General features: G+C 39.0%; 4 protein-coding genes across 4 annotated transcripts; 1 reads left to right on the top strand and 3 right to left on the bottom strand.

Moving 5' to 3' along the window:
- Window positions 1–23077: 23077 nt before the first annotated feature.
- On the top strand, window positions 23078–26321 carry LOC120293745. Its single transcript, XM_039313470.1, has 7 exons — window positions 23078–23368; window positions 23792–24011; window positions 24159–24298; window positions 24589–24936; window positions 25112–25231; window positions 25428–25873; window positions 26174–26321. Exons 1-7 carry the CDS (start codon window positions 23078–23080, stop codon window positions 26319–26321), a joined length of 1713 nt encoding a protein of 570 aa, XP_039169404.1.
- A 2174-nt stretch (window positions 26322–28495) lies between these two features.
- LOC104429184 (UPF0481 protein At3g47200) lies at window positions 28496–31345 on the bottom strand. The gene is made up of 4 exons (XM_039312606.1): window positions 30814–31345; window positions 30058–30721; window positions 29632–29772; window positions 28496–29358 (listed from the first exon to the last, which is right to left on the bottom strand). The coding sequence occupies exons 2-4, from the start codon at window positions 30655–30657 to the stop codon at window positions 28654–28656; spliced, it is 1446 nt and encodes a 481-aa protein (XP_039168540.1). The 5' UTR covers window positions 30658–30721; window positions 30814–31345; the 3' UTR covers window positions 28496–28653.
- A 12363-nt stretch (window positions 31346–43708) lies between these two features.
- On the bottom strand, window positions 43709–46370 carry LOC104423758 (UPF0481 protein At3g47200). Its single transcript, XM_039313469.1, has 2 exons — window positions 45777–46370; window positions 43709–44431 (listed from the first exon to the last, which is right to left on the bottom strand). The coding sequence occupies exons 1-2, from the start codon at window positions 46368–46370 to the stop codon at window positions 43709–43711; spliced, it is 1317 nt and encodes a 438-aa protein (XP_039169403.1).
- Window positions 46371–64847: 18477 nt separating this feature from the next.
- LOC120293744 (putative UPF0481 protein At3g02645) lies at window positions 64848–66721 on the bottom strand. Its single transcript, XM_039313468.1, has 4 exons — window positions 66515–66721; window positions 65563–65883; window positions 64994–65510; window positions 64848–64882 (listed from the first exon to the last, which is right to left on the bottom strand). Exons 1-4 carry the CDS (start codon window positions 66719–66721, stop codon window positions 64848–64850), a joined length of 1080 nt encoding a protein of 359 aa, XP_039169402.1.
- Between the last annotated feature and the right edge of the window lie 1709 nt (window positions 66722–68430).

The following is a 68430-nucleotide window of genomic DNA, read 5'->3' as shown; positions in this document are numbered from 1 at the left end:
AGTGAACAGTAACTTGCTATAGTACACTTGTACGGACAACGATCTTGTTCAGCGGTCTCATCCGTCATGAGTATTATAGTCAAAGTCTGAGTCATCTGAGCTGTGCACTATTGCCAGAATATGTTCATCATATTTTTGTTCAAGTGATTCAAGGTCTTCTAGTGAGAGGATATGGTTTAGCTGGTGTGTTGTGGATGCGGATGCTTCCTCGTGAGCTCAATAGGAAGCTTCCTCTTGAGCCCAATCTGCATTGTCATCATATGTGGTGTTGGTAGTGATAACACTAGTATGAACACCTAGAGGGGGGGGGTGAATAGGTGTTAAAAAGGTTTTTGCGAGACTTAACAACTTAATTCGACTTATAATAAAAATGATAGACTGAAGATATAAAAGATTGTAAGCTGATATATAAGACTGTGAATTAAGTAAAAAGATTAGGGAAAGAGAATTTGAACACAAGGTTTATAGTGGTTCGGCTTAAACCAAGCCTACGTCCACTCTCCCGCACTAACAGCCCACTGGCTAGATTCTACTAAGAATCAAAAGAGATTTTATAGTTTCACGTCCTTGATTCCACAGTGTAGAGTCTCTGCTACATTTCCTCAAGGTCTCACAAGAATTTGATCTCTCTTTTGAGCACATTTTAAGCTCGACAAATTGTAACAGCAAAGAACTAAGAGTTTTAGACTTTGGAATTTCTCTTTCACACACACACTCGAATAACTTGAGCATCCTCCTTATATACTCCTCCATGCCATCATAACCGTTGGCACCTTCCAAATGAGTTCTTCCAATCTACCCGTTAGACAGAATCAATTCGGAAGATCTCGAGTTACTTAAGGAATGTGACGATAGTCCATCAATCCTGCTCGCCCATACAATCGGGATCTAGGTTTCCATAAGTAGAACCTTCTAAGTATATTTCGCCATTCAATGGATCTAATTATTCAAATTGATTTTAATAAGAATAATTGATCACGAGATGCTATCTCTAACTGTGAGATATTCTTCAACCGTACAAATCAAATCCTTAAAGATATACTTGTATCTGGATAAGTCTTTCTTCATTGAATGAAACTTTTTTTCGTTGGTTTGGAAACTATTAGTGAGGGCAGACTTTAAATCTTGAGTCTGCAAGTCTTTAGACTAGGCGATGGAAACGTTTTGTCAACTTCAAAACAAATAAGGAAGTTTTCTCCAACAATCTCCTCATTTTTTATGGTGACAAAAATTTCCTGCAGATTTGGACACTTGACTTGCAAAACAACACTTAAGCAAACAAAGATTTCTTATAAAAGATAAATAGAGATTAGGATAAGGATAATAGCGATTCCACAACCACAGAAAACATGTTAGTCCTGTAAAAGCAACTATCTTTATCACAATCAATATAGCTTAAGTTACTTGCAAGCATCATCAGTCCAAACCAGTCTAAATCATAACCACACCAAACAAAAGATAAAGTCCAGAATAAAAAGTTATCAAATCTACATAAAACCTCTCCCATTTTTTTGTCAACAGCAAAAAGTGGAGAATAATGAAAAAGAGTTGGTTGAAAATGTAGTCGAAATCATGGCTGTTTGGGAAAGCGAACAAACTCGAATTCTCCCATAGAATGCACTATCTTCTCAAGCCTTTCAAAACTCTACTTCAATGACTGAAAATCTTCACCCTGCACACTAGACTGTACTTGAATCTTCAAGGCGTTCAACTGGTCATGCAAAGACACTAAAGTGGCCTTAAAAGCATTCTTGAGATCCTGCATCTCAAATCCCATAGCATATTGCTGTTTTTTGACGTCCAATAGAATTTCCAACAGTCTTGAGAAGTCTGCTGTTTGAGTTGTTGCAGAACTAGGACCAGCAAAGTCAATTCCAGGGATTTTGAGAATAGATGGAGCATCAGCAGATTGTCCACCATGACTGTCTTCTAGGTAATGCGAGGCATAGACATCCTCTGGGTCTACTGCAGATTGACTTACATCACTAGCAAATAAATGTGAAGAAATACCTTTTGGTCCAATAGCTCCCCCTATTTTGTTGCCCTCAGGTGGAGTAGGTAAGGTTTCCTTAGCTTCAGAGTGATGAGCATCAACAGTTCCAGTTCCTCCTATCTCAAAATCACTAGATAGGGAGACAGCTAAGGTTGGCTCGAAAGAGTCTTCTTGACCCTGATCTTGTTCTCCTTCTCTCTCTTCTTCTTCCTCTTCTCTTCTTTCTTCCTCTGTCCTCCTCTATTCTTCATCTTCCTTCTCTGTCTCTTCTCTTGTCTCATTGAAGCTGACAAAACTCTTTAAGTTTCTTAAGGCTGAAAGAGTCATTTCATCCTCATCTTCTTCATCTTGCAAGATGAGAGTTCTTTTCTTCTTTGTTGGAGTGACCATGGGCTCCTTGCCTTTCCTCTTTGCAGTAGAGTCTTGTCTTGCTTTGACGGGAGACTTCTCTTTCATATGCTCCAACACTTTGTTAAGCTCTTTCAAGTGCATCTTTGTGACCATTTTGAAACCAATCACTATTGGAGAGATGGTTGTCGAGCATAATGGTGCAGAGATGTGAATTTTAAAGTGTCTAAAGAGACGCGTGATAAGAGCAGAATAAGGGAGTTGTCCCTTATATTTCACCACATTTTGGTTCATATGAAACAAGATGGTGTGAGGTAGAGAGAATTTAAAACCAGTATTGATGGCACACATCAATTTCGCTTTAGATCGAGAGACATCAGTCTTGGATGTCGACTTGGGACGAATGCAATTGATCACAATCTTATGTAGCAAGATGTTAGAGGCACTCATCCATGTGTAGGAAATATTTCCTTCAACATCCCTATCTCTCACCAATGATAGAATAGCATGAACAATAGATATACTAATTGGTTGGAAACTCGTTCTTTCCACCCCAATTATGTCAGCCAACGTGTCTGTATCCACAAAAAATTCCTTGTCCTTTACAGTGAAAGTAAAACTGTTTGCATCCAAGAAAGATAGGTTCGAGTAAAAGTACGCAGTGAGTTCTAGATAAGCAGCAGTGGATTCAGAATAGAATCGTTCCAATTGCAGTAGAGCAAACTTCTCTCACAAATTGACCTTTATCGAATCAAGGAAATCAAAGTCAACAGTCCTAGGGTTCATAACCCCTCTCTTCATAAGATTCGAATAAACTTTCTTGTGATTCTTAAATAGATTGGAACAATCAGTAATATTTGCAGCCACTCTCTTTCTAGGCTGAAAATGAGTAAACATCCGTTCATCATCGTCCATAACTTGTGGTTGATTTGAAATGCCATAGAATGGGTCACTCAGGAAATTCACAAAAGTTCTTTCAGCCGTTCCTTTCTTTACAACTCCTAACCTTTCCAACTCCCGTAAGAACATGGTTTCATTCTTGTATCCTCTATCTTTTAAGAATTCATTGATTAAAGACATCGGTGTTCCTCCATTCTTTAAATTAGAGTAAAGTTTGAAAGCAACCTTGGGAGTTAGCGTTCTTACGGGTTTAGCCTCCTCAATAACTTCATCGTCCGGTTGAGTCGGTGGAGAATGTTGACGTTGCGAGAAGGTTGTTACCGACTTGGATGCAGTGATGGAGAAGAATCTTCTTCCTCGGTCAAGTCAAAATGCATCAATCTTTGAAGACTTTCTTGAAGACATTGTTGCTCCAAGGGAGGAATTCACCAACTTGCTCGAAAAAGGTGAAAATTTTTAGACAGATCGAGAGTGAAAGTGAAAGCAAATAGGAGTTTTGTATTATAGGGTTTTGGTATAAAAATGAAGAAGACGACTCTCGAAGTATATAAAGTGAGTGAAGCGAGATAAACGAAACGTCATAAAAGGAAAAATAAAAATACATTTTTAAAACGAATAACTTCCCTTTTTGAAAATAACTGTCTTTTCAAAATTGATAATTGCCTTTTTGAAAAAGAAAAACTTGGAAAGATAATTTCAATCAATTAGCAGTTAATAAATAACCATACATTTTCAAGTTTAAAATATAGAAACAACTTACAGTCGTAACTCTTGGTCTTCTGAATCTGAATACCTTCAGACTTTACCTTTGAGTCTTGAGCACATCTAGACTCTACTGGGTAAGAGATATGATGTTGAGTCTGGTGCGAATAGACTCAAATAGGCTTTTCTCCAGAGGCTTTGTAAATATGTCCGCCAGTTGATTCTTTGAGTTAATGAATTGAATCATAACTTCTCCATTTTGAACATGGTCTCTAATAAAGTGATGTCGAATCTCTATATGTTTTGCTCTTGAATGAAGAATTGGATTTTTGTGAGGTTAATTGCACTTGGTGTTGTCACATTTAATCTCGGTGCAAGAGTCTTTGACTCGAGTCTCGTTGTTGTTTTATCCATAAGATTTGAGAACAGTAACTTCCAAAAGCCACATACTTTGCTTCTACTGTTGAAAGAGCTACAGTGCTTTGCTTCCTTGAAAACCAAGATACTATCCTGTTTCCTAGCAATTGGCATGTTCCAGATGTACTCTTTCTATCAACTCTGCAACCTGCTAAATTTGCGTATGAATATCCAATGAGGGTAAAGTCTCCTTATTTGGGATACCACAAACTTAAATTTGATGTAGTTGCAATGTATTTGATGATACGTTTTGCGGTGCTTAGATGAGACTCTTTTGGATTAGATTGAAATTTAGCACAAATGCAAACACTAAACAAAATGTCAGGTCTAGAAGCAGTAAGATAAATAAGTGAACCAATAATACTCCTATAAAGTTTCTGGTCAATTTTCTTTCCTCCTTCATCTTTATCTAGCTTCGAAGAACTAGACATTGGTATCTCAGTCTTTTTGCAATTCTCCAATCCGAACTTTTTAATAAGTTCTTTCGCATATTTTTCTTGGTCAATGAAAATCTCTTCCTTCAATTGTTTTACTTGTAGCTTGAGAAAGAAGGATAATTCACCCATCATGCTCATCTCAAATTCATCATGCATAGACTTAGAGAACTTCTTGCACAGGTTCTCGTTAGGTGAACCAAATATAATATCATCAATGTAAATTTGAATAAGTAGAAAGTTTTGACCTTCCCTTTTAATAAACAAGGTAGTGTCCACTTTTCCTTTGACAAAACCATTTTGCATTAAAAACTTACTTAACTTGTCATACCAAGCTCGAGGTGCTTGTTTTAAATCATAGAGAGCCTTTTTTCAGTTTGAATACCGAGTCTGGGTCTCTTTGGATCTTCAAATCTAGGAGGTTGTTCCACATAGACTTCTTCTTGGATAAATCCATTTAGGAATGCACTCTTGACGTCCATTTGGAATAACATGAAATTTTTATAACAGGCAAAAGCAAGTAATAATCTAATTGCTTCTAACCTGGCTACTGGAGCGTAGGTTTCATCATAATCTATCCCTTGTTCTTCCGTATATTCTTTGGCCACGAGTTTTGCTTTGTTCTTGATCACTTTTCCTTTTTCATCCAATTTGTTCCTGAAAACCCATTTAGCTCCAATAATGGATTTACCTTTTGGTTTGTGAGTTAACTCCCATACATTGTTAATGCTGAACTGTCTAAGTTCTTCTTGCATTGCTTCAATCCAACTTTCGTCAGCTAAAGCTTCTTCTATGTTTTAGGGTTCTATTTCAAAAATAAGTGCCACGGCGCTAGACTCTTCTTGCTTTTTGGATCTGGTGCGAATTCCTTCATTAATATCACCAATGATGAGTTCTTTGAGATGACTAGATTTGTGCTTCCAGTTACTTGATGGTCTGGCAGGAAGCTGTTCTTCTACTTTAGTTGATTCTTCAACTTCCTTTCGTTGATTTTCAGAGGTCTGAGCTGCTTCAGGGGAGGTAGACTTTGTAGAGTTTAAATCAGGTTCAGATTCTTTAGGATGAGTCTGAATCAGTTGATTCTACAAGGAGTCTTGGAATTTGACATTTGTAGATTCTTCCACAGACTGAGTCTTTTTGTTGAATATTCTGTAGGCTTTGCTGGTGGTTGAATATCCAAGGAAGATTCCTTCATCTAATTTCTCTTCAAACTTACCAATTCGATCATTTGCATTTTTCAAAACAAAACATTTGCAACCAAATACATGAAAGTAAAAAACAATTGACTTCTTCCCTTTGAATAACTCATAAGGAGTTTTTTCCACAATAGGCCTTAAAAAGACTTTGTTAATTATATAACATGCTGTAGAAACTATTTCAGCCCAAAAATGAGAGAAAATACTACTTTCTATTAAAAGAGTTCTTGCCATCTCCTACAAAGATCTATTTTTTCTTTCCACAACTCCATTATGTTCGGAATGTATGGAGAGGAGAAAACATGTTGAAAACCTTATTCATCACAAAATTTTGCAAAGTCTTGATTTTCAAACTCACCTCCATGATTTGTTCGTATGCTTGAGATAGCATATCCTTTCTCATTTTGGACTTTCTTAGCAAACTTTGAGAAGTAAATCCAAGTGAAACGTGAAACATGAGTAATCCACGATTACTAGACAATATCTTTTTCCGCCTTGCTTCTAGTTCTGGTTGGTCCAAAGAGATTCATATGCAGAAGCTGCAAAAAACGATTAGTAGAAACCTGATTTAATGGTTTAAAAGAACTTCTAACCTGTTTTCCAAATACACATGGTGTGCATAAGTCAGATTTTTGAAACTTTAGGTTGGGCAATCCTCAAACGAGATTCTTAGAAGAGATCTTGGGAATCTGCTTCATATTGATGTGGCCAAGCTTTCTATGCCAAAGATTTGCTTCATCTTGAATTGAAATTAGACATTGAGACTTCTCTAGTTTTATATCCAGAAGATAAATGTTCTCATGTCTTCGCCCAGTAAAAGATTATGAAAGATCTTTATTAATTCCCAAACACATTCCTTCTTGAAAATTGATCTTGAATCAGTGTCGCACAATTGGCTGATACTAAGCAAATTGTAATTGAGTCATTTCACTAAGGAAACGTTGTTGATTGTAAGACTACCAATTTTTACTGTTCCACATCCAACAATTTTCCCTTTGATGTTTCCACCAAAGGAGACTTTTCCACTATTAACTTGCATAAGTTTTATAAAACAACTTGAATCTCCAGTCATATGCCTTGAATAACCGCTATCCAACCATTTAACTTTTTTCTTGATAGTGACATGCAATTTAAAAAGAACCTCAAGTTTTCTTTGGTACCCACATTTTCTTAGGTCTAGAGGAGTTAGTGCAATAAGTTGTCTTTGCCCATTCCTTCTTAACAGGTCTCCAAACCAATGGTCATATGATTAGGTACCAAATGAACAGGCTCGACAAAACCCTTGTATAGCTTCTTCGATTTCTCGAAAAAGAGAAATATGACCGACAGTTGTTCGAATGTATATACAAATAATTTCTTTTTTTTTTACACTTCTTACTATTAGATAGTGCCCATAAATTTCATGATAGGTACCCAAAGATTCATAGTGAATCTCAATAGGAACTTCTCTTGAAGCAATAATGCGTTGATCTAGTCGCCATCGAAGCCACAAAGGACTATCTAAATTGATTCTTTTCTGTCGATAAGCTCCAATTGCATCATAGGAATTACAAAAAAAAGGTTCTTTTTTTTTTCTATACTTATAGTTATTATCATAAGTTCTTTCATTTTGATAGTTTCTGCGATTCCATGGATTATACCTATTTGTACAAATACCTCGGCAATTCCCACTCGTTAATACATATAGACCAATAAGCATATCTTGGGTTGGTACGGAAATGGGATCCCCAATAGCTGGAGACAAGAGATTCATATGAGAAAACATAAGTAAACGAGCCTCCGCTTGAGCCTCCAAAGATAAAGGTACATGAACAGCCATTTGATCCCCATCAAAGTCTGCATTGAATCCCTTACGAACTAATGGATGTAAACAAATAGCATGTCCTTCCACTAAAATGGGTTGAAATGCCTATATGCCTAATCTATGCATTCTCAAAGTGTTTTGAGCTGTTACACTTGGAACATTTGAGAGTACTTCGCCCAATAGGTTTTACAAAAACTTTATGAAAATTATTTTTGTAAAAAAAAATTTGTAGGCTTTTGTTTGATTCTTTCTTTCACTTTTAGAAAATCAATTAGAGAAATAGTTTCAGAAGTCATTCCTAAGCCTGATTTGTTAAAGTAGGGTCTTTGTCTTGAAAGAATCTTTTCCAATTTCTCAGATCCTATTGAAAACCTTTTTGAAAAATTTGAAATGTCATTTTTTAGAAATGTATTTTCTTTTGAAAGAGTGTCTACATTTTCTTTTAAAGTAACAAAACTTTTATCTAAATTTTCAAACTTTTCTTTCATTAAAATCTCATGTTGCTTAAGTGTAGAATTCTCCATTTTTAGCTTGGAAATCCTCTTGAGAGAAGTTTTGAGACTAAGACACAATTCATCAATGTATTTTGAGACTTTAGTAGGGATATTTAAATTACTTTCCTCGATTTTACTATCTGAGTCTGAATCTGTATCTATTTCAGAGTTAGAGTCTAATTCTGATTTTGTCGTTAGATAAATGTTGGCATAATCTTCATCACTTTCTTCGCATTTAGTATCACTCCATGTATATGCTTGAGAGCCTTCATGTATTTCTCACATTTTCCTTTCTTTTTCTTCAATATAGGACAGTTGAGTCTGATGTGTCCCTTTGTCTTGCATTCAAAACAGATCACATCCTTATTGGATTCATCATCCTTCGTTGATTTGTTTTGAGCCTTTTGAGTGCTTTGTTCCTTCCAAGTGAATATTCTTCCCTTTTTGTTCAGTATCCTGAACCTCTTCATCATAAGAGCTAACTCTTCATCCTCCATATCATCTTCAGAGTTTGTAACATCAGAATCATCGTTAGATCTCAAAGCAATTGACTTCTTACCTTTGGGATCTTCTTCTTCATTGATTTGCTCCACTTCATAAGGCTGAAGTGTGCCAACCAATTCTTCTACAGAAAGTGGCATGATCCTTTGTGTTTCCTTTATCGAAGTCTTTACGTGATTCTAGTCTTTGGAAAGTCCATGCAACAACTTGTTAACCTTCATGGGTCCTGAGATTGGTTGTCCCTGATACTCTAGACCATTTACAATTTCTGTAAAACGACTAATCATGTCAATAATAGATTCTCCTGGCTTCATCTTGAAGGCTTCATATTGTCCAAGTAGAATATTGATCCTTGTCTCTTTCACTCGATCAATTCATTCATAGGTAATGTGCAACCTGTCCCAAACTTCTTTGGTTGTTTTACAAGAAGATATTTTGTTATACTCAGTAGGAGATAATGCACAATATAAAGAGTAAATTTCTTTAGCATCAAGAGCTTGTCTCTTAGTTATTTCTTCTTGAGTCATCTCGTCAGCGTCTGCAACTTCTTTTCCCCTTTCTGAAACTAATGTAGTTTTAGGAATAATTCATTTTTCTACTACATCCTATTCTAGAGGGTCTTTTGATCTTAGGAATACTTTCATCTTGTTTTTTCATATGCTGTATTACTTTCCATCGAAAGATAGGCGGTCTGGTGTTGCTTTGGCCTTCAACCAAACCTGGAGCCAACATACTAGCCATAGATCTTTAACTCAGAAGTAAAAACACTTTAATTAATTGAGTATACAGGCTATGATACCAATTGACAATGCTAGTATGAACACCTAGAAGGGGGGGGTGAATAGGTGATAAAAAGGTTTTTGCGAGACTTAACAGCTTAATTCGACTTATAATAAAAACGATAGATTGAAGATATAAAAGATTGTAAGCTGATATATAAGATTGCAAATTAAGTAAAAAGATCAGGGAAAAAGAATTATAATACAAGGTTTATAGTGGTTCGGCTTAGACCAAGCCTACGTCCACTCTCCCGCACTAACAGCCCACTGGCTAGATTCCACTAAGAATCAAAAGAGATTTTACAGTATCATGTCCTTGATTCCACAGTGTAGAGTCTTTGCTACACTTCATCAAGGTCTCACAAGAATTTGATCTCTCTTTTGAGTACAATTTAAGCTCAACAAATTGTAACAGCAAAGAACTAAGAGTTTAAGACTTTGGAATTTCTCTTTTACGCACACACTCGAATAACTTGAGCATCCTCCTTATATACTCCTCCATGCCATCATAACCGTTGACACCTTCCAAAGGAGTTCTTCCAATCTACCCGTTAGATAGAATCAATTCGGAAGATCTCGACTTACTTAAGGAATGTGATGATAGCCCACTAATCCTACTCGCCCATACAATCAGGATCTAGGTTTCCATAAGTAGAACTTTCCAAGTATATTTCACCATTCAACGGATCTAATTATTCAAATTGATTTCAATAAGAATAATTGATCACGAGATGCTATCTCCAACCGTGAGATATTCTTCAACCGTACGAATCAAATCCTTAAAGATATACTTGTATCTGGATAAGTCTTTCTTCATTGGATGAAACTTTTTTTCATTGGTTTGGAAACTATCAGTGAGGGCAGACTTTAAATCTTGAGTCTGGAGGTCTTCAGACTTTGACGATAGAGTCTGCAAGTCTTCAGACTAGACTGATGGAAACGTTTTGTCAACTTCAAAACAGATAATGAAGTTTTCTCCAACAGGTAGGAATGCTTGGCTGAGGCCAATTGGATGGCTGTGCATAAAAAGATGTGTCTATGCCCTGGGACAAGGACAAAGGTCCTTGGCTGTAGGGGTCTTGGGAAAGAGAACCTCCCCATTTAGCATAGGGGTCTTGAGAGGATTGTGCATGTTCCTCGGATGATGCAGCTTATCTGAATTCTTTGAGTGCTTCCTTGGCTTCTGATGCTAGGTCATAATGATCCAATGCAGTGGGTACATTATAATTCCATGCATCTAGAGGAATGGTTTTATTTTCCTGGCATAGGATTCTCTGGAGTTCTTGATAATGGTGCTCACAGCAACCAACAAGTCCTGGATAAGATTTGTGAACTCTAGCCTCTATACTATGTGGAACAGGTCTGTAAGATGAGGTACCTATACTCAGGGGGCATTGATAATGTTACCATTATTAGTGAGAAAAGCTCATGGTCTTCGGAAAAACAGAATGGTATGGACTTCAGGGTTTGTTTGTGTAGTTCTCAATTCTTTCTCCAAGAACTATTTCCAGTGAGTTGGAGGATAAAACCAATTAAAAAAATCTAAAAGATTTTTATCACTTTCATTTTCAATCTTACCTCTACCGAGTCCAAATATCCTGGTGAGGTTGGCAATGAATCTTCTGGTTGGAATTTCAATAGCTATTAAGTACTTATTGGTTAAGTACCATAATAACCATCGAAGTTGATCGGGAAAATCATCTTCCTTCTATATCAGAGGATGTATGAATGGATAATCTGCATTTAATCCAAAAGGATAAACAATCAAACCTCCATTAAGTCTGAACAAGTCTGTATGGCATTGCCACATGAGTTTATCCAAATTTTCAGTAAGGGTGCCTTTTTGGATTTGTTTGATGATCTCCGGAGGGTATTGCTAGCTTGGCCAGTCTTTCACTTACTCAATTTTATACTTCTCATTGTGATGAGCAGTATAGAAAGCATGCCTAATGATATACATGTTGATTTCTGCTGGTGCTTTTCGTCTTGACAAAAAGTCAACAAACACATTTTTCTTTCCAGCAATGTGTTTGGTTTCAAAAGAATATTTTGAGAACCATTCAGCCCATCGAAGCAACTGAGAATTTGGAATCTACTTCTGTTTGAATTTGATCATTTGAGGGAAAGATGCCATATCCAATTTTATTAGGAAGTGATGGCCAATGAGATAAAACTCAAACTTTTTTATGCCATTTTTCACCGCCAAGATTTCTTTAAAAGTGGAATGATAATGCATCTCGGCTTGGGAAAAATTTCCACTTTTATAGGCACACAAATGCCTATTTCCATCTATTTCTTCAAACAAGATGGCAGCCCAATATTCATCATTGACGTTAGTTTGGAGAATTCTCTTCCCAGTTGATGGGATTTGTAACGGAGGAAGAGACCGCATAATCTTTTTAAGTTCAGCAACTGCATTAGTCTAAGATTTTCCCCAAGGTGGGGGATTCTTTTTCAACATTGTCTGCAATGGGATTAGCAGCCTTGCAAGACCTAGAACAAAATCTCTGAGATAATTAATTATCCCAAGAAATTGTTGAACTTGTTTTGTTGTGAAGTTTTCTTCGGGAAATTTCAGTAATTCATGAGCAATGTGTGGCCCTGGATAGTATGTCCCTTTGTTAAGGTGCATACCAAGAAATTCAATTTCTGTCTGGGCGATATTTATCTCTCTATGAGAAAGCATGATTCCATGCTTTTTCACAATTTCAGCGAACTACTCGAGAAGTTGGCAATGTGACTGCTCATTAGGATTTCGTAGAGCAGGATATCATCAATATATATTGCTGCGCTTGAGAGGATTGGTTGGAAGATTTGGCACATTGCCTTTTGGAAAAGAGATGGTGCAACCTTTAAACCAAAAGGAAGAACTCTCCATTGGAAGTGTTGATTTGGGATACAGAATCTGTCTTGGGTCTGTCTTCGAGATGAATGCTCAATTGCCAAAAACCAGCTTTGAGATCAAATTTGGAATAAATTTGGGCCTTGGATAATCCAGCAAAAAGAGAGTTTCTGGAGGGTAAATGAAATTTATCATCTTGGAGGAAAATGTTAAAGGGCTAATAATTAATTACCAATCTCATCTTTCCTCGGTTTTGCTCAGCACGTTTGTTAACATAGAAGGCTTCACATGCCCATTGAGAATGTAAGACCTCGATAAGGCCTTGTTGCAGCAGTTCTGAGCATTCCCTTTGAGCCAAAATCAAATGTGTTGGATTCATTCCTGTATGACTCGCCTTGGTTGGATTGATGTCTTCATTCTTTTTGAAAGGAATGCGAACAAAGAATTCTGGGTTTTTCCATAAAGGATGGGGACACTTCTGAGCGAACTTAAAATGAGATTTCGAACAGGATTCTAACAATTTTTGCATGATTGGATCCAATAGACTCATTTGAATGGAAAAAAGTCTCTGAATGTTGACAAATTCAGAAAATTGGTCTTTATGCTTAAGACCTTTTCTAGGAATGATGCAAAGTTGAGAAATTTGAGTCATAATATCCCAATCAATGATCAAATCTTTGTTGGGAAGACTTGAGCCAAAGATCTTTGTGATTATAGAACATTGTGGAAAAAAATGAACAAAGTGATCGGAGTGGTCCGATATTTATAGAAAATGTATCTCTTGAAGCATAATTGAAATATCAGACACAAGAAGTCTAATATTCTTCGGGGAGAACTTTAGTATCTAAGATTGAAGAAGCAGTTTCAGTGTCTATAAGAGCAATTACAGTGATTGGTTTAGCAAACTTTAAAGTGAATATTTTCATAGGAAAATGAGGACAATGAGTTTGGCTCGAAAGTATGTCAGTGCTTTCTTCTGAAGGGGTCAAAGATATATGAAAGATCTCTTCGAGATCTGAATCTGAATCAGTTTCACTAGGAGTTTGATAACAATGAATGACACAAAGAGTTTGTTCACAGGGTTCTTCGTCCGTAGAGAATAAATATTCAACATCATCATTTTCAAGAGAAATACTAGTTTTATTCTCTATATGGTGTATCAAATGATTATGACCTTTTTTCGCTTGAGGACAGCTTTTGGCAAAATGTCCTTTTTGGTTGCAGATGAAGCATCGTTTCGATTTCTTGTGACCTGAATGTTCCTTCCTCTTGCGTAAGTATCGCCATTTCTTCTTTCTTCTGAAGTGCTTAGAGCCATGTCTGGATTTGTTTATCCAGAGTTTTTTAAAATGCTTCTTCTTCCGGGAAGATTTGCCACAAGATCCATCACAGTCTTTCTTGGAGTACTTAATTTTCAGGTTCTGGCGAGAACATGCTCTGTCAAGTTCTCTGTTGTCATTGACATAGGTCTGGATCATTTGTCATTTGATGCACCGTTCTTTGAGGCACATATGAATTTCTTGTTGGATTTCTCCCAATGGAACATCCTAGATCCTTCTCTATTTGGACAGAAATGTCATTTCTATTATTTGGGATAATTCTTTGGGAATGGAAGTTAATAAAACATGCTTCAAGTTTGCATCAGCTTCAATTTGATAGAAGAGCTTAAGCATTTCATGATAATGCTTATCAAGATGTCTTTTCTGAAGAGAGTAGCATCTTTTTTCAAAAAATTATCTTCTTTTGAGTTCTATAAGATCAACAGGTTTTCCCACAAAGAAATGATATAGAAGTGTAATAGCATGGCCAAAGCTTGGTGAAAGCATAAATTGAAGCTGATCTTGTTCTGCTACAGTTTGTCACCAAAGCTTGAGGCTACCCGTGAATCTGGTGACAAAATTGAAGAGAACATCATACTTGTCCTGGTTGGTGGCTTGGGTATTTAGCCAAGTATGAAATTCCTCAAGTCTTTTTGGCCATTTGTGGTAAGGTATGTCATCGATAGTAAAAAATTATTTTGATGAAGAGGACACACCCTGAGAGTGATTGTTTGGTTGAACAACCTCTGGTTCAGAATGATTTGAATCCATATCATGGTCCGAGGGGTCAGCCATGAATATTGATGAAGTTACTGGTGCTATAGGAAAAGAATCAATGGTAGGGATTGAAAAAGATGATGAGGATGAAAGAGATACTGAATTCAATTCAATGTCAAAAATATTTGGAAAAGCTGGTTTTGTTGGAAACATAATTTGGTCTGCTGGCATAATAGGGTCAATTTGGGGTGGAGGTTGTGGAGTAACAGGATCAGGTTGTGGTTCTTGATTACCCAAGTCTCTTAAAAAAGATTCCAATAGGTTTGACAGCATCATTTGATCGAGCTCCCTTATGATAAGAGAGGACTCTTTGGGCATCTTCTCTTTTCCCTTTTATTTCCTTATGCGGTCAAGTTCTTTGAGGCAATTTCGCATTTAAGCTACATCTATCTTGTCTTGTCTAACAGGTGTATCTGTGATGGCAGCAAAGATAGACGTCTGAGGTGGTGGAGGAGGGAGAGGATTTGCTCGCAAAGTAGCTGGAAATGGATCGAGCCTTCCTTCCTCAAGGATATGGATTTTTCTTTTAAGCTTTTCTATTTCCGCTCTAGGACTTTCAAGATGGTGATATCCTAGATGTTGTCCAGATTCTAAGGCATGAAGCCTCTTTTGGAAATCTGAAAGCATCTTTTTGGTGGTTTCATCATATATTCGCAAATCTTGCTACACATTCCCAATCTTGGAGTCAATTGCTTTAAAAGCATTGTTGTGTGCTAGGAGAGTCTTTGATTGCCAATTTAAAACATCTTCAGCAACATAAGTTCTTTTTTGTCTTCCATGCTCCTCCACATCAGTTGGAGCAGGTATTTTAGGAACATGCCTATATCTCGCCTTGTGATTCAATAAACTCTTTTGGGGCAGGAAAAGAGAGTTTGGAATTTTCCCGAACAAGAGGAGGAAAGTCTGTTTCTTGGAACATGGCGATGGAAGAACTAGATGGTGTTTCTGTTGGAACTTCAAATGGGTAGGAATGTTTCTTTGCCCATTTTACAATTAGCTTATAAAACGGGAAAATGGCTGGTTTTTTCTAAGGAGGAGATGGAGGAGGTGATTGTGTTGGATCTGGTGATACCGAAGGGGGAGCAGTGAACTCTGGTGGTGGAGTTGGTGCATAAGAGACCATAAACTAAAATTTATCATATTCACCAAGAGTATCAACGGAGGAGTCTTCATTCAGGTATCTTTGATACAGAGGGTTTTTTGGCCTTTTTTCTCCTAGGTGGAGATTTTGCAAATGGGTTTACTTCATCGGGAGCATTTATGCAATAAGAGCATTGACAAAAAAGATCCCAAAAACAATGACCATGCTGGTCTTTGTAGTAATGGACAAGATGTACGTCATTGTTAAAGTGTCGAACAAGCTTTTTCACTTTTTCCTTCTGTATCTACATAACATCAATTACCAAAAAAAGTGCTTGAAGAGCTTTAACAAATTCAACTCCCACTGTTTTCCAAAATAATATTACGTAATGACTAATGTAGTCTTTTTACTTATAGAGTTTTCCAATTCCACTTCTCAATTTTTTCGATGCAATTAAGTCCTCTGATATGCTTGATTTATACAATCAAACCTTTCAATCATCAACATATGGTGAGCTTTTAAGAAAAAAAAGGAATCTTTTCTTTGAAATATACTTGTCCATGCATATTTAATATCGAAATATCTGTATGTCACCATAAAAATGTTTAAGATCCGATGACATATAAAAAAAACTTTGAGAGAGAGAGAGAGAGAGAGAGAGAGAGTGAATGTGCCATCAAGAATATTTACAATAAAGGATATAGAGCCATTATATTACTTTTTGGTTGTGGAGGTTAGAATATTATTTGATAGTCTTTCTTTGTGCCAACCACATATGCTTTGTCAATTCTTGAATGTGCTCAAATGGATGTTTGCAAGCCAAGATCCACGCCTATAGCCACTTGCACTCATTCTCTCAAATGCGAAATTACTTTCAAATCCCATGTTATATCAAAGTATTGTCAGAACTCTTTAATATCTCACCATCACACATCTAGATATTTCATATGCAGTCAATTTTATTTATCAATTCACGCATTGGCCTACTGTGACTCATTTTCAAATTGTGAAGCACATTTTGCACTATGTTAGTGGCACAATAAATCGATAAATGCAGATTTTGTCCAAGTTAACTATAGAGTTGTATGCCTTTTGTGATGAAGGTTGGGCAAGTTGCTACTTGATTTGACGATGGACTACGATATTTTGTACCTATAGTAACTGTATATTATGAAGTGTTAAGAAGCACTGAATGATTGCTCGATTTAGTGCCAATATAGAGTATCGTGCAATTGGTTGACAATAGCTGAGATTGTTTGGATATCTTTCCTTTTAAGAGATTTAGGTATTCATCTCTTAAGTCCATCAATATTATTTTGTGATAATATCAGTGCAATTCATATGTTAATTAATCTTGTGTTATATGCAAGAACTAAACATATCGAATTAGATTATCATTATGTGCGAGAAAAAGTGGCTCGTGGAACTCTTGTGACTAAGTATGTTTTGTTTGTGCATCGAATTGTTAATCTCTTCACGAAGCTATTATTCCAAAAACACATTTGGAAACTTACGTTGCAAATTGAGAATTTGGGATTGTCCCATTCCCAATTTGAAGGGGAGTTAAGGCATTGATTTATCAATCAAGAGAGAAGAATATGAAAATGTCAATTAAAATCACAAGCAAATTCTCGAATATATTAAAATCAAGGGATTTACAGCTTTATTATTTATATTATTGTATGTTTCCTTATAAAGTGTAATGCTTTGTAATATCTTTAATATAGTGGAAATCATTCCAACAAATTATACGTTGAGATCAACAATAAATTGTTGTGACCTCCCTTTTCAGCGCCCTTTACGCGCTAGCGAAGGTGGAGGTTAATGGCTCACTAAGCATAGGGCTTAGTACGGGCTCTCACAAGCCTACCAATTCATGACTTACGGTTCGAGTTTATAATTTGCAAGTTGATTTCATTATGGAGTCGTCATTAATCGATTTGAGGTGGGTCAATTAAAAACCCAAGTGAAATATTAGGAGATATACTTCACTTCAGCGCAACTAGAGAAACTAGGATTAGAGACTTGATTACATTAGTTAATCATTAATATTCTTCTGGTTGTGAAAGTTAGTACGAGCACCTAGAGGGGGTGAATAGGTGCAAAAATAAATTTTCTAGAGTGAAGTGAATGATTTTATTTTAAAGCAACTCTGTTCAGCAATAGATTATGAAAAGGAAATTAGACTCTAATAATCAAATATAATTACGATTAAAGTAAAGAGCTTAGGGAAGAGAATAAGAACACAAGGTTTATAGTGGTTCGGCTTAATCCAAGCCGACGTCCACTCTTTCACACTGACAACCCACCGGCTAGATTTCACTATGAATCAAAAGAGTTGTTACAGTATGGCTCTTTCCTGATTCCGCAGTGTAGAGACTCTGCTACACTTCCTCAAGATCTCACAGAAGTATAAACTCTCTTTTGTATACAAGTTTTCGCTCAACAATTGAATTGACTAAGAACAAGGAGCTTCAGACTTTGGAATTTTTCTATTGCGCACACACTTGAATAACTGGAACGTCTTCCTTATATACCCCTTCATACCATCACACCCATTGGCACTTACCAAAGGAGTTCTTCCAATCTACCCGTTGGACAGAATCAATTAGGGAGATTTCAAGTTATTTAAGGAATATGATGATAGCCCACCAATCTTGCTTGTCCATACAATCAGGATCTAGGTTTCCATAAGTAGAACCTTCCAAGTATACTTTGCCAATCAACGGATCCAAAATCCATGAATCAATATCAATTCGAATAATGGATTCTGACATGCTATATCCAGCAAAGATTTCTTCTTCAGTCGATAGAATCAAATCCTTAACGAAATACTCAATTCTGGATAAGCCTTCTTCAACGATCTAGAAACTGTCAATGAGGATAGACTTTGAGTCTTGAGTTTGACAGTCCGGCGGTCTTTCGACTTTGATGAAAGAGTCTGCAAGTCTTCAGATTAGACTGATGGAAATGTTTTGTCAACTTCAAAACACTCAAGGAAGTTTTCTCCAACAACCTCTCCATTTTTTATGGTGACAAAACTTTCCTGCAGATTTGGATAACTTTGACCCGCAAAACAATACTCACGCAAACATGGATATCTCATAAAAGATAATTGGCTTAGTAAGGATAACATCACAATCTGCATCCACAGGAAATGAGTTAATCCTGTAAATAAACAATTATCTTTGCCATGAAATAACAATAGTGCTTAAAATAAACAAACGGTCAAACAATCCAAATCCAAATCCAGTCACATCCAAACAACCAAACACAAAAGTAAAGTCATTCAAGAAAAAAAGATTTAATTCTCAAATCTCAAATCTACACAACATCTCTCCCCATTTTTGTCAGCATTAAAAAGGTATAGATGAAAAGAGAATGGAATTATGATTGCTTTGGAACACGAACAAGCTGGAAATCTCCCATTGACTGGACAATCCCTTCCAGCTTTTTCAGATCCTTCTTCAGTTGAGCAACATCTTCACCCTTGGCATTTGCTTGAACTTGAAGCGTAAGGGCATGAATTTGATCATGCAAAGAAACTGAAGAGGCTTGACCTGCATTCTGCAAATTCTGAACTTCGCATCCCAGAGTATAAATTTGGCCTCGCATCTCCATAAGAACATCAAGCACTCTACGAAAGTCTGCTGAATTATCAGTCTGAGTACTGGCTTCTGTAGGTGTATTGGCAGATGATGGCAAGTCAGCACGATCACTGAGATTTGGCGATGAAACCTCATGGCCTTCCTCAGGGAATTGAGAGGCATAGATGTCTTCTGGATCTGCCAGTGAACGACTTAACTCCTTCACTAGTAGCAGCAATTGAAGATATACCTCTTTTCTTAGCATCTCCCCTTGTTTCATTGCCTTCATGCGGTGAGAAGTACTCTTCATGCTCTGTTTCCTCTGGTTCACCTCTGCCCTCTTCTTCTTCTTCCGCAAGCCTTTCTTCCTCTGCTTCTTTCTCCATTGATTCTCTCTCTCCACTCCTTTGTTCGATCTCTTCTCTGTCTTGTTCCCGTCTCACCTGTGACATCCCATAGTGTCACGTACTAAGCGCAAGCGGAATTATAGTTATTATTATTATGGATAACCCATAGCGTTTACCATTAAAGGTTAGCATGTATAACATGGATTATTTAAAATTCCTAAATTTATATTATAAGGTTATCCTACAATGCACATAGACAAGATCATAAAAGGCTTTCTTTCATTTTATCATCATCGAGGCATACAAAATTATCGACCTGGACTCGTTCCATGTTCTTCGCCTATATATTTACATCATATACAAAACAAAAGTAAGGCATAACAAAAGCCAGGGATATGGGTGAGGTTATCTACTCCACGAGTTCCCACACTAGCCCGCATCTAACAAAAAAACAAAAGTCAATTAGCCTCTACACGATCCAAGGCGTCTAGGTGCCATCCATCCTCGCTCCAGGTCCTCCTGCTCCAAAGGGTAAAGGTCTGAACATCTCTCCTTCATGGTTGATAAACCATGCAACGAACGTCATCGGTAATAACTCAGCTCTACCGTCATCCAGCCATAAAGTCGCCTCATATTTGGAGAAAACCATGTCAATGTCGGGATCATACTCGTCATGAAGAGAAACATCAAGACGCACTACCGCCCCATATCGAGCTACAGGCGGTACATCCATGCTATCAATCTGAAAATGTAAGGTATGAGCAAACAACCTTGCCCAGTAAAGAATGATAAAACTCTAACTTAAACAATCCATAGCCATCAAAGTTACAGGTGAATCATCAAACAATTTAGGATACTAAGAGAATATATCACAAGCATAAACAATACTATTACTTCATGTAAGAAATCACCTTATATGCATCCACTTCTATACTTACCCTTCACAAACTCAATCTCACATTAAAATATAATGCAACAATAATAGATGAACTCACTCGCTAAATAATTATATTTAGTGTGCATAAAATCCACCCTCGAATCAATCACAACTGGGACTCTACCGGCCTGATCGAGTCACTTCTGGAAAGTACGTTATCCGGACTTCCACAATACCTCTAATTGTGGGCATCTCACTCTGAGGCATCCCGGCATCACACAACCGAGGTCCTCCTTGATCACACACGAGGGCATCTCACTCCGAGGCATCTCAGTATCACACAACTGAGGCATCCTTGATCACACACAAGGGCATCTCACTCCAAGGCATCTCAGTATCTCTCTACCGACGCATCCTTGATCACACACAAGGGCATCCCAAACTTCCAGGGGCATCACCGGTATCTCGGTACCGATGGGTTCATTCATCTTAAGCACACGTTCACACCACCACACCTTTGATTAATGCATTTATCGTATGCAAAAGAAAAAGACTCTAAAGTATCTATCTAACTCTCATGAACCTAGCACACGTGTGTGTCCGGATTATAAGATAAAACCCATTACGTCATGTCTCATTCCATGGCGAACAGATATTTATCCCATAATCAAGCACTATGCACCGCACTCATTGCACACACATGATTCTATATGCACTTATATCTCAAATGATATATGAGACTTACTCTTATATGACTAACATCTATTATGAGGTTCATTAGGCTCTATGTACATCACGAAGACCTAATATAAAAGACACTTCATCTAATATATGTTCTCGGGTCTAGACAGTTTACTAACTAAATGTACAGTTTCGGTTTCGGATACAAAAGGTATACCAATTCTTATCGAAATATTACCAAATTTTAGTATGTTATATTTAAGACATATACTAACAATTCCCGTGAAGAAACTTAAGTCTGATTCTCACTGTATTAAGAGTAACAGTCGCCATAATCTTTACTAGTACCCTGTATCGACGTCCAGATTTCGTATTTACAAAGAAAATTGTTTCACTAACCAAATCTTATCGATTTAATATAAAATTTTGACACGTCATTCCTTAAGATGTTTTCTACAATTTTCATTAAGGATTAAAAGTCCAAATATAACTAGGTAAATACAGAAAATTCGTATAATCAGTAAAGGTCAAACCGTTTCTCACAAGAACAGTTTACTGGTTTGACTAAGTTCACTTCTGTCTCTATGTTTTTATAGTCATATGGTTATAGCTACGTGTATAACTTGATCTTATAGATGTTCTATCATGTAGAATAGTTTCTTTCTTATTTCTATTAACATACATAAAGATAACTAACCACAAACAGAAGACTCCATAACTGTTTTCACTTAGAACAGAATAGATACACAAATTTTCTTTACTTCTAACCCAACGAAACAACTTGTCTATCCACAAATCTCTTCTAAAATACTCCAATGCTTACTCACAGCAACTCAAAGCAACTTCAGCATATCTTTCTCTAACAAATGATCAGTTCCACAGCTCGGCTTGAAGTATAAACGCATCTGTGAGTTCACTCATCACAGCATACACCATATCCATCCACTCGGCATCCATTTCATCACTTCGCTCAACAAAACAGCATACTCACACAAGGATTTCGAAACATGCAGTCCTAAAAAACAACATGCAATGGCTTCTAACTCTAATCTAACACTTTCTCAGCTTAGATCAATCACAAAACAGCAACTACAAACTATATCCACCACTGTTTGGTTAGATCCTCAAGCTCCCTTGATGAAACAATGGATAACTTTCAATTTAGAGTTAGATCTTTCCTTACCTTGCTTCAGCTACTACACAACTCTAAGATGCTTCAAGATCAACACTCAAAATCAGCATGCAAGAAGAAGAAATCGCTGCTTCAAGACTAGTCAATGTTAGTCTATACAGAATTCATCACAAAAAGAATGCTAAAGTTATAAGTAATTTACTAATCAAATCACCTTAACTATAATCTATTAATCTTAACTGAAAATAAAATCACTCGGGCCTAATTATCCATTCCTGGCCCAACAGGCTCAATCTACAACAATTCGGCCCACTAAACTAAATCTACAAATCTAATAATTTCAAACCTTGGCCCGCTTCAAGTCAATTCTAAGCCCATAATCTCTCATTAGATTTCTTAAGTCCAATTCGTGTGGCCCACTCACTTCTCAAGCCCACATGTTTCTCACAATCCATCGGGTTCACTTTCTGGTTCAATCTAATTAATCTAAGTTCCTAATGATCTAATTACACTAATGAAGGTCAATGAAATTTGGGATGTCACATCACCTTTGTCTCTGGAACAGAACGACTCAAGTTTTTCAAAGCAAGAGCAGAAATTATGATATCATCCTCATCCTCTTCATCCTCCAAGATGAGTGCTCTTCTTTTCTTGGATGGAGCAACCATGGGCTCCTTCCCTTTCCATTTTGCAGCCAAAGAGTCTGGGTGAGTCTTGATAGGGGTTTTCTCCTTGAATCGCTCCAAAGCCTTGTTAAGTTCCTTCAGACACATTTTAGAGACCATTTTCAGTCCCACCACCATTTGATCGCATGTTCGTACACAAAGAATTACGGCCCATCCCCTCCTACCGAGGAAGGCCAAGTGATGAAACGTAAGGACGTCCAGCCAGAGGAGCCTTCGGTGATCCCAGAACCTTCTTGCGTCAGAGCAGCCGTTCCTCTCGCTCTGTCAGAAAGTTCTGAGGAGATTTCGAATTCCAATATCCATGATGAATCCAGCGATGATGAAGTTCAGTCAGTAGACAAGACTACGCTAAAAGGGAAACCTCCTGCAAAGGTCCCTAATCTTCGGGACCGATTCTTTGCATCTCCTTCCTACCCCCTCCTCGCTGCGCACCGAAAGCTTCGGCTAAGGGCAGGAGGACTGCCAGAAGAGGTAATCATGTTCCTTATTCTGTTTTTGGATGATAATCGGCTTTTGGAATATTAGAGGCATTGTTAATCCCCTTAGGCGGGGGAAATCAGGCGTTTTGTTGCTATAAATAAATTGTGTTTCATTGGCCTCCTTGAGACCAAAGTGCCTGAGGATCTTTTTTAATCGGTCTCGTCCACCCTCATTAGGGGTTGGTATTGGCTTTCGAATTATGAGTTTTCGCCTCGTGGGAGGATCTGGGTTGGCTGGAATCCACAGTTAGTCTCCTACTCTGCTATTTCCATTAGTGATCAAGCGGTGCATGGCACGCTGAAGTTTAACAGTTCGGGGTTAAGTTGCTGTCTATCTGCTGTTTACGCGGAGCACACGTTTGCCCGCCGGCACCCTCTATGGGAAGACCTTTGCCATTATAGTGATATTTTCCAGAATTCTCCGTGGTTGGTCATTGGCAATTTTAATGCAATTAAAGATCCTTCCGATCGCATTGGCTGTTCTACCAACTGGATTTCCTACTTTGATGAATTTCCCCATTGCTTGGCCCGTGCGGAACTTATGGACCTCAGATATGTTGGGTGCCGTTTCACTTGGTCCACCTCATCTGGTGACGCGAGGAAAATGAGGAAGATCGATCGCGTGCTCGTCAACGGTGAGTGGAATCTCCAATTCTCTTACTCATAGGCCAATTTCCTTAATCTAGGGATATCAGATCATTGTCCTATGACTATTAGAGTTTTGCAGCCCTCATATAAGAGGAAGCCTTTTAAATTCTTCGACTTTTGGACTCACCATCCAGAGTTTAAGGCCATTGTTCAACAAGCATGGGATAGTCCGGTTGCAGGCGTATCCATGTACCAACTTGTATCGAAGCTTAAGAGAGTAAAGGCGCGGCTTAGATCTCTTAACCGTGAGGCTTTCTCCGACATTTCAGTCAAGGTTGCTGAGGCTAGAGACGCTCGACAAATGCTCGGCTAGACCTCCGATTGAACCCGGCAAGCCTCGATTCTTACTCAAAAAGAAAGGGAGTGTCGCCGTGTATTTGTTGATCTCGGATCTCGGGAAGAATCCTTCTATAGACGAAGTCTAGGATTACATGGCTAAAAGAGGGTGATAGGAACATGAAGTTCTTTCACCAATCTATGAAGAGAAGGCACTTATTGAATCGCATCCTCTCGGTAAAAGACCCATTCGGAACCGTAATTACTGATCCGGTATTGGTTCCTCAGGTGTTTGTTAATTATTTTTCTGATCAGTTATCTGCGAAGGAAGGGCTGATCAAACCGTCCATTGATGAGGTGAGGCAGTATGTTCACAAGACCCTGTCCCAAGACCAATCAAGCTTCCTCAATATGCCGGTTTCTGATTCTGAAATCAAAAACACATTATTTTCGCTGGCAAAGGGCAAGGCCCCTGGCCCGGATGGTTTTTCTGTTGATTTCTACAAATATTGCTGGGATTCTGTTGGCTCTTCAGTGCTCGAATTAATGCATGACTTCTTCCGCAACGGTCGACTCTTAAAAGAGGTTAATGCCACTACTCTAGTGCTTGTCCCTAAAGTGCCTAATGCTAGTGCGGTAATGGACTATAGACCGATTGCATGTTGTAACACGATTTATAAGGTGATTACGAAGATTCTAGCTAATAGAATAACTGGGGTCCTTGGGGATTTGATTACTCAGTCCCATAATGCTTTTGTTAAGGGCATGAGAATGAGGGATAACATCCTATTAGCTCAGGAATTGTTTGCAGGATTCCAAGTGTGCGATAAAAGTTGATTTTCATAAGGCTTTTGATACTGTCGACTGGGATTTCTTAGAGCTGGCCCTTGAAGCGTTTCGGTTTCCTTCCCATTTTATAAAGCTCATTATGGTATGTGTTCGGACTTCGAAATTCTTTATATCCATCAATGGGGATCTTCACGGTTTTTTTTCCGGGGGGTAGAGGCCTAAGGCAAGGAGATCCAATGTCCCCATACCTATTCACGTTGGTAATGGAGGTGTTCTCCGGTATCTTGATTTCTTGCACCTCCAATCCAGATTTTAAATTCTACTGGAGATGCAAACAGGTTCAGCTCTCCCATTTGTTTTTCGCCGATGACGTTTTCCTGTTCTGTCAAGCGGATTGGAAGTCGGTTGTTATGTTGAAAACAAGGCTTGATCTGTTCTCCTCTTGGAGTGGTTTACTTCCTAACAAGCACAAGAGCGAGATTTTCATGGCTGGTGGTGATACTTCTATCCGGAATAGAATCCTTTGGGCCTTCGGATTTCAGGAGGGGAAATTACCGGTCCGCTATCTAGGTGTACCGATTATCTCTTCTAGATTGAATAGAGCGGACTGCATAGCATTGATAGATCGCATTACCGCAAGAATCCAATCATGGACGCATCGGTTTCTATCGTTCGCAGGTAGGCTGCAACTTATAAGATCTGTTCTTCATTCCATCCAAGCATTCTGGACGAGCGTTTTCACTCTTCCATCCTCGGTCCTAGCGGATATTGAGCGGATAATGAGGCAATTCTTATGGAAAGGTACATCACTAGGTCAAGGTGGCGCCAAAGTGGCTTGGGAAGATGTTTGTTGTCCGAAAACTGAAGGGGGCCTCGGCATTCGGAATATAAGGGATTGCAATAGGGCTTCTATGGTTAAATATATATGGATCCTATTCTCCGATAAAGAATCCTTGTGGTGCCAATGGGTTCATTCGGTTTTCCTAAAGAAGAAAAATTTCTGGATTGCCGCTCAGCCAAGGACTTGCTCTTGGACGTGGAAGAAGATTCTCCAGCTTAGACCCTTTTTTCGCCTATCTTTCAGGTGGGTGATTGGAAATGGATACTCCGGCTCGCTGTGGCATGACTATTGGCTTCCATGTGGTCCTTTGGATGGATTCATCCCTACATCTTTTAGGGACAGAGTTTGCCTTCCGGATTATGCAGTGGTAGCTGATCTCTACTCCCGGTAGGTACTGCATTCAGAAATCTTATGGAAAGATGGTCGATTGCTTTGCCGCCACTATCCCCTGTGCAGGACAAATTTATTTGGTGCTGCGATTCCTCTGGCGCGTACTCGGTTGCCTCGGCATGGGAATCCATCAGAGTCAAGAGAAACCCGGTCAAATGGGCCTCTCTCATTTGGGATAACGCCCTTGCTCCGCGATATCAATTTATATTGTGGCTTATAACAAAAAACCGCATTCCTACTCAGGCGATGCTTCTATCTCATGGCAAAATAGACTACAGTCTCTGTACCTTTTGCAATGAAGTTCCAGACTCTATTGATCATCTTTTCTTCGGTTGTCGCACCTTGGCACCTCTAGCCTTCTTTTGGGCCGCCAGGTGTAACCTCCCGTGGAAGAACAGAAGCTGGAAGGATCTCATTTTCTAGGCTATGAAGTTCTTCAGTGGAAAGGATTTCTATCACAGGATTGTTCGATTCTCTTTCGGAGCTTTGTGTCATCTAATTTGGAAGAAGAGGAATGCTGCTATTTTCCGGGGTGAAGCAATAGCCATTCCTACAATGAAAAATCACCTTATTAAGGCGGTCAAAGAAAAAGCTATTTCCTTCTCCAATGTTCCTCCATCTCCGAGGAACAAAAGGCTTCAAAGGTGCTGGGGATTCGATCTGATGATCTTCTCTACTCGCTGATCTTGTTTCTGCTCGCCTCTGTTCTGGTTTCTCCGTTCTTAGCCTTTGTATGTTTAGTTCGGAGGGTCTTCATGGGCTGTATGGTGCTTTCGCCATTGCCTTCGCTAGCTTTTTCCTTACCTGCTGTTCTTGCTCGTTTTACATCGGTTCCCCTCCACTCTTATGTTATGAGAGTGTAGGTTATGGACCCGATCTTTTGTAATTTTCCAAGCTCCATATATTCTATTTACCTTTCACCAAAAAAAAAAAAAAAAAAAAAAAGAATCTGGGAATTTGAATGTTCAAATGTCTGAATAACTTAGTGACAAGTCTTTGCCGAGTAAGGAAGTTGACCCTTGTCTTTCACCATCATTCTGTACATGTGAAACATAATAGTGTATGGAAGAGAGAACTTTTTGCCAGAGTTAATGGCATACATCAGCTTTGCCTCCGAGTTTGAAACATCGGTCTTTGAAGTCGATTTGAGTCTGACGCAGTTGATTACTATCTTGTGAAGCAATATATATGACCCGACTTGCGCCTCTTTCTCCTTCTCTGTCTCTCTATGGCACCGATGGGGGTGGTTGGGAAGTCATCGGGAGGTGGATCGACAGAGGAGGCGACAACGGGATCGACGATGCAGATGCTCAGTCGAGCCCAGTGGGCAGCTGGGTTGGTAGCGGGCCAAGCAGCCAGTGATGCATGCTGTGGCGAGGCCGGGTCCTCGCAACCCTCTCTCTCCCTCGAATCTGGATTCTTTTTTTTTGCCCCCTCAAATCTCTCTTCCCTCTCTTACAGTTCAGATCTTATCCTCAACCCTTCCTCACAGCTCTCAAACTCAAATCTCTCTCTCTCTCTCTCTCTCTCTCTCTCTCTCTCTCTCTCTCTCTCTCTCTCTCTCTCTCTCTCTCTCTTGGATTCGGACACTTAGGACGCCTCAAATGACTCTCGGGGGGGTTGGAGCTCGCTACTTTTGTCTCTCTTTGTGTGTCTTTTTAGCATCCTCCGGTAGGGGGGAGCTGGGGCTAGATGGGCCCGGCCCACATGGAAGGAAAAAAAGGGAGGGCTGGGCTCGAAGGCCCAACCTGTGCAGGCCTCACACTTTTTTTTTTTTTTAAATCCGAAAATATGGTAAAATAAAACTAAGAGCTAGGTGGTGCAAAAATCCTTTTTGTTAAGGTCCAATTGGTCTCTAATTTTTTTTTTATGCAACTTTTATAATAAATACTTAACCAAAATTTAGGTATCAACATCAGACACATTGGTTCTTTTAGGATGTTTGAAGCAAATGGTGATTAGAGATGACTTTGAAGGCCATATTTGTTTTCTCATTTAAATTCACTGCAACTTAACTAATTTAATCAAGAAGAAATGTTGCAAAGGTAGATTTCATCTGCCTAAAACTTGATCATCCTTCACCCTACCCAATTCAAATTGGACAAACATGAAGGAGAATGAAACAAGAGAATCATCATTTGATAATGGTAAAATAAAAATGTCCATTATTCAAAACATTGAAAAGGGATATGAACATGACTGAAAGCAGGAGGAAAATCATTCATAACAACCCAAACCGATCAAGAGACGATGATCGAGCATCCGTCATCAGGAGAAAAACCAAAAAAAGTGGAAAAAAAGACAGTATATTGTTGTACTGAGAGGCAAAGTGTTCATTTGTAGTAGCCGAGCACGGAATATACAGTCTGAATTATGGTGAGCGCAAAGAGGAAGACGGCAGCGATGAGAGACAATGCAACCCAAGGATTCCTCAAGTAGGTGTGGATGAGATTAGCCCTCCACCTGTTCCAGCGCTTATTGCGGTACTTGTTGACCTTCTCGAGCACGTCCCTGAGGCTGCGGCTGGGGTTGATCGTCACAACCTTGCCCAGCGAGTTGAACATCTTGTCTACAGCCTCATCGCTCTCCAGATAATTCCCGATGATACCCTGGGCGCGGAGCAGCGCAACGTCCTGCCCGGTGTTGATTATTTGGTCCATGCAGTAGATGTAGGACATGACCTCGTTTTCAATCCCGACATGGAGGTACTCGAACGCCGTGAAGTTGAGGAAATTGGACATGGTGCTTTCATCCACCCAGATCTTGGGGAGCGTCAGGGCCCCACCCGCAAAGGAGATGTCCTTGTTGCCGTCGGTCTTGCTCCTCTTGAACTTGATCCCATGCTCGCTGAGCTCGGTGGCCGAGGCCAATTGTATAATCTCCCGAATGTCCTCCCTCTTCACCTCGTCCTTCTTCTTGGGCTCCATCAGCATGCTGTTCCTGACAACGTCCAGGACATGCAGGCATTTGCCCATCCATGTGATGCCCTTGCTGGGGGAGCGGAACTTGAGGATGAACCTGTTGACGGATTCGTCGTCCTGTGTTGTTGGAGTGAAGTTAGTACATTGAATCTGAGATTGTGGTTGGATCAATACTACTTGAGTAAAAGGAGGAAAAAATATAGCTTCCTATGGCAATGATAGATTTAACCATCAAATTGTCGATTGATCTTGAACTGTGCATCCAGTGCATTTGGAGCATTAGATTAGGTGGATCCCATGACCAAGATGTACTGTTAGGTGCCCATAGTATGGCGGTTAGCATACTTGCAATAGCATCTCTTATGACAGACTGAAATTTAAGAAAGTAACCTCCTCGTCCTTCTTCTCGGGCTCCATCAGCATGCTGTTCCTTAAAACGTCCAGGACGTGCAAGCATTTGCCCGACCTTGTGATGCCCCTGCTGAGGAGCGGGAAGACCTTGAGGAGGAGCCTGCTGACGAATTCGTCGTCCTGTGTTGTTGGAGTGAAGTCAGTACATTGAATCTGAGATTGTGGTCGTATTGATACTACTTGCGAACAAGGGAAATAAATGAAGTTTCAGTGATAGATTAACTAATCAAATTATCGGTTGATTGCGAACCGTGCAATCAATGTATTTAGAGCATTAGATTCGGTGGATCCATCGCAGGGTTCATGTGAGATCACAAAGATGTACTGTTAGGTGCACAAAGTATGGCGGTTTGCGTACTTGCAATATTTTCTCGTCTTAAACTGCCCGAAATCTAAGAAAGTAACCTTCTTGCCATCGCTCTCCACAGCCACCAGCCGATCCAGCACTAGTATCGGAAGCTGATTCTCCAACATCAGCATATCCTTGCAAATGTCTGTCATTATGTGGATGGTCCTGTGGTAACTGAAGATGGGGTCGTTGGGCGCGTAGTCATCCACCTCGTTGGTTGCGAACCTCAAGATCTCGAGCATGAAGCAGCCGTCAGTTATCATCAGCTCCAGGAACAGGCGTGCCGCGCCCTCACTGCTGCCTGCCTTCCACTTCGGATCCAGCGCGTCGTAGCTCTCCTCAAGGTCCTGCGCCACCTCCCTCAGGGACTCGAAGAAGCGCTCCATAGGCTTCTTGGACCGCTTAAGGAAGTGGCGGACAGCGCGGTGCTTGTGTTCCTCCATGGGGAGGAGGTGGGCCTCGCCGTGGTGGTAGGGGCCGAAGGAGACAACTTGTGACTGGTAGGCCTCGCGGTTGGGGGCGGTGATTCGTGCGGGGACCCTGTAGATGGACCGCATCTTCCAGTACCATTGCTCCTCGTCATCGGAGCGCATGGACTGGAGGCTCTTGTCAAGTGGGGCAATCGAGTCGGACTTGTCCGGTTCCATAGAAGACATAGTTCCACAAGTTTCAAAGGTTCCGCTGCTTCACGAGCATTCAAAGGACAACTAAATTGCCTTTCTGCAGAAAAAGACAATATCTATAGCCTAGTCAAAGTTGGTTGAGAGCAAGTATTATACAAAGCTCAATATCACTTCAGAAGAGGCACTTACGGCATGCTAAAAATGCAAAGAACAAGCTCAATTATCCGACAGTAGAGCCTCCCTCGGGGTTCGACTGATCATGGAATCAAACATATTTCTCCAGAAAAGCAGAGCACGTATCAACCTTACGCCTAATCATAACCGATCGAACAAAACCATATCATCGCAGTCAATACAGGCCCAAACAACGAAACTGAAGCTACCGCGGAATTCGTGAACCAATGAGCCAATGAGTCCATCTGAAACAAACGTCAGTTGATCCAAAGATCTCATAAGAGGACGCCAAGGAGCTAAAGCGGCACATACCTGACCAGAACGACCGAGAGAGATCGTGATCCGAGGCCTCGACAATTTTGACGTCCTCAAGCCCGGAGCTCACATCATCGGAGACGCGGAGCTGTAGACCAACCAGGCCACGCTCGATTAGCCGATCGGAACCTAATTCGACACGGCGAGGACGATGATCGAGGATCGGAAGAGCTCGGAATCGGAGGTTTGGGAAGGAGGGGAGTGAGGTTTTCTAAGGTCTTGCTTTGCATTGACTCGGGGTCGACGACTTCGCCCCCGGGGAGGGGTGGTGAGAGTAGGTTTTAATCTGAAAAATTATGAATGTGTTCATTAGCTTTTGGTGGACCCCACCGGTCGTCATTGCTGACATAAGAGCCCATGTTGGCAGAAAACATTTTCCTCCACGATCAGTTGAAACGTCCCTAGTGGGGTAGTATAAAAGGACCCAAAAAAAAAAACAATTGAATCTTTATGCGGGTGGTGAAGGTGCACTGGATTTGACATGATAGCATCTCATATTAATACCAGGAAGCTGCCGCAAAAGTGTAAGGCCCGTTTGGTAACCCTTAGCTAAATTTTGATTTTTTGTTCTTAGAATCAGTTTGGAAACAGAATCGCGTTTGGTAAAATTTTTGTTCTCGAGAACAGATTGGGAGTAAAAAAAAAATGTGATTCTTGTTCCAGAATCGAAAGAAAGAATCAAAACCAACTATTTTCTTTTCTTTTTTCTTCTTCAATCGCACGGTTGCTGTCCGCCACCATTCGCCATTGTCCGTCGTTGTCGCTGCCGATCGCCGGCAACTAGTCTGGCGAGCTCGTTGGAGGCTTGCCGGGCCAGGGCGAGGTCCAGCGAGGCTCGGCCTTGCCAAGGCTAGGCAAGCCTCGAGACGCCCAGCCTCGGCGAGGCTCACCCAACCCCACCGGTGGCCAGGCAGGCCTCGCCCAGCCTCGACGAGGCTCGGCCAACGAGGGCCGGCCTCACCGAGGGCCGGCGACGCTCCGGTGAGGTTGCCAACCTGAAGAACAAGAAGAATAGGAGAAGAAAGAAAAAAAAAAAAGGAAAAAAAGGAAAAAGTATACAAATTATTTAAAAATTAAAAGAAATTAATTTGGAACATAATCAATGAGCACGGTATCAAACGCAATTTTATTCCAGAATCATAAATTTTAGACAGTTACCAAATGGCTTAAAATATTTAGAATCTGTTCATTCGGGAACATAATAAAAAAAAAAATCATTTCTAATCGAATCTACTCCCGGAACAGAATCATTACCAAACGTGCCATAAACCTGTCATTACGGGACAAGCCATGTACGTCTGGCTCACTTTTTGCGCACGAGGATTGGAATTTCACGCACACAACGCCCGAGTGTCTCCCTAAGTCGAAGGGCTCCTATGGATTGAATACATGTAATGACAATTTGGACACCGACTTTGCATATTTGATGTCACACTGATTTTAAAATAGTACTTCTTTTTTGTTGTAATTTTTTATATTATATATTTGAGATATTCCAAATCTTTTACTTGAGTATAATATTTAGCACTCGATGCATTTTTTATGCATACATCACATTATAGTGATGTAATGATATTATGTGTGTACGGTTAGCTCATGAGGATCATGTACCTTCTCGTTAATTAACTTTAGATGGCACATAAGACAGATTGTAACCAGCTTGTGTGAAACTCAAATACTTCCACTTGTTTCATATGAAATCGGTTGCAAGCATCTATGAGCTCCAATCGAGAAGAGCTCGAATCCATCATAATTGCTTATGAGCTCCAATCGAGAAGCACTTGGATCCTATATTACTCCAATAATTAGTAAACTCTAAACTCAAATATATTGCAAGGACGATTACATTCGAAAGTGACTAATTCCATCACCCGATCAGATTAATACGTCATTTTGATTAATTGGTTAAGCCCTAATTACGCATCTTGATGACCTCATTCCGGGTCCCTTTCACGCGGGCAACACATTTAGTTTTAGTCCCAAATAAGTCAACAGGGGCACATTCCTTTTTTTTTTTTTTTTTTTTTTTATGACCCGGAAACCCCCGTACAGCCGGTGAGGTAAACCCGGGGTGACGCTAGCGGAGGACCCACCACCCCAACGTCACACTTAAGATCCCGTGCTGCCAGCGGGATTCGAACTCCTCTCTTCTTCATAAAGGATCATGGGAGCCTTATCCAACTGGGCCACCGTAAGCGGTGGTACAAGGGCACATTCCTTTCTTGCTCAAAGACCAATTAAAAAAGACCTGATTAAAGGCACACTACTTTTGCTCTGAGAAGAATCTTTGCGAAGCTGAGGTGTAAAAGATATAAAGTAAATTCATTAGCATTGGGGCAAACCAACAGTGGCCGGCGTTGCCGGAGGAAGAAGAAGGTATAAAAAAATTCTAAAAAAATAAAAAAATTATTAAAAAATTGTTCGCCGGCTAGTTGTCTCCGACCGACATCCACATCAGTGCCGGACGGCCAATTTTGGCCGGATGGACTAAATTGAACAATTATAAAAGGTTTAAGACTAAATTGGCAAAAAAAAGATTTAGGACTGAATTGGCATAATTGCAATAGGTCTAGGACTTTTTTGGTAATTCTCCCTTTATCTATTTTACAAGCAAGGTTGAGCTCAATAGATTCCAATTAGCTGAACCTTCGCTAGAGGTCAACAAAGCTCGGTGAGCTTGAATTTGGCTAGATCGGCGCAATGTCGAGGCCAATTGCTCCGATGACCAGAATAAGAACCATGATAGTAGCGAAGAGTCGAAGACGACAATGGTGACGATGAAAGGATGGATGAGGATGCCGATGAACAAATGAGCAGGTTGGAGGTGGGTTTTGCAGAGGATAAAGAGACCGACTTCCCTCATCCGTATATCCTCATCAAGTATATGTGCAACAGGAAAAACTGCAGCAGGACAATGTCCCCTCTGCCTCCATCCGTCCTTTCGATATAATGGAGTGTAATGTATGGGGTCAGCTCAGAAGGGAGGATGAAGAGGCAGAAGCCGACGGAGAAGAGGATATGGACGAGTGAGCTCTCTGCATTTGTGATGTTGTAAGAAACTTCTCCTCTTGGACTCACTTTCGGGAATTTTGGTTTTCTTTCTAATACATCCTTTGAGGGAAAAATACTAAAAAGTCTTAAACCTATTACATTAGTACCAAATCAGTCATAAACTTTTCAATTGAATCAATTTAGTCCTAAATCTTTTAATATTGATACCAATTCAATCCATCCAGCCAATTTTGGCCGGCCGGCGCTGACATAGACGTCGGCCGATGGCCGATGCGATGTGGCAATTTTTATGATTTTTAAAGATTTTTTCGAAATTATTTTATCATTTTTTTATTAATTTTTCTTTTTCCTTTTCTTTTCCGGTGGTGGCCGTGAGGGCCACAAAGCCCTTGTCTGCCGCCGGCGAGGGTCGGGCGAGGGTAGCGACCAGAGGTGTTCCCACTGGCATGGTAGTGCTAGAGATGAGTGGCGGGGGAAGATGGTGTTCGATGGCGCGAGGCTTGACGATGGCGGCGCCGGTGGTGGCGGCGACGACGGGACGTAATGGTAGTAGAGACCAGGTGGGCCAAGGGACTTCGGGGTGGCCGGGTTTGTGGTTGGTTGACGAGGCAATAGGCGGCACCACTTCGGGTCGTCGGGGCGGCGAGCTCAGCCCGACAGGAGTCGCAGCCAGTCGACGAGGCTACGATTAGTGGTGTTGTGGCAGTAACAGGCGGCGGTCGGGGACGATGTCGGGCAGTAGCAACACGGTGGAGGTTCGGTAAAGGTGCGGATTTTTCCAATTTGCCCAAATCTTGCCCTCCTTTTACAGATTCGACCCTCCAGCACCGATCGACCTTCAAGACCTCCTCTCCTTCTCCGGATTTGACCCTCTTCAGCCTCGACTTCTCCCGCTTCGGCCGACCTCCGTTCGGATCACATCGCTAAGTCGCCTCGATCGTGGCAAGGCCAACCTTGTGACATCCTGATTTTTCAAATATGATTTCAATTGAATAAATTAGGCATTTCGTCGACACGTCTATAGTGCTATTCTCTGAGCTGATCACTCATGAGATAACTAGACTATCTGAGAAAATTATTAAGGGATTTTAACGCAAAAGGCTTGAGAATTCGACCATGAATCGACTGCTCGACCGTGCTAATTTGCAAGGATCATTACGGCACACTTAAAAATCGATCAGAGATCAGAGATAGGTCGATTTGATTGAGATGAGTGATCAAAATGTGGGTGATTCCACATGATTGCAAAATTCTCATCGATCGGCACTAAATTGATTTTCTATCATTTTGGGTACCCTGTGTCCGTATTTGAAACCTTGAGATTTTCACAACAACCAAGAGTCGTCAATGTGTCGAAGATGTACATTGTGACTCGAGATAAATCGATCACAGGTCAATTGCACTAAAAATTCCTAAAAGCTACCCGATAGACTAGGTCACACTGAAAGCGCGCGCGGATTGAAAATAACCATGAATTTGAACCCGATTTCAAAAATTGAAATTTTTGTGGTGTCATGAGCTATTTGAGGAACGTCAACTCATTCTCCGAAAATTTTTCAGAGATTCCGGGATTTTTGTGGAAAATCGAATCGGACGTTACGGAAAATTAGCGGAAATTTGTACGGGCCAAATTAAGAGAAATTTGGACTGCCATGCCTAGCCTTTGGTGTTGACACCTAAATTTTGGCTACCCGTTTAGTCATTTATTGCATTAAGAAATTAGGGATTAATTTTAACCCTAAAAAAATATTAATTGCATAGCATATAGATTTAGGTGCATTTGTTTTTAATTTGCATTTTTTTACATTTATTTTGGACCGTTAGCGGATGGGTCGAATTAGTGGTTTTGGGTTTTAAATTAGCAGGCTGGGCTAGGCCCATGAAAGGAGAAAATTAACCCAAACCCATCGTTATGTTTAATTAATTATGTTGTGAAAATTTAAGATTTGATGCGATATTATGATGATTTTTGGAAATTAAAAAATTGCATTGTAATCTTATCTTTGTCAATAGATGATGAAATCGGCGGAGAATATTTTTGGGATAAGGATTTTTGTGATCAAGAGGTTATAAGTGATATTCGTGAGATGAAAATATTAACAAAAAGATCATGTTTTGTTTCGCCTATAAAAGGATGCGTACGAAGAGAAAAAAAAAAAAAAAAAGGGGAAGGCTTTTGAGGGGTTTTTTTCGCTAGGGTTTCTTTTGGTGGAGGAAGAGGAAAAAGCAAAAGGAAAAAGTGAAAAGAGAAAAAGGAGAGTGACGTGAGAGTAACAGGAAGAGAGAGAAAAGAATTAAAAAGAGGAGAAGAAGAACAGTGTTCTTCTTCCCCAGCGGATTCGCTCCTTTACGCTCGCCGTTCCGCCTTGCCGATCCACGACGCCTGACGCCGTTGCCCCTCGACCAGCACGAGCACCCTTCCGCGGCACCCGAGCCAGTCACCGCGTCTGCCATTGCCGCGCCTCCTGTTTTGCTATTACCCGATCTGCTGCACCGGAGCAGCAACCCGAGATCAGAAGACACCATCGCGTGCCGCCTCGCCAGAAGCTGTTCAACCCCCTTCTCAATTGCAGCAGCGAAGCCGCTTCTGTCCGCGACCCAGTAGCATCACTGGAGTTCGACGCCGTTGTTGTTTCCCTCCTGCCATCGCTCGCCCGCGGCAGCTGCCGGACCCCCTCAGCCTCCGCTCTGCACTCGCTCGGAGCCCGATCTGTCGCGCCGGAACGCCGATCTCGCCCCCGACTCATCTACAACCCGCGCCAGCTCTCCGCCGAGCCGGTCTGCTCTCTGCCGCCGCTTGCTCCGCTCGTCCGCCAACAACGACCCGCAACGCCCAAGCCTGCCGCGCCCACGCCGCCGAGCACCGACGCCGATCCGCCCAACGCCGGCCCTGCCTGTCCGGACCCGAGCCTCCCTAGCTCGGCTCCTGTGTTGCTGCCATCGTTGGTTCACCTTGGCCGGAGCCTCCTTTGCCGAACCGATTAGCCGGCTCCCCTTGGAGATCCACAGCTGTGCGTGGAAAGGAAGGAAGAAAAAAAAATTCGTCAATTAAAAATATTGAAATTTAGTTTTTTTGGGTAATTTTTCTTAAAAAATCAAATTAGATAACGAACAATGAAAAATATTTTTCACTTAAATTTTATGTTTCAATTTAACACAAAAATTATCGTTATTTTTTTGGAAAATGACTTCCTAGAAAATATTTTCCAAAAACGTGATATTTTTCACGAAATGAATAGACTCTAAATGTTAATGCCTAAGTATTGTTTTCATTATAAGAAATCCCTGTGATGATGAGTTGGCTTTTAATCATAAAATGCTGCCGCTTTAAAGCAATTTTATCTCTCTTCCTCTATTGTTCCATCTCTCTCTCTCTCTCTCATTCAAGCTTTGTTTGACAATTTGGAAGCAGATGTCATGGTTTGAATGGTAGCCTTGTTCTTGAGTACTTAAGGTTGGAAATATATCGTGGTTTGAAGCAAAACATCAAGCGTGATTGGTGCCGGCAAAGAAGGAACGAGCAAGCATGAGGATCTTTGAACACTCACATAAAAGAAGGGAGGGAGAAGAGAGGCGCGGTGGACAAGACCTGGAAGCAACGGACGTGGTCAATCGATGGTGGTGACAACATCTGAAGAGCGATGGAGAAGGATCACTGACGATTGAACTTAAAAATATCCTTGAGAGAGAGTTTCTTCGTGAAATTCGTGTATATGCTTTATTGTGCTCTGTTTTGGCTACAATCTTTATCTTGTAGCATTAGTCTTTTTTTTATACGCCCCCAAAGAGTCAATTAATTCGCTCACAAACATGGTTTTTAAATCCTTAAATTCTTCTACAGAGTTGACAATAATATCGTATTCTCTAATAAGTGTCACAAATAATTTTTCTTCCACCCTGATATCATCTCCTTAAGCCCTTATGTAATTTAATTGTCCTCTTAATCTTCCACATTATTGTTTGAGGGTCTCATAATTGTTTATTTTAGCATTTTGAAGAGATTGAAGTCTAATGATGCGTGCCTTTGTTGCATCATAAACTCTTCTTTTAGTATGTTGTCAAATTATAGTACGAGTTTGAGCCATATACGAAAACAATTTGATCAAGTATACGAAACTGATCTGATTAGAGGATGAGATCAATTTGTCAAACTGAATTTGTTGGATTAAAGCCTAGCACACTTATCCTATTTGGATTTGAACTCAAAGGGTTGTTGTAATCTTATTCTAGCCGAACATTAACTAGACTCCCTATTGTCACGCCCCAAATCCCTAAGCGCGAATATCCCTCAACGGTTGATTAAAGTGCGACGTTCCAAGACACGTCACTAACACTTCTTTTTCTTTTTTGATTAAACGCATGCAGAAGCAATTTATATAAACAACAATCAATCAATAAAGAATAGGGATAATAAAGCAGTACAAAAGTGACACTTCCAAAATGCTACTTTGTTTTATATATTTGTTTACCTGGGAAGTTTCATATTTACAAACCATTACAAAAACCAACAGGGGTCTAAAGTTAACTTTAACTTCTCTAACATGAGCCAACTTTTCGTCTCCATAGGGACATTGAACCGAACACGATGGTTCTCCATACTACGGGCCTGAAAAATAATTAATAACAACAGGGTAAGATATAAATCTCAGTGACTTAACAACCTAAGCATTGATTAGGACGCAAATTCGTTTCAAATGCAGCCTAAATATACAACAACATACAATCCAGCCTCGCCTTGGCACACTCCTGCATATTAGCATATCACATATGCCATTATCATTCAACAAGTATAATCAATAATCATAATACATAACTCTCATACACCATGCATTCCAATTATAAGGTAAAATCCGTTTTGGCCTGTCCCATACCATGCCTCATGGTTTTACCTCATAATCAAGTGCAATGCATCACAATCATTCACATGTGCTCTGATTATTATGAACCCTAAAATACGACCAACACACGAGTTGGTGGTTTTCTAGCATGACCGGGGATCGTCCTGCCCCATCGGGCATGGCATCATCTAAAATCCCCACCTAGACGGCATTTCATCTACGAACATTGGTTCGGCTTCAACTATAACTCAGAATCCAGACCCCTGTTAGGCATTCGATAAACATCGGGCATCGTCCCTTAACTCTAGTTGGGTGATGGGTTTAATTAAGTGACCACAAAAGCACACCAAGATTCAAGCCAATTTTTATCTGCCGTAGAGTTCGTGCTTAAATAACAAAGCTCGGAAAATCTTTACATTTAAAATTCTAGTAAAATAATTGCACGTGGTCTCGTACTTAAAATTAACCCTCCAAAATTTGCACACTTTCATTTTAAAACCTCATTACCCCCATTTAGCACATAAAACACGATGTCCAAACACAATACCTCAAAATTTGTCATTTTCTTTTCAAATAAACCTTCTTTGAAAATAGCATTTAAACTCATGATTTGGGCAATCAACATTATGGCATAAGAAGCTTAGACAAGCAAAATTAAGCACATATTCATCCAGTAAAACAAGCATAAAATTCTACTTAACGACTATTTATAATTAATTTCCACTAATCGTGATTAATTAGTGCTAACACAATTAATTACGCCTAACTACACTTATTTAAACTAACTATAATTAATTAATACTAATATTTATTAATTATTCTAATTGTGATTAACTAATATTAATTGTAATTAATTAAACTAATTATGTTTAATTAGACTAATCACAATTAATTAAATTAGTTAATATTAATTTAAGATAATTAAAATTAATTAAACTAACCATCCTTAATTAAGACTAACCTTTATTAACCTTAATCTAATCCATCGTTAACCTTAGTAGGGCTAGACTATCATTAAAAGCCACTACTACCATTACCCCTAAACTAAATCTAACCCTAAAGGCAATTAAATTTCTAATCAAGGATTAGGAATTAACTCACGGGTTTTTCTGCGACGGGGAGCTCACAGCAACAGCGGCACGACGGCAACGAGAACTCGAGTCTTACGGCTTAAGTGGAGACACCAACGGTGGTAGCTCAACACTTGAGACCCATAGCTTGGCTAAGGAGGGAGAAGTGTTCGGTGGTGGCTTGCAGTGGCGATGAGGTCGGTGAGCCACGATGTGAGGAATGGCAACAGTGACAAGTGACAATGAGGGTGGTGCAGCAGCGGTAACTCCTCAAAACCTACGGCTAAGCTTGGGCTTGGCTTGGGCTGTGGTGCACTGGCGGTGGAGATGGAGGTAGTGGTGGATGGTGGTGGTGGTCACTCAAGGAAGAAGAAAGAAGAGGAAGAAGATGAAGAAGATGAAGGTGGAGATGAAGATGAAGAAAGGAGAAGCAAAATGAGTGAGAGAGAGAGAGAGATTTAGTTAGTTTAGTTGTCCAAGGGAAATTGAGGGGGGGAGGACTTTTTCCAAGATTTTTCAAAATCTTTATCATTGACAAATCCAACAAAATCCCTAAAATCCTCTCATCATTTCCTTTATTTCTTTTGTCTTGTAGTTTATAAATGCAAGGGCATTTTGGACATTTCATTCACTTTTGTCCAAACTTTCTAATTTTGCCCTTAGGCCTGGTTTCCTTTATGGTTTCCAATTTTCGTCCTATAATTATTTTTCTGAAAATTTTGAACTTGCCAAAAATTCGACAGACAAAAGAGGAGACGTCCAATATGTGTGTCTAGAAATCCTCAAAAGTTTGATTCTCGAAATTGAATTAAATTTCATGGTTAAAATTGATCAAATACAATTTTAGTACAACTTAAACTATCAGGTGGCTTTTAGAGGTTTTCGCTTAGTTGACCTGTGATCAATAATTTTCAATCTACATTTGTGCCTCACTTTGAATCGTGGATGACTCTTGATTGTCATGTAATCGCGAGAGTTCAATTATGTATTTTGCGTATAACATAAATAGAAAATCGGTTTATCGTTATCCGACGTGAGTATCAAAATCGTGTGGAACCGCCTGCGAATCATCTACGTACTTCCATCGATCCATTTGCTAATTGATTTATAATAGCATAGTATTGACCCCTATTAATTCTTATGGTAGAGTGGTCGATCTTTGACTGAATTCTCTAGTCTTTCACATTTTAATCTTTTACAGTCTCATCCAATAAATTAGTTCACTCATGAGTGATTAGTTTATAGTGAATTAACCATCAGCGTATTGATGAAATAACCATTTCATGTATTTCGAAATACATGAAATGGTGGGGATATCACAACTCTTCCCCTCTTACAAAAATTTCGTCCTTGAAATTTGAAATATTACAACACTTCCTCATAAAGGTGGGGATGTTGATGCCTCATCATCTCTTCGCTTTCTCACGTGGTTCCCTCTGTTCTATGGTTTTGCTAGACCACATTGACTAAGGGAATCGTCTTGTTATGTAGCATTTGCTCATTTCGATCTACTAACTGAATTGGCCTCTCCATGTACGACACCCTCTCGTCCATGTCTATTTCCTCAAAATTCAGCACATGAGTCGGATTAGGTTCATACTTCCTCAACATCGACATGTGAAACACATCATGCACTTGAGTAAGTCTCAATGGTAAGACGAGATGATATGCTAAAGTCCCAATTCGCTCTAAAATTTCGAAGAGACCAATGTACCTTGGACTTAGCTTTCCATTCTTGCCAAAACGCGAAGTGCTTCGCATCGATGACACTTTGAGAAAAACGTGTTCGCCTACTTGAAACTCCAAAAGCCTACGCCATTTATCTACATAACTCTTTTGACGGCTTTGGGCTATCCTAAGCCTTTCTTGAATGACTTTAATGGCATCCACTAATTGCTGAACTAACTCAGAGCCCGTAATCTTGCATTCTTCAACTTTGTCCTAATAGACAGGAGTTCTGCAGACCCTACCATACAACGCTTCAAATGTTACCATCTTGATGCTCTGTTGATGGCTATTGTTGTAGGCGAACTCAACTAGATGAAGTTGTTCTTCTCAATTTCCCTTGAAGTCTAATATGCAAGCTCGCAGCATATCCTCGAGCATCTGAATAGTCCTTTTAGATTGGCTATCCATTTACGGATGATAGGATGTGCTGTACTGTAGCTTTGTTCCCAAGGCAGTTTACAAACTTTTCCAAAAGCTACCGTAAACTTAGGATCTCGATTTGATGTGATCATTACTGGCACTCTAAGAAGACGAATTATCTGGCGCACGTACAATTAAGTATATTTATCCAAGGCAAAGTTTTTTCGTACATCGATGAATTGTGCAAACTTTGTCAACCTGTTAACCATGACCCAGATGGAATTGTTACCCTACTGACTCCTTGGCAATCCTATCATGAAATCCATCGTAATATGTTCCCATTTCCACTCAGGATTCTGCAGAGGTTGCAAAAGTCTGTCAGGCTTACAATGTTGTGCCTTCATTTGCTGACACATTAAACACTGGGTGATATCTACCTTTATACCATTCCACCAACATTACTGGCGTAGATTTTGATACATATTTGTGTTGTCCACATGAATATTATAACTACTAAGATGGGCTCCCAACAAGATTTCTTCCCTAAGCTCCGCATCGTTGGGCACGTACAATCGTCCACGAAACTTTAATATTCCATCTTTAGTTACTTGAAAGTCCATTTTTCTCTTTTCTGTGTCTTCTTGCAGAATCTTCTAGATTTTAGGGTCTAACGATTGCAGCGTCTTAATCTTTGCCTACACTTCTAGTTCAATTCTAAGGGTAGCCATAAGACTTGAAATGTGGCTTATTTCAAACTTGAAATTTGAATTTTGAACCCCTTCGAGTAAAATCCACTCTTGAACCATCATCTGCGCAATCGACGACTTCCGACTTAGCGCGTTTGCGACCTTATTGGTAGATAGGACTCATGTGCAATACCAATCGAACGAGGCTCTAATACCACTATTCGCTTTTGGTGTTAATGAGCAAGTGTGTATGCCTGAAGGATTACTCGGCAAAGGAACAAAGGAAGGAGCTTTTGGAGCTGCTTGCATTATCAAAATGTTTGGTACAAGGGATTTGTGGAGCTATAGTTGATCTGGACATGAATGAAAGAGCATGAAGCCTTTTTATAGTCATTCCTAATCGACTCTTCTGCTAAGAATCTCCGTCACAAAGAGAGAAATTTGATTCATATTTCATGTTGGACAGATTTTTAGCCATTACTTCTAACTACCACCAACTAAGCTAGAACCACATACTTTAACTACTTACAATAGATCTAGAAACTTGTAGAGTCTTGGTTTTTCTGGAACAACTTCAACAAAATTTAACCAAGAAGAAAATGTTTTAATGGAAGATTTCATTTGTCTAAAACTTGATCATCCGTCAGACTACCTATCCAAATTGGACAAAAATGAAGAAGACTGAAACAAGAGCATCATCATCTGATAATGATATATGAACAGCCAAGTGTCCATCGTTTGAAACATATAGAGAGGGAAATAAGCACGACTGGAAATAGGAGGAAAATCATTCACGATACAATCAACAACCAATCGAGAGATAATCATCAAGCATCAGCCATTAGGAGAAAAACTTAAAAATGGAAAAAAAGAAATTATTAACCGAAGGCAACGGGAGGATTCAATTGTAGCTGAGCACGGTATATGCAGTCTGCACTGCAGTGAGCGCGAAGAGGAAGATGGCGGCGATGAGAGACAATACAGACCAAGGACTCTGGAAGTAGGTGTGGATGAGATTAGCCCACCACCTGTGCCAGTGCTTCGTGCAGTACTTACTGATGTTCTTTTGCACGACATCAAGGCTTTTGTTGGATGTGAGCGGCACTTCCTTGCACAGAGAGTTGATTAGCTTGGCGACCGCCTTGTTGCTTCCAAGGCCATTCTGGATGATGCCTTGGGCATGAAGCAGCGCAACATCCTGTTCACCGTTGATGATGTTGTCCATGAAGGTGATGTAGGCTGTGATCTCGTTCCCAGTCTCGATGTACAAGCGCTCGAAAGTCATGAGGTTGAGGAACTCGGACTCGGTGGTGTCAGTCACCTTGAAAACGGGGAGACTCAGGACCCCTCTGGCAAAGGAGATGTCCTTGCGACTGCTGGTCCGGCTCTTCTTGAACTGGATCCCGATCACGTTGAGCTCGGTGGCCGATCGGATTATCTGCTCAGTCTCCACAGCAGCCTTAAGCTCCACATGTTCTGGCTCGTACCGGACCTTCGCGGTGTCCGTCAGCTGGCCCTTCCTGAAGACGTCCACGACATGCAGGCATTTGCCCATGCCCATCCTTGCGATGCGCATGCTGGGGGAGCAGAACTTGAGGACGAGCTTGTTGACGTATTCGTCGTCCTGTGTTGTTCCAGTAAAGTCAGAGCATTGGATACAAGATTGTTGTCGCGTCGATACTACTTGCTTAAAAGGAAAAACAGAAGTCTCCCATAAAGGTGATTATTAGAAAAGATTGGCTAAAGATTTACTTTCCTTACAGTGTATCTGTTATCGTTAGTAAGGATTTATAAGTTAGCATAACATTTCTCGTATAATTAGTTAAATAATATTTGGCAAATTTTCCCTTTTCCTTTTCCGTTAAGCAATGCCTTGTGTAAAATTTGTGCGGACGACAAATATAGTCGAGCAATTTGGATCTATTTGATGAAGGAAAAAGTAGAGATTTACAAAATCTTTGTTAATTTTTATCATAGCACTCGACCTAAATTATGTTATTTCGCCCACATAGTTTTTTCAGTTGATGCAACATCCGAAGGAGTAGCATTGGAATTCCGCTACACAAGTTTTTAAATATCTCAAGAAAAACCCAGGACAAGAGATTTTGTTACCATTCTCGACTTCATTTCGCTTGGCTGGCTTTAGTGATTTTGATTGGGCGAGTTGCCCGATCACTCGGCATTCGATGACTTGTTACTTTGTCATGCTCAGTGGTTGTCCAGTGTCTTGGAGAACCAAGAAGCACATCACCGTTTCTTGATATTCTGCTGGAGTTGAATATCATGCTATGGCAACTACCACTAGTGAATTGATTTGGTTACACACTTACTTGCCTCCCTTAAATTATTGTACGACAAACCGATGGGTCTTTATTGCAATAGCCATGCCGCCTCACACATTGCAGCAAACCCGGTATTTCACAATTGAACAACGCATAATGGGATTGATGGCCACTTTGTTCTAGAGAATACAGTCCAGGGCCATTAAAATTGAGCACTTACCCACTAGACTTTAATTGGCAAACATTTTTACCAAGACATTGAGTCAAGATTGGTATACATTTCTCGTTAGCACGTGGGGCATTCGTGACCTCCATGCACCTACTCGAGAGGGAGTATTAGAGAAGATTTGCTAAAAGTTTTCTTTCCTGTTTGTTTAATATTTGACATATCAAACATCATTAGTTAGGATTTATTAGTTAGCGCAATATTTGATATATTTTTTATAATTAGTTAAGAGACATTTGGTAGATTTTCCCTTTTCCTTTTTTCTCTTTTTGATAGATTTAATAATGAAATTGTTGATTGATCTCGAACCATGCACCAACATTTTTGGAGCATTAAATTTGGTGGATTCTACGTGAGGTTGATGTGAGATCACCAAGATGTACTATTAGGTGAACATAGTACGGCGGTTTGCGTGCATGCAATAACCTCTCTGACAAGGGAGCGAAATCTAAGAAACTAACCATCGTGTAATCGCTCTCGATGGCGACCAGCTCATACAGCACTAGCATCGGCAGCTGATTCTCCAGCATCAGCATGTCTCGTCTTATGTACGGCTTTAAGTATGCCAGCCTGGAGGTGCTGAAGATGGGGTCGTTGGGCGAGTAGCCATGCTTCTCCTCTATCGTGGTTCTCATGATCTCGAGCATGAAGCAACCGTCCATCATCATCAGCTCCAGGAACCGGCCCCCTCCGCCCTCCATCCACTTCGGGTCTAGCGTGTCGTACATCTCCTCAAGGTCCCGCGCCACCTTTCTCAAGGAGCTAAGGAAGCGCTTGAGGGTCTTCCCCGACCGCTCGAGGAAGTGGAGGAGCACGCGGTGCTTGTGTTCCTGCATTTGGCCGAGGTGGATCTCACCATAGTGGTAGGGGCCGAAAGAGACAACCTGCGGCTGGTAGGCCTTCCAGTTGAGGTTGGTGATGAAGGCGGGAACCCTGTAGATGGACGGTCTCTTCCAGTACTGTTGCCTGTCGGCGGGCACGCACTTGAGGCTCTTGTCGACGTGGACAATCCACTTGGTCTCGTCCGGGTGCAGTGGGGGTGGCAAGGGTAACATGATTCGGCATGATTCAGGGGTTCCACAAGTTTCTGTTCTGGGACAGAGGAGAGGAGTATTCATGGGGAGAGAAGGAGGGGGGGGTGAGAGAATGGGAAGAGTGTATGAAGTTTGGGGTTGTCCAACCTCAATGCTTCAAGTTGAAGTGGTATTACTGGACAGACCGTGTATATATAAGTCGCCTTTGGTGCATGCGGTAAAGACAAAACCAGTTTAGGCATGTCCCGTAAAAGCCGGAGGAAATGAATTGCATGCACGTAAAGCACGAGGTTGACGAATCTCACAAGGTGTCTGCCTAATTTAAAAGGCCCGTTGGAATTGAGTACATGTAATGCTAATTGAGGCATAAACTTCGTATATTTGATATTTGTTGTGGCATTTGATAATAATTTGTACCTCCTATGTTTGGGACATGCCGAATTTCTTATTTGAGATGTCATTTTTAGTACTTGATGTCCATCTTTTATATATATATATTTCACTTGTGGGGAAAGAATTTCATAATGAGTAAAATGTTCTAGTGATATCCGTGAATGGTTAGCTCATGACAATTATATAACTCATCATATATTTAACTTCAAATGACACATAAGATAAGTTGTAAGCATCTTGTGTGAAATTTAAAAATCAAATTAATTTAAACAAAAAGATACATTAGAACTCAAATCAAAGTTAAGTTTCTATATGAAACTAAATATTAGTGTGGGTTTTATTTATTTTTATTTCTTTAGTTTCAAATCACTTAAGCATAATTAACTACAAGAATTTATGAGCTCTTTTAAATGATATCTCGAGTTTGAGGTAGTGCGTGAGACCCAATCCAAATTGGATGACATGGACCAGAATTCTTAACTGAATACCTATTGGAGCCATGTTCTAGGAGTTCGAACAAGATAAGGTTGTTATTTTACTTTATTTGTTTTCTTTGGAGCAGTGGCAATTGTGTAAGTATCCAAGATTGATCAACAAAGAGATTGACTTCTCTGAAGGCCGTACAAGTGGCGCCACCGTTGGTTGGCCGTATAAAGAAAAGGGTTTAAATTTTTTTCATGATTTTAAGATGCAGAAAAGAAATAGAAAGTCTTCCATTCGAGGACAAACAACTAAGAAAGAAAGAGGGATCAAGTTATGTTATTCATGAACGTTGTGGGCTCGTGTGTGTGATTTAGGTATGAAAAATATTTGAGCTTGTAAGCGATTGTTACTCTTTAATTTTTAGCTTAGTCACAAGACTAATATTTGCTCTTGACTCTCCCAATGGAGCAGATATCGATACTCACACTGAACCACATAAATATTTAGTGTTTCTTTATTATTCTTTATTTATTTTTCTGTTGATTTTGTATTGATTTGATTGTAAGATTTAAAGAGTTTTCGCTTTAATTTTACAACAAGCCTCAATTGATAAGTACTTGGATATATTCACAAAAATCTCGTAAAAAATGTTGACTTAATCGAAGGCGACTAACTCAAACCAATCAAATTAATGTGGGAAGAGTGTTTGGGAGGTACCCAAGTGAGGAGTGCGTCGCTTCTTTGTGCACCAGGTAAAGACAAAAAGTGTTTAGGTGTGTGCCATGAAAAAGGTGGGAATTGAATTGCATGGTTGCCATCCACATATTGAATTGAGTGATTTAATGTGTTTTTTTGGTATGGACTTTAGATATTTGAGGTGATGATAGATGTATAAGTTTTACTTTTGGGATAATCCAAATTTCTCATTTGAGATCTCCTTTTTAATTCTCAACGCCCTTCTTCGGTATGTACATCTCGTATGCAAAAATAAATAAAATAATGATATTTCACAAAAAATGATTTTCCAACAATATATATATGCTTAGTTAGCTCATGGCAATCATAAAATTTCTCATAAATTGATTTTTGGTGGTGCACAAGACAAGTTGTACTCATCTTGTGTCAAATTCAAAAGCTTTTATCGACTTCATATGGAGAAAATTTGATTCTAGTAAAATGATATATTAAAACTCAAATCAAAATCAAACTAGTATGATGGAGTCAATTTCATAAGTTAAAGTAAATATTTGTGCTGTTGGGGGGAGAATCACCATCAAAGGAAGAAATCAAAATGCACATCAAAACCTCCCTTTTTAATTCCACAACCTTCTTAAAAGCCTAAGAAAAGTCAAAATTTTCTTGCCAATTCAAAACCAGAACAAGCAAAACCCCTATAGTAAGAAACTCAAGATGACAAAAAGTGTGTAGGTATGTGCCATGAAAAGGGTGGGAATTGAATTGCATGGTTGCCATCCACATATTGAATTGAGTGCATTTAAGGTGTTTTGGTATGGGCTTCACGAATTTGACGTGATAATAGATATATAAGTTTTACTTTTGGGATAATCCAAATTTCTTACTTGAGATCTCCTTTTTAATACCCAACACCCTTCTTCTGTATGTACATATCATATAGCAAAAATAAATAAATAAAAATAATATTTCACAAAGAGTGATTTTCCAATAATATATAGATATGCTCAGTTAACACATGACAATCAGAGAATTTCTCACAAATCGATTTATGGTGGTGCACAAGACAAGTTATACTCATCTTGTGTTAAATTCAAAAGCTTTTATCAGCTTCATATGGAGAAAATTTGATTCTAGCAAAAAGATATATTAAAACTCAAATCAAAATCAAACTAGTATGACGGAGTCAATTTTATAAGTTAAAGTAAATATTTGTGCTGTTGGGGAGAGAATCACCATCAAAGGAAGAAATCAAAATGCACATCAAAACCTCCCTTTTTAATTCCACAACCTTCTTAAATGCCTAAGAAAAGTGAGATTTTTCTTCCCAATTCAAAACCAAAACAAGCAAAACCCCTATAGTAAGAAACTCAAGATGACAAAAAGTGTTTAGGTATGTGCCATGAAAAAGGTGGGAATTGAATTGCATGGTTGCTATCCACATATTGAATTGAGTGCATTTAAGGTGTTTTGGTATGGGCTTCACGAATTTGACGTGATAATAGATATATAAGTTTTACTTTTGGGATAATCCAAATTTCTTACTTGAGATCTCCTTTTTAATACCCAACACCCTTCTTCTGTATGTACATATCATATAGCAAAAATAAATAAATAAAAATAATATTTCACAAAGAGTGATTTTCCAATAATATATAGATATGCTCAGTTAACTCATGACAATAAGAGAATTTCTCACAAATCGATTATTGGTGGTGCACAAGACAAGTTATACTCATCTTGTGTCAAATTCAAAAGCTTTTATCAGCTTCATATGGAGAAAATTTTATTCTAGCAAAAAGATATATTAAAACTCAAATCAAAATCAAACTAGTATGACGGAGTCAATTTTATGAGTTGAAGTAAATATTCATGCTGTCGAGGAGAGAATCACCATCAAAGGAAGAAATCAAAATGCACATCGAAACCTCCCTTTTTAATTCCACAACATTCTAAAATGCCTAAGAAAAGTTAGATTTTTCTCGCCAATTCAAAACCAGAACAAGCAAAACCCCTATAGTAAGAAACCCAAGATGACAATCCCCCAAAAAGAAAAAAGAAAAAGAAACTCTACAAGGGACAAAAAGAAAACAAATCCAATTCACAATTGGGCAAGGCCATTGTGAGCTTGCAGTGGCTGGTGGTGGGGGCTCTGTGGAAATGGCCATTAACACCACCTAATATTTTTCGATACCTAACATGCCTGTCTTTATATGCTCTTAATTGCCTCAACCACCCTAGCTAGCTTTTATTAAATCTTAAATTGGGTTGGGTCACCTTTCGAGTCAGTACTAGATTTTTCTATTCAACTTGTTATCTACTTAATGAGAGGGAAGTGGTCCTAGTCCAAATTCTGAAATTAATAAGACATATTTGGAGATAAAGAAGTATGACAACTTTTAAATTTTTCTTGAAAATACTTTTTCTCCATTTTCTTTTCTTCTTTTAATTTTCGCGTTTGTTTCAATAAATCTCTCTCTCTCTCTCTCTCTCTCTCTCTCTCCCACATCTGCAGTACTTCTTTATGTTCTTTCCTGTCACCTTTTATTCCCATATATAAAAAGATCAAAGGAAGTGTGAACTCAAAAGATCACATTGAATTTGCGCACAATTCGAATTTTGTAATTATTGGTTCAAAGCTTTTATATATTATTACTTCTTACCAAAAAAAAAAAAAAACAGAATATTTGCATTGAACTCGACTTAGAATGATGTCTCTCATTCATATGTTACATGTCAATGGCCTGTACTTATAATATCAATGAAATAGAGCTTACAGAACACTTTGATATAAATGAGAAAACAAATTTTAAAGTGTCCCTATTTAATCGAACATAATTTTCACATATGAAACATTATAAATTCCTTTAATTTCATTCAGAACGATACTATTTGGAAGGAGATGATTGGATTGGATCAGCGGAAACATCAGAATCTTTGTAGGAAGGCTCTGGCGTGTTTTACCATTCTGAGGAGCAATTCAATCGCAATCATACAGGAGATGATCGTACCCTTCTATAGCTGGCAGATTATGAAGTCCTTAATTCTAACCACTGAAAATTGACATGTGGGTCATTGCAATACTGAGCACAGGATGAGCTCATCTAATAATTGTTGTCATATGTCATGCTTCCATTTTCTTGGGCTTATGATAGCTGAATGATGTTCCTAAATAATGAAATTCAAGGTTAGTTTTGGGTTTAGAGGAAGTGACAATCTCATAAATTTTTGAAGATGTTCACTACAAGTGTTGAAAATTCGATGTGACAGGACACTTATGATGAAATTTTTTAAAATGTTTATAAAACTCAAGCAATCAATTAAAAAGTATGACATTCGTGATAATATTAATAGAAGTCATGACATACAAGTTATAGTACTCAAGTGTACAAAAGTTATGATACTTGTGAGATTCTTATCCCATAAATGAGAAATCAAGTTAAGTCGAGAAGGTTTGGGAGAGCCCGTTACGTAGCCATCTCATAAGAGAGTTATATGCGACCATTTAGCAATTGGTTAAATAACCCAGGATTGATCTCAGGAGCTGCGACAAAGAGTTTCCACGATTTTAGAAGGCCAAAGAATTTCAAAACAGGTAAAATCTTTTATGCCTATAGTGTTTCTCTTTGAGTTTCAGCATTGACATATCCCTATTTGTATAGATCAACAACGAGATTTATTAAGATATTTAGGGGAGCATCGTGCATGATAAGGCATTCATGTCATTTCGAAAGGATTAAACGAGCCTGCCCAAACGTGCCTCCTGATTACCTCAATAACCCGAGCCAATTTTGATTCTTAAAAACGGTTGGGCTACTAGAGCACAAGTTAAACCTCCGAAAACTTTGTAGGCCCGTCAGATGGTCCGCTTTGATATTCACTTTTTTCCTTCTCCCACTGTTTTCCAAAATCATATTACGTAATGACTAATTTAGTCCTTTTACTAATAGAGTTTTTCAATTCTGCTTCTCAATTTTTTCGATGCAATTAAGTCCTCTCTAATATGCTTGATTTATACAATCAAACCTTCCAATCATCAACATATGGTGAGCTTTTAAGAAAAAAAGGAATCTTTTCTTTGAAATATACTTGTCCATGCAGATTTAATATCAAAATATCTGTATGTCACCATAAAAATGTTTAAGATCCGATGACATATAAAAAAACTTTTTGAGAGAGAGAGAGAGAGCATCAATTAATAATATGTAGGAAAAGATGTGAAAAATTCCAGTTGGATTAAAAAATGTTGTAGTGCTCGGAACATTCAAAATATATTTTCCGTTATCGTGGTTTTAGGAAAATGATTCAATTAAGAACAAATTAATAAACATTTGTGCACAGTTGATTATGTATAATGGCTATGAAACATGTATCACCGTAATAATTATTGTTGGAGATTCATACACTCCAAGATTACGTATTGTTAAAGTAGTAAGTTAAAAATCTACTGAGTTGAGTTTCTCCCTGCATTTGGTAACTTTCACGAAAAGTTTCGGTGGATTCAAAATATTTTTTCTGACTAGTCTTTATAATGGACACTGATTTCCTTATTTATGTACTGGAATACTAAATGTCTTAGTAACCCATTGCAATGTCTACTTTGGAATCATATAATTGAGCCATTTGTCTCTTTCTAATTTGAACAGCTCGTGCTCAATTTCAACGTAGTGTTTTTAACCCAATGTTATCATTGCTTTTAACCTTAGTTAAATATTTTTATCCCTTCGTAACTCATGTAAGTTTTCAAAGTACATCCTCTCTTGATTGTATGAAGCCTTTAGGATAACTTAGCTTCAAAAATCCCAATTTGTTCTTGCTTAGAGAAAAAGATCATCCGTCACTCCTCTTCTATTATCACTTTCAAATCTTTTGAGTAAAAGAAAAAAAATTCTATACTTGTGTTATCGTTGCTTCAAAATTCATCTTTCAAGAGTTCACATGGTGAATTCTTGGGCTTTATTCTCTTCTATTAAACTAGTTTTGTTAAAAGGTTGAGAACTGTTAATCTTTGTTTTTGTTTATTTTACCTTGAAGGGGATTAAGGCTCTGAGTTGTCCAAGTCTTTGTTCAAGATAAGTGAAACTCTAACGCTTAAGTTAGGTCGATATATTTATTACTTTTGATTTGATCGTTTGATGATGTTAATGGAGTTCTAATGTTAATCCCGAGTGCGATCAAGCTTTGATAAAGACATATTGAAATATTATGTTTACTTGATAAAAATTGATAACTATTTTCGGCATAGAAAGTGTGTGATCGACTCCCCAAAAGCCTTGGTTGTATTTTGGGTGAGATAAGTGTAAACATTTGGAATTTGGACTTGAAAAAATATTACGAGATTTTGATTCAGATTAAGTGTCAACTGACAAGTCATTTTACCAGTTTTGGTCATTCAATTGATTTCTGAGCAATTTTTCAATTTTGAAAGTCATTGGTTTTTGATAAATCACCGTTCTTGACCAATTGTCAGTTCTCTTACTAATTCACAAATTCTAGTGTTTTTGCCGATTTTGATAATCCAATCAACTTTCTAGGTAAATCGATTTCCTGATCAACTCACCGATTGTTATCCATTTCTATGTGTCAAACTTCAAGCAGTCGATTTAGAAGAAGTTGACTTCTGACCAAGGTTGCCCATTTCAAATTGTCGATTTCAACCAAAACTGTCTAGTTCTAAGGTTGTCAATTTGTGGATTAAGACATCAATTTCAGAGTTGTTGGTTCTTAAGTGTTCATTTCTGTTGGAGAAATCTTCTTGAAGTGTTTTGAAGGCGACAAAACGTTTCCATCAGTCTAGTCGAAAGTTTGCAGACTACGATATTTAAAGTCGAAGACCTCCGGACAGCTAGACTCAAGACTCAAAGTCTATCCTCATTGTGGTTTCTAATCCGTTAAAGAAAGGTTATCCGTAACTGGATGTTTCATTAAGGATATGACCTTATCGTTGGAGAAGATATCTTGGCTGGAAAAGACATAACATAATTCTTTGATTAATCGAGATTGACTCGAAGATTAAGGATCTGATGCTTGCCTAAATACTCTTGGAAGGTTCTACTTATGGAAACCGAGATCCTGATTGCATGGGCGAACATGATTGATGGGCTATCGACACGTTCCTTTAATAGCTCGAATAATCTTCTTAATTGATTCCTTCCAACGGGTAGATTGGAGGAATTCCTTTAGTAAATGCCAACGGGTATGATGGCATAAAGGAGTATATAAGGAAGTCGTTCTAAGTTGTTCAAGGTGTGCACGATAGAAGAATTCCAAAGTCTGAAGTTCTTTTTGTATAGACAATTCCTTTGAGCGAAACTTTGTATACAAAATAGAGTCTATATTTGTGAGAAACCTTGAGGAGGTGTGGTAAAACATCTACACTATGGAATCAAGGAAAAGCTGTGCTATAACTTCTCTTTTGTTAATAGTGAAATCCAGTCGGTGGGCTGTCAGTGCGGAAGAGTGGACGTAGGCTTGAAATAAGCCGAACCACTATAAACCTTGTGTTCAATTTTCTCTTCCTTACTCTCTTTACTATGATCGTACTTCATTTTGTTAATCAATAGAGACCTTCTTTTCTATCGGTTGCCTAGAATCGCTTCTGTATCTCGATAAATTGTTTGTGCACCTATTCACTCCCCTCTAGGTGGTTATACTAGTTATATCAATTGGTATCAGAGCTTGTGTACTCACTTTGTTTGAAGTGTTTTACTTCAGAGTTAAAGATCCATGGCTAGTATGTTGGCTCCAGGGCTAGTAGAAGGGCAAAGCAATACCAGACCGCCTTACTTTGATGGAAAGGACTACAACATATGGAAAAACAAGATGAAGGCGTTCCTAAGATCAAAAGATCCTCTGGAATGGGATGTTGTAGAAAAAGGAATCATTCCTAAAGCTGCACCTGTCTCAGAAAGAGGAAAAGACACTTTTGAGTCTAGCGAAATGACTCAAGAAGAGATAATCAAGAGACAAGCTCTTGATGCAAAAGCAATCTATTCTTTATATTGTGCTTTATCACCTACTGAATATAACAGAATATCTTCTTGTGATATAGCCAAAGAAGTCTAGGATAGATTACACATTACTTACGAAGGAACCGATCAAGTGAAAGAGACTAGAATCAACATTCTTCTCGGTCAATATGAAGCCTTCAGAATGAAATCAGGAGAATCTATAACTGACATGTTTAGTCGTTTTATAGATATCGTAAATGGTCTTGAAAATCAAGGTCAACCAATTTCTGATCCCATGAAGGTAAACAAACTACTGCGTGGACTCTCCAAGGATTAGAATCACATAAAGACCTCAATCAGAGAGACCCAAAGAATCATGCCACTATCTGTTGATGAATTGGTTGGAACTCTTCAGTCTTATGAAGTGGAACGAATCAATGAAGACGAAGACCCTAAAGGTAAGAAATCCATTGCATTAAAATCCAATGATGATTCTGATGCTGCAGATTCTAAAGACGATATGGACGATGAGGAGCTTTCTCTCATGATAAGAAGATTTAGAAAGCTGAACAGAAAAGGGAGAAGATTCAATTCAAGAAAACAAAGTTTTCAAAAAGCAACCGACTAAGTCTGTAGAAGATGATGAATCAAATAAAGATGTAGTCTGCTTTGAATGTAAGAAAAAAGGGGCACATCAGACCCAACTGTCCTCTTCTGAGAAAGAAGAAAGGAAAAGCCGAAAGGTATCGAAAGGCTCTTAAAGCAGAAACTTGGAGTGATACAGAATGTGAAGAAAGTGATGATGATTATGCCAACATATGTCGATGGCACAATCGGATTCGAGATTCAAACTCGAGACAGACTCAAATTTAGACACCGAATTTGAGGTAAGTAACTTCAAAATCCCTATTAAAGTTTCTAAATACATTGATGAGTTGTGTTTTAGTCTTAAGACTTCTCTTAAAAGGATTTCTGAACTTAAAAAGGAAAATTCTGCCTTAAAACAACAAGAAAATATTTTGAAAGAAAAGGTGAAATGTTTAGATGTGAATGTTTCTTCTCTTAGAGAAAGTGAAGATAATATTTCAAAAGAAAATGCATTCTTGAAAAATGATATCTCAAATATTTCCAAAAGATTTTTGATAGGATCTGAGAAACTAGAAAAAATACTTTATGTTTAAAGACCTTATTTCAATAAATCTGGTTTAGGAATGACTGCTGAAACCATTCCTTTAATTGATTTTCCTAAAGTGAAAGAAAGAATCAAACAAAGACCCACAAGAAATACTTACAAAAATCATTTTGAAAGGACCTTTGTAAAACCAATAGGTCGCAATGCTCTTAAATGTTCGAAATACAAAAGTGCAGATTATTTTGAAAAAGAATGTCCTATAGTTTGGAGACCTGTCAATAAAGTTTGGGCAAAAACCGCATATCAGACTAACTCAAAAGGACCCAAGAAAATATGGGTAGCAAAGAAAGCTTGAGTCTCTTTTTAAATGCAGGTCACTATCAAGAGAAAGGTGAAATGGTACCTGGATAGTGGATGCTCGAGACACATGACAGGAGATTCAAATTGCTTCATAAAGCTTGTTCAAGTGAATGGTGGAAGAATCTCATTTGGAGGAAACAGCAAAGGAAAAATTGTGGGATTTGGAACTGTGAAGATTGGAAACCTCACAATAAGTAATGTTTCTTTAGTTGAAGGACTCAACTACAATCTACTCAGTGTCAGTCAGCTATGTGATACCGGTTTCAAAATCTACTTTCAAGAGGGTATATGTTCGGGAACCAAGAAAGACTCTACTCGGTCATTTATGGGACGAAGACATGGAAATATCTACCTCTTGGATGTGAAACCGAGATGAATCGCAATGTTTAATTTCAATCCAAGACGAAGCAAGTTTATGGCATAGAAAGCTTAGGCACATCTATGAAACAGATAGCCAAAATTTCATCAAAGAAGCTTGTTCGTGGTCTACCCAAGTTATCATATCAAAAGTCTGACCTATGTACACCATGCATATTGGGAAAACAGATAAGAAATTCCTTTAAACCAATAAATCAAGTTTCCACTAATCGTGTACTGCAGCTTCTACATATGGATCTCTTTGGACCAACAAGAACACAGAGTATTGGAGGTAAGAAATATTGCCTAGTAATCGTGGATGACTACTCACGATTCACTTGGGTGTATTTCCTGGCAAGTAAGTCTAAAACCTTCTCTTACTTTGAAAAATTTGCTAAAAATGTTCAAAACGAAAAAGGATATGTTATTTCAAGTATAAGAACAGATCATGGAGGTGAATTTGAAAATCAAGATTTTACAAGGTTTTGTGATGAATCTGGTTTTCAGCATTTGTTCTTCTCTCCGTATACTCCAAAACAAAATGGAGTTGTGGAAAGAAAGAATAGATCGCTTCAAGAAATGGCTAGAACTATTCTAATTGAAAGTAACATCTCCTCACGTTTTTGAGCTGAAGCAGTTTTTACAGCATGTTATATTATTAACAGAGTTTTTCTAAGGCCTATTCTAGAAAAAAAAAACCCTATGAATTATTCAAAGAAAATAAGCCTATTGTTTCATATTTTCATGTATTTGGATGCAAATGTTTTATACTGAAAAATGCAAATGATCGAGTTGGTAAGTTTGAAGAAAAGTCAGATGAAGGCATCTTCCTTGGATACTCAATCACAAGCAAAGCGTACAGAGTCTACAACAAAAAGACTCAAACCGTGGAAGAATCAATGAATGTAAAATTCCAGGATTCGATACAAAATGAATCTATTCAGACTCATCTTGAAGATCCAGAACCTGCTCCAGACTCTACAAAGTCTAAAAAAACAGCTTAGACTTTGAAGGACCAGCAGCAACAAAGCGTTGAAGATTCAAGTGAAGGAAGTGATCATCATTCGACAAATCAACCAGAACCGGAAGCATAAGTCCGGTCATCCCAAAGATCTTATAATTGGCAACATTAATGAAGGAATTCGCACTAGATCCAAAAGGCGCGAAGAGTCTAGTCTTTGTGGCTCTTATTTCGAAATATAACCCAAAAGCATAGATGAAGCTTTATCGATGAAAGCTGGATTGAAGCTATGCAAGAAGAGCTCAGGCAATTCAGTATCAATGATGTCTGGGAATTGACTCCAAAAACCAAAAGGTAAATCAGTTATTAGAGCTAAATGGGTTTTCAGAAACAAGATGGACGAGAAAGGAAAGGTCATAAGAAACAAAGCAAGACTCGTGGCCAAGGGATACACGCAAGAAGAAGTGATAGACTATGACGAGACTTATGCACCAGTAGCAAGGTTAGAAGCAATTCGTTTATTACTTGCATTTGCTTGTCATAAAAATTTCAGGTTATTCCAAATGGATGTCAAAAGTGCCTTCCTTAATGGATTCATCCATGAGGAATTCTATGTGGAACAACCACCTGGGTTTGAAGACCCAAGGAAACCAGACTCAGTATTCAGACTCAAAAATGCCTTATATGGCTTAAAACAAGCTCCTCGAGCTTGGTACGACAGGCTGAGTAATTTTTTAATCCAAAACGGTTTTGTGAAAGGTAAAGTAGACACTACTTTATTTATTAAAAGAGAAAGAAAAAGTTTTGTGCTAGTTCAAATATATGTCGATGATATTATATTCGGATCTCCTAATGAAAGTATGTGCAAGAAATTCTCTAAGACTATGCATGATGAATTTGAAATGAGCATGATGGGTGAATTAACCTTCTTTCTCGGGCTTCAAGTGAAACAACTGAAGGAAGGAACTTTTATTCATCAAGAAAAATATGCTAATGATCTCGTCAAAAATTTTGGTCGAACAATTGCAAGAAGGCTGAAATACCAATGTCAAGTTCCTTGAATATAGACAAAGATGAAGAAGGAAAGAAAGTCGACCGAAGCTATACGGGGAGTATCATTGGCTCACTTCTTTATCTTACTGCTTCTAGACTTGACATTTTGTTTAGTGTTTGCATTTGTGCCAGATTTCAAGCAGATCCTAAAGAATCTCATTTAAATGCTACAAAGCGTATTATTAAATACATTGCTTCTACTTCAAGCATCGGTCTATGGTATCCTAAAAGAGGAGACTTTACTCTTCTTGGATACTCAGACACAGATCTAGCCGGTTGCAGAGTTGATAGAAAGAGCACCTCGGCACCGTTTTGTCAACTACTTGGAGGTAGGACAGTATCTTGGTTTTCAAGAAAGCAGAGTACAGTAGCTCTCTCTACAACAGAAGCAGAGTATGTAGCTCTTGGGAGTTGCTGTTCACAAATTCTCTGGATAAAACAACAGCTAAGAGACTTTGAAATTGAAGATTCATGCATGGAGATCAATTGCGACAACACCAGCGCTATCAATCTCACTAAAAATCCAATTCTTCACTCAAGAGCAAAGCATATAGAGATTCGACATCACTTCATTAGAGATCATGTTCAAAATGGAGAAGTTTCGATTCAATTTGTTGATTCAAAGAATCAACTGGCGGATATATTCACAAAGCCTTTGGAGAAAAATCAATTTGAAACCATTCGTTCCAGACTCAACATTTTGAGGTATCAGGAAATCAAAGTCTAAAGACTTTCAGACTCAGTCATACAAGACCTTGACTGTAAGTAATTCTCTCTCTCTCAAATCTTATCTTGAAGAGGTACGATCGTCAGACTTGTGTTTAATTATTGATATATTTAATCGACGTAATTGTTACATCGTTCCCTTTCAAAAAGAAAGTTATTTTTTGAAATGATTATTTTTGCGGAAAAATGACAGTTATTTTGAAAATGCATCTTTTTATTTTCCTTAGTGATGGTTTGTATACCTCCCTTTTTAACCAATCGTGCATTGTTGATTTCCCTTCACTTTACTCTCAAAAACCCTAGAAAGCATCGATCTTCCATTCCCGTTTTCTTCCCTTGTTTAATCTTCGAAAAAGTTGTCATCTTTCTTGGAAAAGTCAAGTAAGGAATCTTCCAAAAACTGAGAAAGATGTCGTCTTCAAGAAAGTCTTCGAGAATCGCAAGCAGGGGACCACGGCGAATGAGTGAGGGGCCTACGCACTTTGATCTCACCGAAGAAGAAGTGTCTCCAGATCAGCAGCAGAGCCCACAACATTCTCAGCAGCGTCACTCTCCTCCATCTAGTCCTCAAGGGTTGAACATCAACATGAGAAAGAAATCATCAAGGATGCGAGATCCAAGAAGAACTCAAAAGCCCGCTTTTATTTATAATTTGTATTGTGCTTTAAAAGGGACTCATACTCCTTTGAAGTATATCGATGATTTTCTTAAAGACAAAGGGTATGGAAATGAATATATCTTTTTGCAAAAAATGGAAAGTTTGGGAATTGCTCGTAGAGGGGTGGCTAAAGAAACCCTTGCAAATATCTCAAGCGATCCTCATGATTGGGGAGTTAATCCTGTAGATGGGAATGATGATGATAAACTGTACAGCCAATTTCAACCGAGAATAGGTGTTGCGGTTGAAAATCAAGGAAAAATGGGAGACTTGTTCAGATCAAAGGAACAAAATGATTTGTACTCAAAATTGCTGAAGTGTGGGGTGATAAACCCTAGGAGTGTGGATTTTGATTTTCCGGATGCTGTGAATATGAACTTGAGGGAAAAGTTTGGTTATCTTCAACTTGAAAAGTTTTGCTCCGACACTACAGAGGCCTATGCTGAACTAACCGCATATTTCTATTCAAATCTTAGCTTCTTGGATGCGAATAGATTCTCTTTCAGCGTCAAAGATCAATACTTTGTTGTGGATATGGATATGCTAGCAGATGTTTTAGGAGTTGAAAGAGGAAGATATCAACCGATCAAAGTTTCTATAGCTCGTGCTACATTGGAACTTGTTAAGGACAGGAGAACAGAGGAAAAGATTTCCTACTTAAGAATGGATGTGTTCAACATCTTGCTTCACAAGATTGTGATCAATTGCCTCCGACCGAAATCAACTTCCAAGACTGATGTTTCAAGTTCAGAGGCAAAGCTAATGTATGCCATCCTCAATGGGAAAAGGTTTTCTCTTCCTCACACTGTTATGTTCCACATGTATAGAGCCATGATGAAGGACAGAGGTCAACTTCCTTACCCAAGTCTTGTGACGAAGTTATTTAGACATCTGAATATTCAACCTCCGCAAATCTTTTGTGTTCAATCGTGCGATCATATGGTGGTAGGACTGAAAATGGTGACCAAAATGCGTCGAAAGAATTGAACAAGGCGTTGGAGAAATTCAAGGAGAAGACTCCGGTCAAAGCTCATCAACCCTCTTCTTCATCAAAACGGAAAGGAAAGGAGCCCTTAGTTGCTTCAAGAACGAAAAAAAAAAAAAAGAGCTCTTATTGTTGAAGATGAAGATGATGATGAAAACCTCACCATTTCTGCAATAGCTTTGAAGAATTTAAGTCGTCCTGTTCCAGAGAAAGAATCGGAACAAATTAAGAAAGCATCAGAAGAAAAGAAATAGAGAAGAAAGGAGAAGAAGAAAGAGAAGCTGAAAAGGAAAGAGCTGAGAAAGAAGAAGAAGAGAAAAGAGAAGAAGGAGAACCCGAGGAACACTCTTCTCCACCTGAAGGCATGGAAACGGGGGAGATCAAGAGAAAAGAGGGAAGTCCTCATATCCTGATGCAAGTGAGGGCGTCAGTCGCTCTCCTGCAGACCCAGAGAACATTTATGCCTCTCAATTTCCAAAGGAAGGTCATGAAGTTTCATTGCCAAACTTGTGAGATTACGCTGATCTACCATCATCTGCATTTACTCCATCAAATAGGGCCGAAGTAAGTACTCGGACCGATAATGCAGCAGATTTTCGCATAATTATGGATATTCTCTTAGAGATGCGAGGACAAATCTATGCTCTGGGATGCGAGGTTCAAACCTTGCAAAATGCGGGTCAAGTTTCTTCATGTTCATTGAATGATCAGATCCAAGCCCTCTCTGTTCAGATTCAAGCTAATGCCAAGGGTCAGGAGATTGCTCAACTGAAAGAAGACTTGAAAAGGCTGGAAGGCATTGTTCAGTCTATGGGAGATTTCCAGCTTGTCCGTGTTCCAAAGCAATCCTGACTTTATTCCATCTCAACCTTTTTAATGCTGACAAAAAGGGGGAAAGATGCAAGATTTGAATTTTAACTTTTAATCGTGTGGTTTGTTGAATTGTTTTAATGTTTGACTTTGCTTTTGTGTCTGGATGAGAACTGAACTAGACCTGGACTTGACTGCTTCTATTAACTACTATTGATATCTTATGGATGGCTTTATTGCATACTATACTAACCTATTTTATGTGGTTGCAGATTCTAGTGTTATTCATTTAGCCATTTATCTCTATAAGATATGCATATGTGTTTGAGAAATGTTTTGCAGGTCAAAGTTGTCCAAATCTGCAAGAAAGTTTTGTCACCATCAAAAATGGGGAGATTGTTGGAGAAATTTTCTTGAAGTGTTTTGAAGTTGACAAAACGTTTCCATCAGTCTAGTCCGAAAGTTTGCAGACTACGATATTTAAAGTCGAAGACCTCCAGGACAGCCGGACTCAAGACTCAAAGTCTATCCTCATTGACAGTTTCTAATCCGTTAAAGAAATGTTATCCAGAACTTGATGTTTCATTAAGGATATGACCTTATCGACTAGAGAAGATATCTTGACTGGAAAAGACATAACGGAATTCTTTGATTGATCGAGATTGACTCAAAGATTAAGGATCCAATGATTGCCTAAATACTCTTGGAAGGTTCTACTTATGGAAACCGAGATCCTGATTGTATGGGCGAACAGGATTGATGGGCTATCGACACGTTCCTTTAATAGCTCGAATAATCTTCTTAATTGATTCCGTCCAACGGGTAGATTGGAGAAATTCCTTTAGTAAATGCCAACGGGTATGATGACGTAAATGAGTATATAAGGAAGTCGTTCTAAGTTGTTCAAAGTGTGCGCGATAGAAGAATTCCAAAGTCTGAAGTTCTTTTTGTATAGACAATTCCTTTGAGCAAAACTTTGTATACAAAATAGAGTCTATATTTGTGAGAAACCTTGAGGAGGTGTGGTAGAACATCTACACTATGGAATCAAGGAAAAGCTGTGCTGTAACTTCTCTTTTGTTCATAGTGAAATCCAGCCAGTGGGCTGTCAGTGCGAAAGAGTGGACGTAGGCTTGAAATAAGCCGAACCACTATAAACCTTGTGTTCAATTTTCTCTTCCTTACTCTCTTTACTATGATCGTACTTCATTTTGTTAATCAATAGAGATCTTCCTTTCTATCGGTTGCCTAGAATCGCTTCTGTATCTCGATAAATTGTTTGTGCACCTATTTACCCCCTCTCTAGGTGGTTATACTAACTATATCAATTTCGAGTTGTCGATTTGCAAGTATCGATTTTTAAGTTACTGATCACGTACTCATTGCTTCAAGTTAAATGATGATGGCTTAGCAAGAAAAAGAATGAGGATGCATGTGTTGAAGTGCATATAATTATTTGTTAATGATTAATTGAATGAGAAATGACAAATTATTCATATGCATGTGGTAATTGTTATGTTATAATGATATGTATGTCATTGATGCCGCATGATAAAGAACTTTGTATTGGCCCACTCGCCACAAAGTGAATTCTCTTGTATGAGTATGTGTATGAGACTTTGGAGTTAGCTAGATATTCTACTGTTTGAGATGGTTCTACAAGGTTGAGAGGATGTGAAGTCCTATGATGACATGGCTTGTATAACCTTTGGTATGATGTTAAGAAATGGCAATCATCACGCGCATGTATGGTTGTATATTTATTATCGTCGATATAGAAGACACCCGTTATGGATGGGCTAAGAGGTGTGTCAAATGGGTAAGTATTGATTTCATCCCCCATGAGTTAATGGTGACGATGAAATGACAATCGTTATGCAAATGTACAGTTGTGTGTTTATCACCATTGATATAGAAGACACCTTTGATGGATGGGCTAAGAGGTGTGGCAAATGGGTATGTATGATTTCATCCTCTATGAAATGGGTCCTAGCTAATGACAAGTAGGAGTTAGAAACTCACTTGATGGACTAGTACACGGTATCTATGCATCATGAAATAATATGCTATTTGTTTGTAGTTGAGTGAATAACCTTATGCAATGTTTTTAATGGTTTCCCATGAGCATATTACTTCTACATTAGTCATACATGGTTATTTTGTACTTATCTTGAACTCATGTTGTTTGTCGATACCAAGTTGAGTGGTAAGATAATTTTTTTAATTTAGACTTAAGGATTTAATTTACTGAGCTTTAACTCTCCCCTTTATTTTTACAAACATTTTAGATGGACCTCTCATTGCCACTGCTTTTTGGAGCTCCAACGTATTTCGGTTATGAATATTAAGATGTGCTTGTACTTGAATCATTTGAATTTCGTTATCCCAGACTTAGTTCAAATAATTCAGTTAGGCTTAAAACCCCCTTGCTTTAGTCCATTAACTCCAATGCAATATTATTTGGGCTTAATTAAAATGCTTCTAATATATATATGCAATTTAAGTAATATTTTTTTTTTTTGGAGTGGTGTTGACCCCTAATTTGTCTATGTAATGAATATCAAATTGGGTCGTTAAAATTTAAGTGTCAATGACAAGCTAACTATTCAAACCCTTCAACTTAGGAAACCTGCCCTAACTAGAGAGATATTCTCAACGTTCTTTAAACATAATTAGCAGTTTGCTGTCAGCTTATTTCTTCGATCTAGGATTCTATAATGGAGGTCTAGAACATTAATATCTTTAGCTCTTTTTATTTCAGGAAGGATGTTGGAAGTTTCAAAATATTTTTTTATCAGTCATAAAAGTATGTTCTCTGTGTTAATGATTGATTGCTTGATGACCGGAAAATATATAGATGACTCTGAAATTTGAAGCCGATGGGGAAGAGAGATGTCTTTGAAGGCCATCTTTGTTGTTCACTTAAATTCACTGCAACTCGTTAAAATTTTAATCAAGAATTGGTGCGTTGGAAGATTCCATTTGCCTAAAACTTGATCATCCTTCACACGATTGGACAAAAATGAAGAAGTCTGAAACAATAGAATTATAATATGATAATGATAAATAAACAGCCAAATGTCCATCATTCGGTATATTTAAAGTGGGAAATGAACATGACTGGAAAGGGAAAATTATTGTACAGAGAGGCAAAGAGTGGGTTCTGAGCACTAAATATATGGTCTGAATTATAGCGAGGGCGCAGAGGAAGATGGCGGCCATGAAAGACCATAAAGCCCAAGGACCTCTGAAGTAGGTCTCGATGAAATTAGACCTCCACTTGTTCCAGGGCTTATTGCAGTACTCGTTGACCTTATTGCAGACGGCAATGAGACTGTTGTTGGGTTCAATTGTTGTGTACTTGGCCAGCAAGTGGAACAGCTCCATGGTTTCCTTGTCGTCCCCCAGGACAGTCAGGACTATGCCCAAGTTGTAAAGAAGTGCGACGTCGCACTCATTGTCGATGATGTAGTCCATGAAGTAGATGTTGGACGTGACCTCGTTCCTGGTCCTGACGTGGAAGCGCTCAAATGCAATGAGGCTGAGGAACATGGACTCAGTTGCTTCTTCCACCACGATCTCAGGGAGGCTCAGGACCCCGCCAGCAAAGGAGATGTCTGTGAGGCTGCCGGTCTTGCTCTTCTTGAACCAGATCCCATGCTTGACGAGCTCAGTGGCCGACCAGACTAACAGAAGGCCCTCGCACCCCCACCTTGTCCAGCTTCGGCTTCTCACGGAGAAGTAGGCTCTTCCTGACAACGTCCAGGACATTCAGGCATTTGCCTTTATTTGCGGTGTCCTTGCTAGCGGAGCAGTAATTGAGGATGAGCTTGCTGATGTACACGTCATCCTGAGTTGTTGGTGCGAAGTCACTGCGTTTGAATGTGAGATTGTTGTCGTATCGATAGTAAAGAAGGAATTTCCGATAATAGTAATCAAATTCTCGGTTGATCTTGAACCATGCATCCGACAGGATTGGAGCATTCGATTTGATGGATCCCCTGTGAGGTCCATTTGTCATCAACAAGATGTACTGTTAGGTGAACATGACTGCAAAATCTAAAACACTAAGGGGCGCATTTCGTAATGTTTCTGTTCAAAACTGTTCAGAGAACAGAAATAGAAAAAAAATATTTTTGTTCCGAGGAACAATTTTTGACCAGAAAAATGCGTTTAGTAAACTTGTTCCGGGAATAAAAATGAATTGAAACACGTTTGGTAAATTTATATTCTTTTTTTTTGTTTCTTTTAATTTTTTAATATTTTTATTTCATTTTTCATTTTTTCCTTTCTTTTTATTTTTCTTCTTTCGGCCGGTCGGCGATCTCGCCTAGCCACGGCAAGGCTCGCTAGCCCCCAGCAAGGCCGAGCCTCGTCGACCTCGGCGAGGCCGAGCGTCGCCGACCCTCGACGGCATCGCCGGCCAAAGAAGAAAAGAAGAAGAAAAGAGGAGAGAGAAGAAAAGAAGAAAAAAGTATTTCTAGAGCAAGAAACAATTTTCTTTTGTTTCTCATTTCTATTCTTTTTGTGTTCCGGGAACAAAAAATTTGATTTTGAACAAAAACGCAAACAACCGCATTTCTATTTTTTTTTGTTCCTAGGAACAAAAAAGAAATTTTCTGTTCATAAACAAAAAAAAAGAACGAAAACATGCAGGCCCTAACCTTCTTGCCATCATCCTCGACGGCAACTAGCCAATCCAGCACTAGCACTCGCAGCTGGTTCTCCAGCATCAGCATGTCTGGCCATATGTATGGCATGATGTAAAGCATCCTGCGGGTGTGAAATATAGGGTCATCCGGCTCATAGTCGTCCTCCTCCTGTGTCGCGGTCCTCAGGATCTCAAGCATGAGGCAGCCATCAGGGATCATCAGCTTCAGGAACCAGTCCCCTATGCCCTCTCGGCCGACCTCCTTCTACTCCAGGTCCAGTACGTAGTAGCTCTCCCCGTGGTCCCGCGCCACTTCCCTCAGGGACTCGAGGAAGGGATTGAGAGGCTTCTCAGACCGTCTGAGGAATTGGAGAAGTGTGTGGCGGTACGGAGGTGGATCTTGCCTATTTTTTTTTATTAAGTTATTTTATTTTTTTGGGAACTATAATCTTATTCTTTGGCCGGAGAATAATATCCACTATTTTAAAAGTAGCAACCGAGTTCTTCGTATATTTCTTATTGTTTAAATATTATTACTTTGATTTGTTTCTTTAATGATTCGAGATAATTGGAATCTTGTTTGAATATTTCCTCAACAAAATTTGATCATGACCTACTTTGGAAAATGTATTTCTATATAATAAAAAAATGGGAAATCTATTGAGTAATTCTCCAATTTTGAAGATGGAAACTGTGGGGAGGTGAGGGGTTCAAATCCCCACCTTCTCGGGGGATGGGGGGTAGGGACGCGTAAGTTTCGAGAGTGGGTTGCGACTCCCACGCCTTGCAAGAGGTAGGGCACAAGTCTGCGAGTGAGTGTAGAGTAGGCATAGAGTAGGACTGACAAAAAAAAAAAAAAAAAAAAGAAGGTGTGGCCGCTCCTATTCAAAACTAACGGCATGGTTATCTCAGCATTTTCCCTATTTTTATTATATAATAATCATAACTATGGATAAAGGTTCATTAATTATGCTTCTTGATTGCAAGAAAGTAAGAGGTATTCATTATCGTTCAATTTTAGTTTGTATATATATATATATATATATATATATATATATATATATATATATATATATTAGACATATAATGCTTAAGTTTTTCTTATAATTTCGTTTAGATGGATAGAGTTCGAATTAAAGGTAACTCCACTATTGAAAATAATGGTAGTGACGAAGATGAGATGAACAATGCAAACGAAGATGATAGTGATGAAAATGTCACGACATCATGGAACATGAAGTTTTTTTTGTTCACCTTTTAAATTTAATAGATCTATATAACGACATTAACAATTTCTCTTTAGTAAGTGATAATAATATGCTGCTTGTAATTATTCATATTGCGGTAGCTATTTTATTATTTTATTTCTTCATATTCAAAAAAATTGATTCCGTGGATCTTCTTGTGATTTTGTCTCTTAATTGAGCTTGTAAAAAGGAAACTTAAAAGTAAAAAAGAGAAAAGATAAATAGGAAACATACGGTCAAAAATTGGAACCGGTTGAAGAAGTCTCCCGGTTTCCTCGGAATACGTTTTGGCTTCCCTTTGACCCTGAGACCTAGGGGTGAGCGTGGTTCCGGGTAGAACCGAGAACTGGGAACCGAACCGCGGGTTCCTTACCGGTTCCGGGTTCTAAGAAGACCGAGTTCGGTTCCCGGTTCCATTTTCTAGGAACCGGTTAAATTTACAATTAAAAAAAAAAAAATTCTAAAGTACCCCACGATTTCCCCCTTTCCCTTTCTTTCTCTCTCTGTCTTTTCTCCCCTTTTCCTCTCCTCACGTCACTTCCCTGCTCCCCCACTCCCACCCACTTTTTCTTTTCTTCTCTCTCTCTCTTTCTCTCCCCCTCTCTCGGACGGAACCCTCCCTTCTTCTTCTTCTTCTTCTTCTTCTTCTTCCTGCTTCACCCACCACCACACCGCCGCCCCA

Source organism: Eucalyptus grandis, chromosome 5 (genome assembly GCF_016545825.1).
Source record: "Eucalyptus grandis isolate ANBG69807.140 chromosome 5, ASM1654582v1, whole genome shotgun sequence".
Classification (NCBI taxonomy): Eukaryota; Viridiplantae; Streptophyta; class Magnoliopsida; order Myrtales; family Myrtaceae; genus Eucalyptus; species Eucalyptus grandis.
Note: the sequence above shows the minus strand (reverse complement) of the source record. Positions and strands in the feature narration are given on the sequence as shown.

Bases quoted from the DNA above. Each gene is read 5' to 3' on its own strand.
- LOC104429184 (XM_039312606.1), bottom strand. From the start codon at position 30,657: ATGTCTTCTATGGAACCGGACAAGTCCGACTCGATTGCCCCACTTGAC. The intron at 29,773-30,057 runs GTTACTTTCTTA...CCAACAACACAG, and splicing joins TGGAGAGCGATGGCAAGAAG to GACGACGAATTCGTCAGCAG. The intron at 29,359-29,631 runs GTTACTTTCTTA...CCAACAACACAG, and splicing joins CCGAGAAGAAGGACGAGGAG to GACGACGAATCCGTCAACAG.
- LOC120293744 (XM_039313468.1), bottom strand. From the start codon at position 66,721: ATGATCCCTGATGGCTGCCTCATGCTTGAGATCCTGAGGACCGCGACA. The intron at 65,884-66,514 runs GTTAGGGCCTGC...TTCACCTAACAG, and splicing joins TCGAGGATGATGGCAAGAAG to TACATCTTGTTGATGACAAA. The intron at 65,511-65,562 runs GTGGGGGTGCGA...GAGCTCGTCAAG, and splicing joins AGAAGCCGAAGCTGGACAAG to CATGGGATCTGGTTCAAGAA.
- LOC120293745 (XM_039313470.1), top strand. From the start codon at position 23,078: ATGAAACGTAAGGACGTCCAGCCAGAGGAGCCTTCGGTGATCCCAGAA. The intron at 23,369-23,791 runs GTAATCATGTTC...GATATTTTCCAG, and splicing joins CAGGAGGACTGCCAGAAGAG to AATTCTCCGTGGTTGGTCAT. The intron at 24,937-25,111 runs GTAATGGACTAT...AATTGTTTGCAG, and splicing joins AAGTGCCTAATGCTAGTGCG to GATTCCAAGTGTGCGATAAA.
- LOC104423758 (XM_039313469.1), bottom strand. From the start codon at position 46,370: ATGTTACCCTTGCCACCCCCACTGCACCCGGACGAGACCAAGTGGATT. The intron at 44,432-45,776 runs GTTAGTTTCTTA...GGAACAACACAG, and splicing joins TCGAGAGCGATTACACGATG to GACGACGAATACGTCAACAA.